This window comes from Pectinophora gossypiella, unplaced genomic scaffold, assembly GCF_024362695.1.
Source record: "Pectinophora gossypiella unplaced genomic scaffold, ilPecGoss1.1 Pgos_46, whole genome shotgun sequence".
Taxonomy (NCBI): Eukaryota; Metazoa; Arthropoda; class Insecta; order Lepidoptera; family Gelechiidae; genus Pectinophora; species Pectinophora gossypiella.
The window spans coordinates 212,511-284,599 of record NW_026063256.1 but is presented as its reverse complement, the minus strand read 5'-3'; the positions used below and the strand labels follow the sequence as shown (position 1 = coordinate 284,599).

The following is a 72,089-nucleotide window of genomic DNA, read 5'->3' as shown; positions in this document are numbered from 1 at the left end:
AATTCGATCTTTGAGGGGATGAAATAGGTGTTGAAATTTTTTATGAGGTTCGTCATTTTTCAAGATAAAAATATTAAATTTTGTGTTTAGGCACTAAATAACAAACAAAAAATCGTTTGTTCAAGCATTTTGAAATTTTTACCAGTATGGGGGTGAAATACGGGTTGAAAGTTTGTATGGGTATTCGTCATTTTTGAAGATAAAACCATGAAACTTGGTACGTAGGTCTCTTAGGATGTGCAGAGTTTTTCAACAAACGGATTTTCCGAAATTCGAACGGAACGGAACGGATTCGGAACGGGAACTACGAAGCCAAACTTTTTGTATACAAAATATTAACCACTGAACCTAGGAACATGATATTTAGTAGTTTTGGGTGTATCAAGTTAAAAAAAAATTTGGCTTTTGTAGATAAAGTTCCTTTTAACGAATACTCTGCATCGCCGCCACTGCCGTCGGTCGTCGTTCGTCGTCGCGCACATTCGCCGAAGTGTGGCGGCAGTCAACGGCGCTGTCTTGTGGTGGGGGAGCGCACGTGGTGTATACGTGGCCTGCTCGCGAGTGTCGAGTCCAAACAATCTCCACATTTTAACAAATAATAACAAAATAGCAAACGTTGTGTACAAAAAAGTTTTAAATTAGGTCATTTTAAAATATTTTTGTACACAACGTGACGCTGACCCCTGTAAGTGTCTTGGACATAAGGGACCGATAAATATTCCTAGGTAATTTCTGCCACTCAATGGAATACATAGGTACTTTATAACTACTGTAAACAGATATTTTTTATTTTTTTTAAATATACCTACTTACTCTCTTTTAATCACATGCTATACCGTTCCTTTTATATAATCCTTAATATTCAAATTAAAAGTACGCAGACGAAGTCGCGGGTACCAGCTAGTAATATTATAAATGAGTTTTAAGTTTTATAGGTTTTACAAATAATTTACATAGCGCCTAAAATAACTTTAATGCAATCACGTAGATTTAAATATTGTAACACATGCTAGATTGAAAACATCTATCTTACGCGGTTTAGATTTTATCATACAAATGTTTTTTCCTGCTTACTCCCGTTCCCGTGGGAATTTTGCATTATCCATTTGCAACTAAGCTTTAAGTTAACTATGGTACCTGCATGCCAAATTTCAAGCGTCTAACTTAAGCGGTTTAGAATTGTTATACAAAAGGGTTTTCCCGCTAATTCGGGAATTCCTTTCTAAGTGCACCTCTACGGTACCTAAGCTACGTCCCTTCCTAATTTCAAGTGCCTACGTTTAGCCGTTTAGGCTGTGCGTTGATATGTCAGTCATTCAGTCAGTCAGTTTCTCCTTTTATATATTTAGATATTTCCGTCATACATGATTTCTATGTAACTTTAACCATTAAGGCTGCTCACGCGACGGAAGCTTAAAAAATGGAGTAACTTCTCCCGTTTTCCCAAAATTTCCCTTCACTACTCTGCTCCTATTGATTGTAGCGTGATGAAAAGTATACTATAACCTGCCCAGGAGTATGAAGAATAATTGTACCAAGTTTCATTAAAATCCGTCCAGTAGTTTTTGTTTCTATAAGGAACATACAGACAGACAGACAGACAGACAGACAAAAATTTTACTGATTGCATTTTTGGCATCAGTATCAATCACTAATCACCCCCTGATAGTTATTTTGAAAATATATTTAATGTACAGAATTGACCTCTCTACAGATTTATTATAAGTATAGATGTGGACATTTTTCCTTTAGTATAAGTTATACACATTATTATACCTTGTTTTCTAAAGTGTTAGGCTGGGTAATGTATACCATTTTCGTACTCCCGAGGTGCAGGCGTACTCGCTGCGTTATGTATTTTTAATTATTAATGATTAGTATGTACTGTCAAGTGCAGATGTCAGTAGGTACTACATACATTTTTCTTTTATTGGAAACAGGTTTATGTTTAATATCTAAGTGTAGACGTTACTGCCTTTCTATTTACTAGATATTAAGTTTATTAAGCCACCTATTGTAGGTATGTTATGATAAGGACGTATGTTATGTTTATTTAGTCAATTTGGACATGGCATATATTCCTTCTATATTGTAATGAGTATGTGTAAAGTTTTCTTTAGTGCATGACTGTGTCAAATTGATCCTTTTCTTTTGTCATGATTAGGTGTTAAAGTTTTTAAATAGTTAAGTAACTAAAGTTTAACTAGGACAATGTTGTATGTTATGTCATGGTGTATGGTTATGTCAATAGGTACATCCATACTTACTGATAATTATTTTTTGTATCTTACATGCTTGAATGCTGTCATTTAACATTTTCTTAAAAAATGTAATCTTATGTTTTGCAAATGTATAACTTCTTTGTCATAATAACGATTTGTAGGCATAAATGTTACTAGATTTTTTTTATATCGTTTTATATGCGACCACAAACATTATCAAGTTAATAAATTAACATTCTAAATTTCATTCATAAAATGTTTAGGTTGTTTGATAGATTTGTGTTTGTTCAAAGCCACTAGCGTTTGTCACTATAATATTGTTATGTAAAGTAATTTATAGTCAACTAGCTTTTGCCCGCGACTTCGTCCGCGTGGCGTGTTATATAAGAGAGAGATCTTTGTGTGTGTGGGAGTGCATATCAAATTTCAAGCATCTAACTTATGCAGTTTAGATTTTTTCATACAATTTTTTTCCCAATAACTCCCATTTTTCAAAATACAGCCAAAAATAAACTTTATATTTACTAAGGTATGCATGCATGCAGATTGAATCAATTGATTGAATTGATTTTTTTTTAATTGATTGTTCATTGAGTTTTAATTTTAATACACACTTCCTCTCTTCCCTTCAACGTTGCTGTGCCCTACAGGGTCCATGTTTTAGTTCCTATGCCTATGTAACACCCCATTGTACTACATGGAATGCAATAAATAATTTAATTGAATTGAATTGAAAACATCTATCTTACGCGGTTTCGATTTTTTCATACAAATGTTTTTTTCCCGCTAACTCCCGTTTCCGTGGGAATTTTGCAATATCCTGTTGCAACTAAGGTTTAAGTTAACTAAGGTACCTGCATGCCAAATTTCAAGCGTCTAACTTAAGCGGTTTAGATTTTTCATACAAAAGGATTTTCCCGCTAATTTCCGTTCCCGTGGGAATTCCGGGAATTCCTTTCTTAGTGCACCTCTACGGTACCTAAGCTATGTCCCTTCCAAATTTCAAATGCCTACATTTAGCCGTTCAGGCTATGCGTTGATATGTCAGTCACTGAGTCAGTCAGTTTCTCCTTTTATTTAGATTTGATTTTTTCATACAAATGTTTTTTCCCGCTAACTACCGTTCCCGTGGGAATTTTGTAATATCCTGTTGCAACTAAGCTTTAAGTTTACTAAAGTACCTGCATGCCAAATTTCAAACGTCTAACTTGAGTGGTTTAGATTTTTCATACAAAAGGATTTTCCCGCTAATTCCCGTTCCCGTGGGAATCGGGAATTCCTTTCTTAGTACACCTCTACGGTGTCTAAGGTACCTGCGTGCCAAATTTTAAACATCTTACTTGAATGGTTTAGATTTTTCATACAAAAGGATTTTCCCGTTAATTCCCGTTCCCGTGGGAATTTCGGGAATTCCTTTCTTAGTGCACCTCCACGGTACCTAAGGTACCTGCATGACAAATTTCAAACGTCTAACTTGAATGGTTTAGTTTTTCATACAAAAGGATTTTCCCGCTAATTCCCGTTCTCGTGAGAATTTCGGGAATTCCTTTCTTAGTGCACCTCCACGGTACCTAAGGTATCTGCATGCTAAATTTCAAATGTCTAACTTGAGTGGTTTAGATTTTTCATACAAAAGGTATTTCCCGCTAATTCCCGTTCCCGTGAGAATTTTGGGAATTCCTTTCTTAGTGCACCTCTACGGTACCTATGGTACCTGCATGCCAAATTTCAAACGTCTAACTTGAGTGGTTTAGATTTTTCATACAAAAGGATTTTCCCGCTAATTCCCGTTCCCGTGGGAATTTCGGGAATTCCTTTCTTAGTACACCTCTACGGTATCTAAGGTACCTGCATGACAAATTTCAAACATCTAACTTGAATGGTTTAGATTTTTCATACAAAAATATTTTTCCGCTAATTCCCGTTCCCGTGGGAATTTCGGGAATTCCTTTCTTAGTGCACCTCTACGTTATCTAAGGTACCTGCATGCCAAATTTCAAAAGTCTAACTTGAGTGGTTTAGATTTTTCATACAAAAGGATTTTCCCGCTAATTCCCGTTCCCGTGGGAATTTCGGGAATTCCTTTCTTAATGCACCTCTACGTTATCTAAGGTACCTGCATGCCAAATTTCAAAAGTCTAACTTGAGTGGTTTAGGTTTTTCATACAAAAGGATTTCCCTTCACTACTCTGCTCCTATTGATTGTAGCGTGATGAAAAGTATACTATGACCTGTCCAGGAGTGTGAAGAATAATTGTACCAAGTTTCATTAAAATCCGTCCAGTAGTTTTTGTTTCTATAAGGAACATACAGACAGACAGACAGACAGACAGACAGACAGACAGACAGACAGACAAAAATTTTACTGATTGCATTTTTGGCATCAGTATCGATCACTTATCACCCCCTGATAGTTATTTTGAAAAAATATTTAATGTACAGAATTGACCTCTCTACAGATTTATTATAAGTATAGATGTGGTGTAAGTAATTAGATTTTATCTGTATGTAATGTAACAGTCAGTTGAATAAAAAAACTTATACAAATCAGATCAATTAATTGGCGTAATGTGATTCTAGAAAGAGTTATAATGTTAATAGATAGCTAGCTATAGCTATGTGTAGGTTCCTGTAGGAATGAGATATAACTGTTTAATAAAGACAGTTGCATCAAAATTTTATCATAAATTCCCTAAATTATGGCGCCTACCTACCCTCTAAGTTAGAAAAGTGATCAAATACTAACTTGAAGTCACTCAGTTTAAAAAAAAACATCGAAATCATTCCAGTAGCTATGGCGTCATGCGCTTCTTGACACGATCACGAAATCTAGATTTCCGCGGGAATGAGGTATTTTCCCGCCATAAAAAGTAGCCTGTGTCCGTGCCTAAGATCCTATCTTTAAATTAACCAAGTCTTATAAAATTCCGTTCAGACGTTAAGGCGTGAATGAGGCAAACTTTTAAAACAAACAATTAAAAATCACTAATCTAATTAGTTTTCTGTCTACTGCCTACGCCTTAAGTACGATAGCATAAATATTAATAGGCCATATCCTTTTCTAGATTACTATCTATCAGCTAACTAAATTTCATCAAAATCCGTTGAGCCGTTTAGGCATGATAGACAAAACTCCCAGCAAAAACCATAAAAAAATCACTAACTCAATTCAGTTTTCTGCCTACTTCCTACCCCCTAAGTACGATGACGTGATCAATTTGATCGTACAACCGTTTTTAGATAACCAACTATTACCTTACTAAATTTCATTAAAATCCGTTCAGCCGTTTAGACGTGAAAGAGCAAAAGTCCCAACAAAAACGACTACAAATCACTAAATCAATTTAGTTATCTGCCAACTGCCTACCCCCTAAGAACGATGGCGTGATTATTTATAGCCTATGACCATTTCTAGGTTATCATCTATCACCATACCAAATTTCATCAAAATCCGTTGAGCCGTTTAGGCGTGAAAGAGTAACAGACAGACAGACAGACAGACAGACAGACAGACAGAGTTACTTTCGCATTTATAATATTAGTATGGATAACAAACCTGTTTTTAATATGCTAGCTTTTGCTTTGCCATAAAGTTTAGTTTGGCTTTGAATTGTTTGTATAATGTTTAAAGTCATTAGAATTTTGTTTTTTTGTACTAATTGTTTTGTATAAAAGTACTTTGCTCGTAACTAAAGCTTTCTTTTGTGGCCGCAGCATGTTGGCAACCCCAACATTAAATTTATATTTTTTAGTGTGACAACACTTTTGTCTCTTCCCTTCCGTTCTTGCTCTCGATTCAACTACTGTAATGTGAACATTTTTTGTACGAATTTAATTAAATTCAGTGAATTTTGCCTACGTCTGGACGTTTCAATCTCAGCCAGAATCAGAATCAGAATCATTTATTCAACGTAATTATCATGGATAAACTTGTTGAAGGTCAATGTAACATTTTGAATTTACGTCATTTCGCAAGGTGTTATGGCTGAGGAGAAGAAATGACAAGAAACTGCAACAGCAACACATCTTTTAAATCAATGAGGGTACATTACAAGTTATTTAATAACTAGAGGAACACATTTGATACCAGACATGTTTATCATTTAGGTAATCATTAATCTTATAATAAGCTTTTTTACATAAAGTAAGCTTCACGTGAGCTTTAAATTTATTCTCTGACAAATTTAAAATATTATGTGGTATTTTATTGTAAAAACGTATACATAACCCCAAAAAAGATGAATTTAATTTACTTAATCTAGAATTTTGAACAACAATTTTATTTTTATTCCTTGTATTGTAAGTATGCCTTTCACAGTTTCTCGGAAGGAGAGATACATTTTTACGCACATACATAATCCATACTAATATTATAAATGCGAAAGTAACTCTGTCTGTCTGTCTGTCTGTCTGTCTGTCTGTCTGTTACTCTTTCACGCCTAAACGGCTCAACGGATTTTGATGAAATTTGGTATGGTGATAGATGATAACCTAGAAATGGTCATAGGCTATAAATAATCACGCCATCGTTCTTAGGGGGTAGGCAGTTGGCAGATAACTAAATTGATTTAGTGATTTGTAGTCGTTTTTGTTGGGACTTTTGCTCTTTCACGTCTAAACGGCTGAACGGATTTTAATGAAATTTAGTAAGGTAATAGTTGGTTATCTAAAAACGGTTGTACGATCAAATTGATCACGTCATCGTACTTAGGGGGTAGGAAGTAGGCAGAAAACTGAATTGAGTTAGTGATTTTTTTATGGTTTTTGCTGGGAGTTTTGTCTATCATGCCTAAACGGCTCAACGGATTTTGATGAAATTTAGTTAGCTGATAGATAGTAATCTAGAAAAGGATATGGCCTATTAATATTTATGCTATCGTACTTAAGGCGTAGGCAGTAGACAGAAAACTAATTAGATTAGTGATTTTTAATTGTTTGTTTTAAAAGTTTGCCTCATTCACGCCTTAACGTCTGAACGGAATTTTATAAGACTTGGTTAATTTAAAGATAGGATCTTAGGCACGGACACAGGCTACATTTTATGGCGGGAAAATACCTCATTCCCGCGGAAATCTAGATTTCGTGATCGTGTCAAGAAGCGCATGACGCCATAGCTACTGGAATGATTTCGATGTTTTTTTTTAAACTGAGTGACTTCAAGTTAGTATTTGATCACTTTTCTAACTTAGAGGGTAGGTAGGCGCCATAATTTAGGGAATTTATGATAAAATTTTGATGCAACTGTCTTTATTAAACAGTTATATCTCATTCCTACAGGAACCTACACATAGCTATAGCTAGCTATCTATTAACATTATAACTCTTTCTAGAATCACATTACGCCAATTAATTGATCTGATTTGTATAAGTTTTTTTATTCAACTGACTGTTACATTACATACAGATAAAATCTAATTACTTACACCACATCTATACTTATAATAAATCTGTAGAGAGGTCAATTCTGTACATTAAATATTTTTTCAAAATAACTATCAGGGGGTGATAAGTGATCGATACTGATGCCAAAAATGCAATCAGTAAAATTTTTGTCTGTCTGTCTGTCTGTCTGTCTGTCTGTCTGTCTGTCTGTCTGTATGTTCCTTATAGAAACAAAAACTACTGGACGGATTTTAATGAAACTTGGTACAATTATTCTTCACACTCCTGGACAGGTCATAGTATACTTTTCATCACGCTACAATCAATAGGAGCAGAGTAGTGAAGGGAAATCCTTTTGTATGAAAAACCTAAACCACTCAAGTTAGACTTTTGAAATTTGGCATGCAGGTACCTTAGATAACGTAGAGGTGCATTAAGAAAGGAATTCCCGAAATTCCCACGGGAACGGGAATTAGCGGGAAAATCCTTTTGTATGAAAAATCTAAACCACTCAAGTTAGACTTTTGAAATTTGGCATGCAGGTACCTTAGATAACGTAGAGGTGCACTAAGAAAGGAATTCCCGAAATTCCCACGGGAACGGGAATTAGCGGAAAAATATTTTTGTATGAAAAATCTAAACCATTCAAGTTAGATGTTTGAAATTTGTCATGCAGGTACCTTAGATACCGTAGAGGTGTACTAAGAAAGGAATTCCCGAAATTCCCACGGGAACGGGAATTAGCGGGAAAATCCTTTTGTATGAAAAATCTAAACCACTCAAGTTAGACGTTTGAAATTTGGCATGCAGGTACCATAGGTACCGTAGAGGTGCACTAAGAAAGGAATTCCCAAAATTCTCACGGGAACGGGAATTAGCGGGAAATACCTTTTGTATGAAAAATCTAAACCACTCAAGTTAGACATTTGAAATTTAGCATGCAGATACCTTAGGTACCGTGGAGGTGCACTAAGAAAGGAATTCCCGAAATTCTCACGAGAACGGGAATTAGCGGGAAAATCCTTTTGTATGAAAAACTAAACCATTCAAGTTAGACGTTTGAAATTTGTCATGCAGGTACCTTAGGTACCGTGGAGGTGCACTAAGAAAGGAATTCCCGAAATTCCCACGGGAACGGGAATTAGCGGGAAAATCCTTTTTTATGAAAAATCTAAACCACTCAAGTTAGACGTTTGAAATTTGGCATGCAGGTACTTTAGTAAACTTAAAGCTTAGTTGCAACAGGATATTACAAAATTCCCACGGGAACGGTAGTTAGCGGGAAAAAACATTTGTATGAAAAAATCAAATCTAAATAAAAGGAGAAACTGACTGACTCAGTGACTGACATATCAACGCATAGCCTGAACGGCTAAATGTAGGCATTTGAAATTTGGAAGGGACATAGCTTAGGTACCGTAGAGGTGCACTAAGAAAGGAATTCCCGGAATTCCCACGGGAACGGAAATTAGCGGGAAAATCCTTTTGTATGAAAAATCTAAACCGCTTAAGTTAGACGCTTGAAATTTGGCATGCAGGTACCTTAGTTAACTTAAACCTTAGTTGCAACAGGATATTGCAAAATTCCCACGGAAACGGGAGTTAGCGGGAAAAAAACATTTGTATGAAAAAATCGAAACCGCGTAAGATAGATGTTTTCAATTCAATTCAATTAAATTATTTATTGCATTCCATGTAGTACAATGGGGTGTTACATAGGCATAGGAACTAAAACATGGACCCTGTAGGGCACAGCAACGTTGAAGGGAAGAGAGGAAGTGTGTATTAAAATTAAAACTCAATGAACAATCAATTAAAAAAAAATCAATTCAATCAATTGATTCAATCTGCATGCATGCATACCTTAGTAAATATAAAGTTTATTTTTGGCTGTATTTTGAAAAATGGGAGTTATTGGGAAAAAAATTGTATGAAAAAATCTAAACTGCATAAGTTAGATGCTTGAAATTTGATATGCACTCCCACACACACAAAGATCTCTCTCTTATATAACACGCCACGCGGACGAAGTCGCGGGCAAAAGCTAGTGTTTTCATAAATATATTGACTTGCGACCGTCAGTATATTTATTTCTTTAAACTGCTCCCTTAAAGAGTCCCGACAACGCAGATTATAAATAGCGCGAACTGCCCTTTTTTGAATGATGAAAATAGTTTCTACATCAGCGGCTCGACCCCACAATAAAATACCGTAAGACATTACGCTGTGGAAGTAGCTGAAGTAGACAAGTCTAGCAGTGGGTACATCTGTGAGTTGTCGGATTCTTCTGACGGCATATGCTGCTGAACTTAGCTTGCCCGCTAGTGATACAATACGTGGGCCCCATTGAAGTTTTGAATCTACAGTAATTCCTAAGAAAACGGTGTGTTCAACAAAATCTAAATTCTCGTCGTTAATTTTAATGTTATTATTTACTTTCTTTACGTTTGGTAGAGCAAATTTAATACACTTCGTTTTCTTAGCATTTAGAACTAGGTTATTTACTGTAAACCAGCTCAGAACCTGCGACACAGCGCTGTTTGCTTCGTCAAGTTCCTCTAACTTTCTATCGATTTTAAATATAAGAGAAGTGTCATCCGCGAACAGTACAATGTCAGCTTGGTTCTGTACTACATAAGGTAAATCATTTATGTACACTAAAAAAAGAAACGGCCCAAAATGGATCCTTGAGGAACTCCCATTTGAACATGAGAGCCCGAAAAAGTTGTACTATTGATTTGTACCTTTTGTATCCTGCCACCTAGATATGAATTTAACAAACTGAGAGCTCCATTATTTAGTCCATAGTGCCTCAATTTCAAAAGCAAGGTCTCGTGTTCCACGCAGTCGAACGCCTTAGACAAGTCACAGAATACTCCTACGGCATTCTGCGACTTCTCCCAAGCATCGAAAATGTGTCGAACAAATGTCACACTCGCGTCTGTTGTAGACCGACCCTTAGTAAAACCAAACTGCTGGCTGTGAAGTAAGTTATTTAAATTAAAATGACATAGCAGTTGGTCGAGAATAATTTTCTCGAAAATTTTACTAAGTACTGGTAGAATAGAAACCGGTCTATAATTAGTGGGGTCTGATTTTGTGCCCGATTTAAAAAGAGGTATAACTTTACTGATTTTCATTAAATTTGGAAAAGTGCCATTTTCAACACTCATATTAAAAATGTATGCTAGATATGGTGCTAAGATATCAATAACAGACCTCATCAATTTGACAGACAATCCCCATAAATCTTTCGAGGTTTTAAGTTTCAGCTGTTTGAATACTTTAACAATACTACTCGGATCAACGCGTTTAAAATCAAATAATTCAGTGCAAGCAGTAACATTACTTTTCAACAATATATCAGCTTGAACAGGAGAGGACCTGAGAGATTATGTAGTTTTTACAGGGATGTTCGTAAAGAATTTATCAAAAAATTCAACTACATCTTTATCTTGTTTAACTAACCCAGTGCCCGATTCTATATTGTATTCTAATTCACGCGGTCTCGAAGCCTTTGTTTCACTATTTATTACTTGCCAAACTGCCTTTATTTTACTATCCGCGGTCTTTATTTTACTACTAATATGCATCTATTTGGCTGTATAACACACTCTTCGAAATATTTTAGAATAATTTTTGACGTAGCTTTTGAAACTATCAGTGTGTGTATACGTTTTTTCCTCATATAAAGAATAAAGAGTATTTCTACTTTTGCGAATGCCTACGGTAGCCCAGTCACTGAACTTGAATGATTGACTGTTGGTAACAACTACCTTTTGAGGAAAATTATTTTCAAATTCTTTATGGATTATAGTAAAGAAATCCCTGTAAAAATCGTCAGGACTGTCTGTTTCAAAGTTTGGACAAGGTAAGTTACTAATAAGACTATTTCGATATTTCTCTATCCGAGTATCAGTGATGGGTCGTGTACGAAATTTAATTTTCTGAACATTTTTAAGTACTGGGAAACTGACCAGCTGCCCACTGTGATCAGACTTAAAACAGTTAAGCATACTGTTATCTTGGAAGTCACAATTGCAAAAAACGTTATCTAAACATGAGGCAGTTGTTTCTGTAATTCTAGTTGGCTCCATAAATATATTAACAAGGTTAAAAGATGTAAACAAACTTAGAAATCTAGTTGTAATTGAATCTACTTCATATAAATCAACGTTAAAATCTCCACACACTATAATGGCTTTATTACTTTTAGATATGACCTTCAGTACATTTTCCATCACTGATTCAAAAACTGTGAAGTTAGCACTGTATGGGTGTCTGTATATGGCCACAACAATATGTTTCTCTGTTTCTATACATGAAATCTCCATAGTGCCTTCTATCGAAAGTCCAGTAATATCTTTGCGTTCTTTATATTTTAAACTATTTCTGATAAAAATAAGGGAGCCACCGCGTATTTTGATCTTTCGACAGAAAGCGCTAGCGAAATGATAATTTTTAAAACCGAATAACAATTCATAATCCTTCAACCAGTGCTCAGTAATACATCATCATCATCATCAATTTAAGAGCCACGCTCTTGTCGGTGCAGCATTTCTGTAAAATACTCTCCATGCTACTTTTTTAGGGAAAAATAGGGCAGTGGTTTCCCTCTTGCCTTCCGCCCCGCAGTACTCTGTCTGACGCGAGTGGGATGGCGCCCAGAGTAGTCTATTACAAAGCCATACTAGGACTCCTGTCCTCTGCCTCTGAATAGTACTGACAGTTACTGCTGCCCTCTGTCAGGTTCCAGGTTACAGTCCCTGTGACATGCCCCTTCCGTCCTGCATTGCCGTACCGATGGCTTACATCTCCGCCTCTGCAGCCGTTGAGGTCTTCACCCGTATCCCTGGGCAAGGGTTCTACGTTATACCCCGTAATACATAAAATGTCAATAAAAAATGTCTCTAAAAATAATTCTACGTCTAATTCTTTGCCAGAGAAGCCTTGAATATTTTGGTGAACTAGTTTTAATATTCCAAGCTTCTCTTTTGTCTTATTGTCTAGTTTAAAGATGAAGTACCATCCGTGGTACATGGCTGACTACCGTCGATAAAAGGTTTTGTACTGTAGAAGACAGTACAGTCAATAAGTTTACTGCCTGGTCTGGCAGATGTCTCTTTAATATCAAAAAGTAGTACCGAACATATAATTTTTTTAAAGTACTTAGATAGATATATTCTATCTGTCGTTATTATACAATTTTGAATAAACTTATTCAAATCTAAATAAATAATATTACTATAATGACAGGTTCTGTTGTAACGGTGTTGGTTGAGAGAAAATATATAATTATTTTCCTCACTAGCTAATGAATTTGAATATGGAAATGAACAAATAATTAAGTTTCCACACTCAACAGTCATTAGTGACCTATGATACCTAGTCAATTGCTGTTTTGTGAGCCCTGTACTATATTGCCTACTAAAAGAATAACGGTAGTGTTTGCATCATATTTACACTGGAATAATTTTGTGATGATTTGCGAATATGACGCGCCAGGCATGCACACATTAACAATGTCATAATCAAAGGAGTTTTTTAGAAGTAGTCCTAAACCTATGCCTATATCGTCCGAGAACACAACAGTCTTTTTCGTTAGACGTGGGACACAGTCTTTCTGGGGCGCGACGATGTTTGGCAATGCGGTCGCGACCTTTTCGGGCCCTCGCAGCGCCCCACCTGGCGGCGCAGCGGGCGCGGGTACCGCGGGCGGCGGCGCTGCCGCTGACGCCCCGCGCCTCGGGGCTCCGCGAGCTCCGACCCTCCGCGGCTCGGCTCCCGGCGGCACATCACCGGCCGGCGCGACACTCGGCAGCGCGGCACACAGCGGCTCGTTGTTGGGCGGTGCGGTGTCGCACATCACTGCGGCCAGCGGCGCACCGGCGGGGAGCACGGCACTGCGTTTCGCAGCTCTGCGTGACGCTGCCCTACGCGGCGTGGCCCCTGCCGGCGCAGCACTAGGCGACGCGACACTGGGCGGCGCGGCTCTGCGTGTCGCAACCCTACGCGATGCGGCCCTGGCCGGCGCAGGAATAGGCGACGCGGCGATGGGCGGCGGGGATCTGCGTGTCGCAGCCCTACGCGATGCAGCCCTGGCCGGCGCAGCAATAGGCGACGCGGCACTGGGCGGCGCGGCGCCGCGTCTCACAGCCCTATGGGGCGTGGTACCTCGCGGCGCGGTCTCGCGGCGCGTGGTACACGCGGCGCTGGTGGACGGTGAGGCTCCAGAATCTACGACCAGCCCCCCGCGCTGCAAATCCTCGCTAGACTCGCTGCGTGTTTTGGCGCGGAGTGTTTCCAGCTCCGCTCAGGTTTCGGTCGTGCACCAGAGACCCAAGCCGTTCCGTGTTAATTACCAGGGACTCTGTTGCCTTGATGTGTTCACCAATTTCCTTCTGTGCATTGTCATATAGTTGCTGTATTCGGGCTAATTGGCGTTGGAGCTCACAATTTTCTTGCCGTAATTTATATTTTTCTTCATAACCTTCATCATCATCACTATATTTATCGCTCATTGAAGTGAGATCTATGGTCATGGACTCATTATTTAGGCAATTTTCTTCACGGACTAACTCATTGTATAATGCCAAAGTTTGTTGTGACTCGTTGATAGAATGTTGGTCCTCATGAGCTTTTATTGTATTATAGGCTACAGCAACCTGTTGCTCTAGTTCTCTGATACGATTTAGAGCAGCCTCATGGTTGGTTCGACATTCATCTTGTGAGTTGATCACGGATTGTAAGTGGTCCCGTTGCTCCTGTAAGTCCTTATATCGACCATCTAACTCAGTGAGCTCGTTCTTTAAAAACAGTATTCTATTATTTATATTTATCACTTCTGCCTCACTCTCTTCATGTTCTTCTAGAAGCTTCTTGCATTCCTCTTGAGACGCCTGTAGTTCAAGAAGGGCTTGCTTCAGTTTTTGTTCTAATTCCTTTTTGCTGCAGGGAGCCATACTAGACAGAATCTGAAATAATAAAGGAAAGGCAGCAGTAACTATTCCAAGAAAAATAGAAAATACCTATAATATTTATTTTACTTAGTAATGAACAATAAGTTCCTACATAACGGAATGCTTTGTGTATGTCTGTATTATGTTATTTATGTCTAATTTGTGGAGTAAAAAGTAATGTTTTACACTGCTACAATATACAATATATTGCTAAAAATATAATGTTATTGCAAGTGTGCAAATAAGCAGAAAAATATTGTGTGTTTCCGTTGCTTTTGTCGTCAACTTTGTTTCTACTTAACGTCAAAAACAAAGCGAGACTACAACGGTGCCGGGTGTGAGGTTGGACTTTAATCTCTGGTGTGATCTGTGTACTATTATGTTATTATGTTATAGCAATAATATTTATCGCTAGCTAATAAATATACTTTATTGCACTTAACAACTAGTTACATCACAAACAACAAGAAATGGACGTTTACAAGGGTGGACTTATCTCTAAGAGAGATCTCTCCCAGCCAACCCAGAGGTAGTATGAGAGTAACTGCGGAAGAATAATAAAATTAAGCAAAATTAAAAATTTTGAAAAAACCCACGACGGTAAAAATCTCATCGAAAAAGAATAAAATAACTCAAAACCCCCGACTTAACCCAATTATTATGTAACGAAATATTATATTAGACTTAAAAATACTTTCTAAAAAGAGTTGATATCTCGAGACATCGGTAATAGATATACTTAAGTACCTAAACAATGAATATGGATGTTTACAGTTTTTTCCTAACGTGTCTGTTTCTCGAAAATATACTTAAATGTAGCGATAATAATTTTACCATAATACATAACCGAGGAATATCCGTCGGGGGCTGCCATTAACCCAGCTAAAGTTTTTCTAGTGACGTGAATACAATTATTGAAGAATTGTAGATGTTTAACGACGACATAAAATACACTTATGAGTATGATTAATTTTTTGTTGAAATTTCATATAGAAAAGGCAGCCCCCGACGGATATTCCTCGGTTATGTACTATGGTAAAATTATTATCGCTACATTTAAGTATATTTTCGAGAAACAGACACGTTAGGAAAAAACTGTAAACATCCATATTCATTGTTTAGGTACTTAAGTATATCTATTACCTATGTCTCGAGATATCAACTCTTTTTAGAAAGTATTTTTAAGTCTAATATAATATTTCGTTACATAATAATTGGGTTAAGTCGGGGGTTTTGAGTTATTTTATTCTTTTTCGATGAGATTTTTACCGTCGTGGGTTTTTTCAAAATTTTTAATTTTGCTTAATTTTATTTCAGACTTTTTAGAGAGCATATACGAATCATAATCTATATAATGTGTAGGTAAGATCTCGCAAAACAATAAGTGTGATTCATCCTACCACATAATATTAAGTCCCTTATTATATATTATACAGTTGCTTTCTGTTTAAAGTTACCTCTATAACACTCATCTGAGAACATGCACCAATCACCCACGAACTCATTCCTGAAATCCGCATTGAAATCAGACAATACGTTTTAATTTTAATAATATTGCAATATAAACGTTTCACACTAATATAGCAGCGCCTCCTAGTGAGTTAATATCATAAGACTTATCTTAGACCATGCACCATTCAACTACGAACCCATTGCTGAAAACCGCATTGAAATCGGACAATTCGTTTTAATATTATTGCAATACTATTTTTCACTAATATTGTAGCACCCTCTAGTGAGTTAAAGACGTAATTTTTATTATTTGGGAACATGCAATAAGCTACCACGTACACATTGCCGAAAACAGAATTGTAATCGGACATTTCGTTTTGATTATATTGCAACATTGTTTTGCACTAATATTGTGGCGCCCCTAGTGAGTTACAGCCATGACACCTGTCTAAGAACATGAATTCATCAAACACAAACCCGCTATTGAAAACCGCCTCAAAATCGGATTATTAGTTTAAAAGATATGTGGTAACATTACTTTGCACAAACGCACACACAAACATCTCTCACCCTAAACGCATATACCTGCTCCGTTCCGTCGTGGGTAATAAATGTAATTAAAATTATACTAACCGTAATTAACAACACTTTGCTTTACTTAATACATAACATACATAAACTGCCTATATACGTCCCACTGCTGGGCACAGGCCTCCCCTCAATCAACCGGAGGGGGTATGGAGCATACTCCATCACGCTGCTCCACTGCGGGTTGGTGGAGGTGTTTTTACGGCTAATAGCCGGGACCAACGGCTTAACGTACCCTCCGAAGCACAGAATCATCTTACTTTTTCGGACAATCAGGTGATTCAAGCCTGAAAAGTCCTTACCAAACAAAGAGGACAGTCTCACAAAGTGATTTCGACAATGTCCCCATCGGGAATCGAACCCGGAACACCAGATCGTGAGCCTAACGCTCTAACCACTAGACCACGGAGGCTGTTTACTTAATACTACCTGATTATTGAGTGATGGGTTCAACTTTATGAATTAAATGAGGATTAATTGGATGAATTTGATTCACTTGACCACACAATCCACGTGCCACTTATAGTCGATCTTGATTTTTCTTTAATCTTCTCTTTAATCTTCGCCAATCACTTCGTATTAATTTATCTACAATTTATTGATTGTGATCTGGGATCTTCTCTGAAATCTGGCTCGAAGGACCATGAATATGCCATCAGGCAAAAAGGCATATCAATGCCTTTTTACTGATTTTTAAGGGATTTAGGTAGCAATGAAACAGCACCGTGTTCGACGTAATTACGTGTAATCAATGGAACCGAAAAAAAAAACGCCTGTCAAAAACAATTAACTAATAAAAACTATTGCAAATAAATTGCTATTATAAATTGAAGAGGCGTTTCGGATAATATTTATTCTAAACACTAATATTGTGGCGCCCCCTAGTGAGTTACAGACATGACACTTGTCTAATAACATGAACTCATCAAACACAAACCCGTTATTGAAAACCGCATCAAAATCGGATTATTAGTTTAGAAGATAATTAATAACATTTCTTTGCACAAACGCACACACAAACATCTCTCACCCTAAACGCATATACCTGCTCCGTTCCGTCGTGGGTAAAAAAGGGGCGAAGGCGGTAAAACGGGTTCAGTTATTCATTCGAATTATTACGTGCTCAGAGCAGTGACTGTGTGATTACTTGTGCTAAGTACTTTGTGTAACGGAAATTATTGTTGTGCCCATTTGAACTATAGTTTTTCCCAACATCAGAAGTGGGATCATAAAATATGGAAAAACGCAAGCATCGAAAATCGAATAAAATAAAAGGCGCCATTCACGTCCGAGGTCGACGTCATCCTCTAGTAGTGCAAGGACGCCATAACCACCGTCAAGGAAAAAGAGTAAGGCATCCCAGAATGCTGAAACCGTGAGTACGAGTACCTTGCATAATATGATTTCGGAATTTGATCCTCTGACGGACAATGTTCATGCATGATTAAATGTGATTGAACTGCGGATAATATAATTCGTTACCAAGCGTTGAATAAGCTAAAGGGCTCTGCGAAAACATGGTACGAATCTTTATTAAGGAATCTTTATAATGGCTACATGTGGACTAGCTGGGTATGGAAAGACTGGAAGGATAGGGGGAAGTCCCGTAACGCCGGACGGCACCTAACCTCGGACACTCGTACTATCCCGACAAGTCGCAACGCGTTTGCTTTAAAAAGCGGGTGACAGGGGCGCGGGGAACGTACCAATACAAGATCGCGGGTCGCGGTTCGCCAGTGTCGCGTAATGCCTGGGTGGGAACAGTCGATCGCTGCTTTTGGCGGGAATATATTGCGTCACGTAAGATCAAAGTAAGTATAACTACAATGGTTTTTAGTTTATGTGGTTTTGATAATTGTTATTTTATGTCATAGTTAATACATATCCAAAATTAGTAATTTTTTTTGTCGAATTCCATAGTAGTTTTTGTATAAGACTTTTATAATTTTGTATAAGACAATTAATTTAAGGATTCTCTGTCTCCTAGTACCGGACACAAAAGCTTCCCCTAACATCGGACAATAAAAAAACATATTTTTCATGAAATATTATACTTTTTGATCATTATTATCTATTGTTTTAGGAAAACAAAGAGATATCGAAATGGAGAAGACGAAAAAGAAAGGAAAATGGGACCAAAGTAACTTACAAACCGCGATAGACAAAATTTTGTCCAAAAAAATGAGTTTGAGAGAAGCTTCATTGCGTTATAATATTCCAAAAAGCACCTTACATGATAAAACATCGTCATTAAACCGAGGACAAGAAGTTTCGTTGCAACCAAAGTTAGGTAGATTCACTAATACCTTCACACCAGAGTACGAACAACTCTTAGTGGAGCATGTAAAAGATTTATCTAATAGGTGTCTTCCGTTAACAAAACAGGAATTTTTGAAGTTGGCTTACGATTTGGCTGAAGCTTTGAAGATCCCTCATCGCTTTAATAAAGAGAAAGGAGCTGCTGGTAAACACTTTCACTACGATTTCATGCAGAGACACCAGGACGTATCGCTGAGATCACCAGAGTCAACAAGCATAATGAGGGCAGTGGGGTTTAACAAACCCCAAGTTGATCTCTTTTTTAATAATCTTGACAGAATGATGACAAAATTCAAATTTCCACCTTCAAAAATTTATAACTGTGACGAAACTGGAGTCAGCTGCGTACAAAAACACCAAAAGGTACTTGCACCAAAGGCTGTTCGACAAGTAGGAAAGCTCACTTCTGCTGAGAGGGGCAAAAATATTACAATCTTATTTTGCATGAGTGCCAACGGCCATTTCATTCCGCCTTTCTTTGTCTTTCCTAGGCAAAGAATGAATGATCGGCTCATGATAAATGCTCCAGCCGAAAGCGTAGGCGTGGCGCAGCCTAAAGGCTGGATGAATAGTGATTTTTTTCTTCAATGGCTACAATTATTTAAGAAACACTCATGTCCGACAAAAGAGAGCCCTGTGCTGATACTTCTGGATGGTCTGTGGCGACTGCCCATCACTAGACACCACATCACTAAGGCGCAAGAAGGGCGACGCGAGGCGCGCGGGCGCAGCATTGCAAACCGGCTCCCAGTCGGCGCGCACCACTGCACCAGTCTACCGAACGCACTCCGAGCACCCGCACGTCGCTTTCGCTCGCACCCGGTCTAGGCTTTAATCGCGGCTTTCTAAACGCTAGATGCTTTCTGTTCCCCCTAAACTTTTGTCTTGTTTTCTCACTTCCTTTCATACTTCTACTTCTATTACTATTCTTTCTTAAGCTGTGTAACTTTCCTTTCTATAACAATAAACTGTACTGTGTACGTGAAGTGACTTTCTTTTAACGGACGATCTATACACTAGCTTCATAGCTGTATAAATATAGCTATCTTGCTATATATATACAGCTATGAAGCTAGACTTTCTTTTAACGGACGATCTATACACTAGCTTCATAGCTGTATAAATATAGCTATCTTGCTATATATATACAGCTATGAAGCTAGTGTATAGATCGTCCGTTAAAAGAAAGTCACTTCACGTACACAGTACAGTTTATTGTTATAGAAAGGAAAGTTACACAGCTTAAGAAAGAATAGTAATAGAAGTAGAAGTATGAAAGGAAGTGAGAAAACAAGACAAAAGTTTAGGGGGAACAGAAAGCATCTAGCGTTTAGAAAGCCGCGATTAAAGCCTAGACCGGGTGCGAGCGAAAGCGACGTGCGGGTGCTCGGAGTGCGTTCGGTACGTCGTTCGTCCATACCGACGCGTACGAACACCGCTTAGCGCGCATCACTTCTGCCTACCCGGTTAGGCCGCGTCGCGTCAAGATGTCCGATACGGAGAATTTCGTCGAAGCTGTTCCGGAACCCGTCGCCGGTCCGAGCGCCGCGCAAGTTACCGGTTTATCGGTGGACCGCGTGGCGATACGCCTACCTTCATTTTACCCGGAAAACCCTGCGATGTGGTTTGCGCTGGTGGAAGCGCAGTTCGAGATGCAGGGCATCAAGGCTGACTCAACGAAGTTCTTCTCGGTGCTCCGGGAGCTCGACCTCCGCACAGCAAGGGAAATTCGCGATATAATTACCAACCCACCCCAAGCAGAGAAATACGAAAAATTAAAAAGCGAGCTAATAAAACGTCTTTCTTTTTCACGGGAGCAGAAGATGCGACAGTTACTAACTACGGAAGAATTAGGGGACCGAAAACCATCGCAGTTTTTACGTCATCTCAGGGCGTTGGCTGTGGACGGTGTAGGTGAAGAGTTTCTGCGCAGTCTGTGGTGCAACCGTTTACCGCTGCACATCCAGGCTATTTTGGCGTCACAAGCGACAACACCGTTGGATGAATTAGCAACTCTTGCTGACCAGATTTATGAGGTTGTACCTTCTCCTTCTTACCAAAAACAGGTGGCAAGTGCAGAGTCGTTCGAGGGCATGATGCAACGTCTGGAGCAGACCATCACCACGCGGATCCAACAAGAACTGGCGCAACAGATAGCTCAACTTAACGTCAGCTCAGAGGGTAGAACATCACGCCGTACATTCCACGGCAGAAATTCCAGATCAAACAACAGGTCCAGGTCACGGGGCCGGAGCCAGAACCGAAAACCAGGTATGTGCTGGTATCACAGTAATTACCAAGAAAATGCAAGGAAGTGCATCCCCCCTTGCAATTTTAAGTCGGGAAACAGCCACGACAGTCAATAGAGGTGTAGTGTGTACCTCCACACCTATGTTATATACATATCTGTGTTATATATCATATCCAAGGACAGACAATAAACGACCGTCTTAGAAGACACACGTCTCTTATTTAACTCCACAACTCCGGCGTCCCACAGTGCATGGCGACCCTGCCAGTGCTGCCTTACGGCGGCGCTGCGCACGAGTTAGAAAAAAAGTGATTTGTGCAATTAAAAAGGACTTCATACAATAGAAAATACTAAAAATAAAAAAAAAACAAGTATGGGACCCACAAAGAACAATTAAAATATAAAGTGCACTTAAAATTAAGTTTTAATACATAAGATATTATAATACTAAAAAATACGTAAAATAAAATAACATAGCTACTAATCAAGAAAAGAAATCCATACTAATATTATAAATGCGAAAGTAACTCTGTCTGTCTGTCTGTCTGTCTGTCTGTTACTCTTTCACGCCTAAACGGCTCAACGGATTTTGATGAAATTTGGTATGGTGATAGATGATAACCTAGAAATGGTCATAGGCTATAAATAATCACGCCATCGTTCTTAGGGGGTAGGCAGTTGGCAGATAACTAAATTGATTTAGTGATTTGTAGTCGTTTTTGTTGGGACTTTTGCTCTTTCACGTCTAAACGGCTGAACGGATTTTAATGAAATTTAGTAAGGTAATAGTTGGTTATCTAAAAACGGTTGTACGATCAAATTGATCACGTCATCGTACTTAGGGGGTAGGAAGTAGGCAGAAAACTGAATTGAGTTAGTGATTTTTTTATGGTTTTTGCTGGGAGTTTTGTCTATCATGCCTAAACGGCTCAACGGATTTTGATGAAATTTAGTTAGCTGATAGATAGTAATCTAGAAAAGGATATGGCCTATTAATATTTATGCTATCGTACTTAAGGCGTAGGCAGTAGACAGAAAACTAATTAGGTTAGTGATTTTTAATTGTTTGTTTTAAAATTTTGCCTCATTCACGCCTTAACGTCTGAACGGAATTTTATAAGACTTGGTTAATTTAAAGATAGGATCTTAGGCACGGACACAGGCTACTTTTTATGGCGGGAAAATACCTCATTCCCGCGGAAATCTAGATTTCGTGATCGTGTCAAGAAGCGCATGACGCCATAGCTACTGGAATGATTTCGATGTTTTTTTTTAAACTGAGTGACTTCAAGTTGGTATTTGATCACTTTTCTAACTTAGAGGGTAGGTAGGCGCCATAATTTAGGGAATTTATGATAAAATTTTGATGCAACTGTCTTTATTAAACAGTTATATCTCATTCCTACAGGAACCTACACATAGCTATAGCTAGCTATCTATTAACATTAAAACTCTTTCTAGAATCACATTACGCCAATTAATTGATCTGATTTGTATACGTTTTTTTATTCAACTGACTGTTACATTACATACAGATAAAATCTAATTACTTACACCACATAATTAATATAGTACTACATGACTAGCTACGCTTTAAACTTGAGGAGGTAATTCGATAGACATTTATACGAACTTTAAGCCCAGTAATCAATCATAGTAATAAGGTAATACTCATTTTAGACAAAGAAACGGATAGGTAATCAGTTCGTCAGCGAAATTATAACACCTACACTTAGTTTGTTTACTATTCAACTGTTGTAAAATATTATAAATGCGAAAGTAACTCTGTCTGTCTGTCTGTCTGTGTGTCCGCTTTCCCGCTTAAACCTCTTAACCGATTTTGATTAAATTTGGCACAGACAATCTTTAGACCCTGAGAAAGAAAATAGGATACCTTTTATTGCGAAAAGAAGGGACGAAGAGATTGAAATAGGGGTTGAAAGTTTGTATGGGATATTTTAATTTTAAAATATAAATCCATGAAACTTTATATTTAAGCACTTGATAAAAAATAATTAAACATTTGTTCTAGCGTTGCTGAAATTTCGACCAGTGAGGGGGTGAAATGAGGGTTGAAAGTTTGTATGGGAGTTCGTCATTTTTGGGGATAAAACCACGAAACTTTATATTTAGGAACTTGATAAGAAATAAAAAAACAATTTGTTAAAGCGTTTTTGAAAATTCGATCTTTGAGGGGATGAAATAGGTGTTGAAATTTTTTATGAGGTTCGTCATTTTTCAAGATAAAAATATTAAATTTTGTGTTTAGGCACTAAATAACAAACAAAAAATCGTTTGTTCAAGCATTTTGAAATTTTTACCAGTATGGGGGTGAAATACGGGTTGAAAGTTTGTATGGGTATTCGTCATTTTTGAAGATAAAACCATGAAACTTGGTACGTAGGTCTCTTAGGATGTGCAGAGTTTTTCAACAAACGGATTTTCCGAAATTCGAACGGAACGGAACGGATTCGGAACGGGAACTACGAAGCCAAACTTTTTGTATACAAAATATTAACCACTGAACCTAGGAACATGATATTTAGTAGTTTTGGGTGTATCAAGTTAAAAAAAAATTTGGCTTTTGTAGATAAAGTTCCTTTTAACGAATACTCTGCATCGCCGCCACTGCCGTCGGTCGTCGTTCGTCGTCGCGCACATTCGCCGAAGTGTGGCGGCAGTCAACGGCGCTGTCTTGTGGTGGGGGAGCGCACGTGGTGTATACGTGGCCTGCTCGCGAGTGTCGAGTCCAAACAATCTCCACATTTTAACAAATAATAACAAAATAGCAAACGTTGTGTACAAAAAAGTTTTAAATTAGGTCATTTTAAAATATTTTTGTACACAACGTGACGCTGACCCCTGTAAGTGTCTTGGACATAAGGGACCGATAAATATTCCTAGGTAATTTCTGCCACTCAATGGAATACATAGGTACTTTATAACTACTGTAAACAGATATTTTTTATTTTTTTTAAATATACCTACTTACTCTCTTTTAATCACATGCTATACCGTTCCTTTTATATAATCCTTAATATTCAAATTAAAAGTACGCAGACGAAGTCGCGGGTACCAGCTAGTACCAAATAAATACAAGAAGATTTGGACATCTGGCAAAATTAAATAAATATAATAAGTAAAAATGTGGTGCGGTAATCAACTTATGGTGATGGAAGATGGAATTAAGGAAGATCAGAGAGCCATCCAGCGGAGTATTGTTCGAGTCGGATATAAGAGGAGATAAGATGCAGGCAGCCGGGTGATGGTGTAGATGGTGTCTGATGAGGAGGCAGCCGGGAGTTGTGCGAAATCATCGGCTTGCGAGTTTATCATTACGGAAAAGTGGTTAACAACATTTTATAAATTCGGTTCAGATGCGACTACCACATTATTTTAAATTTTATCAAGAATGAAGAAGAGGTATTTACGATTTATTTTAAAAAATGAAAGTGACTCTTGGTTTAAAAATCACTACTATTATCGAACATTTTTTTTAACTCACTTAGTAAAATATGATGTAATGTTTGTTTAAGCTTGAAGTTAATCGAATTATTTTTAAGCATTTATAAAATTAATCTAAATAGGTGCGCACCTGACCCTATTAAGGGCATTTGGAGACTATTTTGCATATATTCATTATATCATTTCTTATTTTAAATATAAGTCTAATACGTACTACAAGCCTCCGTGCTTAACATTTATAATAACAATGCATAGTTTTAAATCATAACGTTTATGCTATTACTATATAAATATATTTTTCGTTAATAATTGTACTTATATGTATTTTCAGTGAAAAACAATTATTCTTAACTCATTTTATTTTCAGATATTAGAAACTGAATTCGAATATATACTTTACGATTTGAGGATTTGTTTGCTTTTTATAGGCGGTTTAAAAGAAAATTTTATATAGAATTAACAATCGTTCAACGTTAATAAATATATTATACACGTAGTACGGAATTACTTTGAAAACATAAACTACAGAATTGAATATTTTAACATAATTATGACTGTATTATTTTTCTCTCTCTCTCTCTCAATTTCGATAATTTACGAAGTAATACCAATTAAGTACCAATTAGCAGTGGAATAAGTAATATAGGAAAGATCTTTATCAGTCTAGGGACATTGATTTTATCACTTGTGTAATCTTGTGTTTTGAGTTACAGACTAACAGTATTTCCTGAAAAGGTAAGTGTAAACAGTAAATATTCAGCAGCTCATCATTTTGTTTAGAATTGGCATTTTTGTTTATAAGTAAAAAAATAAAAAAAAAAATAAAAAAAAAATAAAAAGGGTTTTATTTCTGTAAATCTATAACAAACAAGTTACAGGGGCTTCCCTAAAAGTACCTATAAGTACGTGACGATTATTAAAAGTTATCCAAATATATTAACATTATTCTATTTTATGTGACTAAATAACTTTTTAGCACACATAGATTTCATTCGCTTCTAATTCGTAATGAAGTAAATAATTTCAATAAGTATGCAATTTCATTTTTTATACCACTGAATGTTGTTATTTCATACAATGTTCAATGATTATTATTTTAGTAACGAATATTAATAGAAACAATACAAAAACATTCTTAATTTTCTATACAACTACTACTATTGGGAGCTATCCAGCATTTTCTGATTCACAGTTAACGTTGTAGATATAATCAAATCTATTAAGTAGACTTAAACATGACGAATAGATAAATTCAATTTCACTTTATTACATTAAATAATATTATATACGTTATTTCGTGATTGATTATTAACTTATTCATTAATTATTACTTAAACCATACGTAGATAACTTGATCTATCAATTTAACACGTACTTATAGCAATAAAACGCATGAAGAACTTTAGGAAACAATAAAACTATTAAGCAGGTAAAAGTCGTAAAATTAGAAATAAAACATGATAAGTAGGTACAATGATACAAAAATATATCATCGTTTATCATTCTGCTTAAAGCGTTACTGGATACTTGTTATTGCAATAGAACAATTCGCTTACGTTGCAGTTGTATGCAAGATAGTTGCATAGAAGCTCGAATAGCTGGTTGATTAAAATAGCCCTGCAAATGGCTACACGTTACAGGTTCGATTCCTGTTCACAGTCAATAATTTAATTATTATTTTTGATCAGTGTCGTTCATTCTTTCAGCTCTTCATTTTAGAGAACAGTTACTTTTTCTAGTTAAATGTTTACACTTAAAGAATTATTTCAATTAACTAGTTGATTTAGTTATCCATTAATATTCTGTAAAAAATATAGGTACTCACTTCGAACTGAGCAGCATTATCAAATTCATAAGTCAGGACAAGAAGGTCTACAAGTAAGAATATATCAGTTTAGTGTGTATTGTATATGTACAATTACTCACCTGAATAAAGGATAGAGCTTAGTAACGTCGCAATTTGATTTTAGCTGACGATCTCAAATATTTCTACTTTGCTCCAGCTCAAGTAACTGGGAACGTAATCATGATGTGTATTTGTGATCAGTAGATAATATATATATACGTATATATTTAAATATTTTTTAGATTTGAATGTTTATTGTGTATATTTAGTAGGTACCGTTCGTCCTTTTGATTAGTAGAGACGCGTATCCAATGTAGGAAGGTTGATGTTTTTAAACAAAAGAATCATTTTCATGCGAAGAAAAAAATGTATGTAGTAAGTGGAATTATAAAAAAAAAATGCTTTAGTTAGCTTCGCGAAATGACTTAAAAATGTTATTAACACTTTAGTAGATAAGCTTACGTAAGCAACTGGACTGATCACCCAAATGCAACACGAATGTTTTGTTGGCCAAAGCGTTATTTAAAATTAATGGAATGAATGTATTGAAAAAAGTTATGATATGAAATTGAAAGCTCAAAATAGGAATGAGAGTAAAACGTAAAAAGAAAGTAAGTGATATTCAGTATACGGTACACGTATGAGGTACATAGGGTTCAGGTCCTTCTGTTTGTCACAGTGTGAACGAGCTTCCTCTGAGAATGCTGTTGGAGACCTTTATGTAGTTGTCTTAATTCTGACCCTATAGATAATACATTGTGGGTCAGATCCTTCCATTCGATCATGGTGTAATCGAGTATTCTCCGTGAGATAAGTTGGTGTCCAAATGAGACTTAAAAATGACCACAATTGTTAATAAGGATGTGCGCACAATCCATATTGAGCACTATGTTGCCAATAAATGAATGAATAATTATATTAAATGAAAGAAGAGTACCTCATATAAATATATAATATAAATAAATGAATAAATATAATACGAGTAAGTAGCCGGCTACTCAAAATAAAATACCAAAGGGATGGTATTAAGTGTACCGATATTGCATTAAAGGTTTGGTAGGAGGAAATATTACATTAAATGTTTTGATAGGAATCATTAAAAGGGATTTGGAAGTTGTTTTTGTTAGTTGTGTGTGTTGGTTGTTGTGTGAGTTGGTTGTAGGATACTGCATTAGAAGGAGAGGCTGTGCAAGTTGCGATAATGCATAAAGTAGCGATAAAGAAGTATTAAGTAAATAATGAATATTAAAAATGAAAGAAAAAAAAGTTGAATAAGCAGCAAAGGATAGAATAAGAGAATTGTTTAAAATAAAAAAGTGTACAATCTGATTTTAGATTTGACAAAATAAATTAATACATCATGAACGGTACGTACATACGTCTTTTGTAATCCTAATATTATTCATTAAAATGAAAACAATATTATAAATATGAATAAAAATATAGTAATTAAATAAATAAAAAAAAAAACACCATTAGAAATAAAATAAATAAAAATAAATATCTATGCATTGTTGTTATTATTATATTGTAAGAATATTATTGTAATCAAATGTTAAGATAATTATGATAGTGTTAAGATTTTAAGGCGGTAACATTTTCATTATTTCTCCGATAAACCAGTTAATTTTACTTTAAAGGTCTTAATGATAGATAAAGTATGTATAGGTATAATGTATCGTATAGAAAAAATATAATAATACAATTTTCATAAAAATACAGTTGTCATTTCAGTTATTAAAATTGCTTTAATAACTTTGTATGTGTAATTTTTAAAAATGTATCATATCAACGATAAATTAAATAAATTTAGGTGACAATAATACAAATGAGGTTATAAATAAAAAAAAGAAAAAAGGTAAATTATAAAAAAATATAAGTATATTGTACTGAACTTAAATTTGTAAGTCATAGTAACATTTGCCATTACATAAGTATGAATGTGTAAAAAAAAAATAACTTGTATTTTTTTTTCTCTAAAAGGAGGGAGGTGTAGTGTGTACCTCCACACCTATGTTATATACATATCTGTGTTATATATCATATCCAAGGACAGACAATAAACGACCGTCTTAGAAGACACACGTCTCTTATTTAACTCCACAACTCCGGCGTCCCACAGTGCAGAGGCGACAGATGACTGTCGAGCCGCCACTTGTCGCCTATTTATTACCGACAAAAGCACTAAAATTCAGTACCTCATCGATACTGGCTCAGACCTCTGCGTACTACCAAAGAAGTACTTACAACATTATACCCCGGCCACAGACTACACATTATCGGCAGCAAATGGCTCACTCATCCGGACCTATGGCACTGTAAAGAAACACGTAAATTTGGGGTTAAGGCGTGATTTTACATGGAATTTTGTAATTGCCGATGTAGACAAACCAATAATTGGCGCTGATTTTTTGTCATATTATGGTCTTTTAATCGATTGCAGGCACAGAAGATTGCTGGACAGCCTAACCACCTTATCAACAGTCGGTGAGATCAAGCACTGCCAACACACAAGCGTCAGATCCATCTCAGGCAATAGTGAGTACCACAAACTTTTAGCAGAATACCCTGCTCTGACTAAACCATCTGGCGTGCAACGAGACATCAAGCATTCGACTGTCCACTATATACGGACGACTGATGGCCCTCCTGCCTTCTGCCGACCTCGCCGACTACCGCCAGATAAGCTGAAGATAGCTAAGGAGCAGTTTGAAGAGATGATCAGAGACGGCACTGCCCGCCGTTCTGATTCTCCCTGGGCTTCTGCCTTGCATTTGGCTCCTAAAAAAGGAGAAGGGTGGAGGCCATGCGGCGATTATCGTGCGCTTAACGCACGCACCATACCTGATAGGTATCCTGTCAGGCACATCGAAGACTACTCCCACCGTTTAGCTGGCTGCAAGATTTTCTCCAAGCTCGACCTGGTAAAAGCTTACAACCAGATACCTGTGTTCCCGGACGACATCTCGAAGACCGCTATTACTACTCCTTTCGGTATGTTCGAATTTCCTTTCATGTCGTTCGGACTACGAAATGCGGCTCAGACCTTCCAGCGATTCCTCGACGAAGTACTGCGAGAGCTGGATTTTACTTACGCCTTCATCGACGACATTTTGATATTTTCACGAGACCAGCAGGAACACCTGGAACATTTACGTCAGGTATTTGACAGACTTCAACAGTATGGTTTACTGCTAAACGAGGCGAAGTGTTCGTTCGGACAGACCCAGGTACCATTTCTTGGTTTTATGATCTCGGAAGAAGGCACACGTCCAATGGATGATAAGGTCAAGACTATCCAGGAGTATCCAGCACCCAAAACCGTTAGTGGGCTTCGTCGTTTCCTGGGTATGCTGAATTTTTATAGGAGGTTTATTCCCCATGCTGCAGACGATCAAGCACTCCTACATGACATGCTGTCTGGACCTAACATCAAAGGCTCGAAACCCCTCACGTGGACTCCGGACTTGTACCAAGTTTTCGAAAATTGTAAGATGAGTCTAGCAAGATCCACTCTCCTTGCGCATCCAGAGGCAAACGCACCGCTCGCCCTCGTGACTGATGCTTCAAGCACAGCCTTGGGCGCGGTATTACAGCAGTTGGTACATGGGCACTGGCAACCTCTAGCTTTTTTTTCCAAGAAGATGAGTAAGACCCAGCAGCAGTATAGCGCTTACGATCGCGAACTTCTTGCAGTGTACGAAAGCGTCAAGCACTTTCGATTTATGGTGGAGGGAAGACACTTCGTAATCTATACGGACCACAAACCACTTATCTTCGCATTTCAACAGAAAGACCGTAAATGCTCTCCGAGACAATTTAATCATTTAGATTTCATTTCGCAGTTTACTAGCGATATCCAACACATCTCGGGTAAGGACAACGTGGCTGCAGATACCCTCTCCCGTATAGAAGGTATCACTGCCCCGCCAGACTTCGAAGCGCTTGCGAGACATCAACAGGATGACCAAGAGCTCCGAGACCTCATTTCATCGGTAACTTCGTTAAAGCTGGAAGAGGTGTTAATCCCAGGTACCAATATAAAATTAATATGTGACGTCTCTCAATCGAGGCCTCGTCCTTACATCGCGAAGGAGTTGCGTCGAGACATTTTCAACGTCGTCCATAACATGAGCCACCCTGGGGTCCAAGCTACTACGAGATTGGTAACAGAAAAGTTCATCTGGCCCTCAGTTCGCAAGGATTGCCGATCTTGGGTGCAAGCATGCGAAGCCTGCCAGCGTTCGAAAGTGCAACGACATACCTCATCACCTCTGGCCACATTCAAGCTACCAGGAGTTCGTTTTACCCATGTCCATATCGACTTGGTTGGCCCGTTACCATCATCCGCCGACTTTAAATATTGTCTAACTGCTGTTGACAGGTTCACACGCTGGCCGGAGGTGACACCAATCTACGACATCACGGCGGAGTCAGTAGCACGAGCCCTTTACGAGACGTGGATTGCGCGGTTTGGTTGCCCGGAGACCATTACCACGGACCAAGGCCGCCAATTTAATTCGAATCTGTTTAAGGCCCTGGCGAAGTTGTGCGGTATCCAGCTGCGGCAAACTACGGCCTATCACCCTGCAGCCAACGGGATGGTGGAACGTTTACACCGCACCCTGAAGGCGGCTATAATGGCCCATAATGACCCCAGGTGGACCGACGTACTTCCTGTAATACTTCTGGGGGTAAGAACGGCATGGAAGGCGGACCTGCAATGCTCGGCAGCTGAGATGGTTTATGGTGAGCCACTAAGGATCCCGGGTGAGTTCATCCATCCAACTTATTCATCACCTCCAGCTGAAGCGGAATTTGTGTCACAACTCAGGGGGCACATGTCACGATTACGAGCAACACCTGGCACGAGACATTCAACCAAACCCACATTCGTGCACGAAGATCTAAAGACCTGCAGCCATGTATTTCTTCGCAAAGACGCTCTTCGAGGGGCCTTAGAAGCACCTTATACTGGTCCACATAGGGTGATCACGCGCAGCGGCAAGACTTTCACTCTTGATCTATTAAGAGGCCCGGTAACGGTTTCAATAGATCGAGTCAAACCGGCCTATTTACTTACGGACACTGTTGTTACACCACCGACAACGGTAACAGCGCCGCCAAGTATAACCACGCGCTCGGGACGGCGAGTAAAATTTCCCGATTATTTTTCCGCAGGGCTATGAAACTCCCGGGGGGGTGGTGTGGCGACTGCCCATCACTAGACACCACATCACTAAGGCGCAAGAAGGGCGACGCGAGGCGCGCGGGCGCAGCATTGCAAACCGGCTCCCAGTCGGCGCGCACCACTGCACCAGTCTACCGAACGCACTCCGAGCACCCGCACGTCGCTTTCGCTCGCACCCGGTCTAGGCTTTAATCGCGGCTTTCTAAACGCTAGATGCTTTCTGTTCCCCCTAAACTTTTGTCTTGTTTTCTCACTTCCTTTCATACTTCTACTTCTATTACTATTCTTTCTTAAGCTGTGTAACTTTCCTTTCTATAACAATAAACTGTACTGTGTACGTGAAGTGACTTTCTTTTAACGGACGATCTATACACTAGCTTCATAGCTGTATATATATAGCAAGATAGCTATAGGTCATTGTAGTCACAAGACATTAGCAGTCATTAAATTTTGCCGAGAAAACGATATTCATTTAATAAGTTCGCCACCACACACTACACACAAACTACAGCCGCTAGACAGAACGTTTATGAAGCCATTTAAAGATGCCTATAACCAAAGTTGCGATGCGTGGATAAGAGCGAATGCTGGATCTCGAATAACTGACTACGATATTGCTGGTCTCGTCAATGAAGCATTTACAAAAGTAGCTCGTCTGGAAATTGCAGTCTCCGGCTTCAAATGCACAGGAATTCAGCCATTCAATAAAGATATATTTTCTGATCTGGATTATTTACCTGCCGATATGACCAACATTCCGTTAGAAGACTCAAAAACATCCTCAAACGCACCAGGTACTATTAAAGAAGTTCTTGTTTCCTCTAGTGACTTAACTGAAGCTGGCAGTTCGTCGACGAACTACGATTTAGAGCAGTTCAATAATATGGACACACAAGGACCCTCAGAGGCTTCAAAACAACAAAATAAATCAACAGAAAAATATATCAACAGTCCCAAGCCATTGCCTAACCTTGATCCAGATGTAGTCCAGGTTATCCATAATTTGTCACCATTGCCGGATGCTGCAAAAAAACGATCGCTTGCTCGAAAGAGAAAATGCGAAAAAAGTGAAATTTTAACTTCATCACCGTACAAAATTCTTGTAGAGGAGAAAGAAAATGAAAAAAACGGTAACGAGAAAAAGAAAGCAGTTGGAAATAAATTTAGGACAGTAAAGAAAGAGAATGTGAAACAGACCAAAGGAGTAAAAGCCAAAAGGAATATCGGAAATAAAGCAAAGAAAAAGACATCGTTGCCTGAATCATCTGACACGAGAACTATTTGCGTAGTTTGTTTGGAGGATCATGATGAAGACTGGATACAGTGCTCCAGCTGCCGTGGATGGGCACATGAAGCATGTGCAGATATCCCTGAATGTTCAGAATGCTACATTTGCGATCGATGTACTATGGGTTGAAGATGTCCGGTACTAAGGGTTTGAAGTAAAGTCCGTCCGGTACTAGGTGCCATTTGCTGAGACTCATTTTTTTATTGTCGAAGTGTGATTTAAAATTGTTCTTATGTTTAAGCAGAGTTATAAGTTTTGTTAATTTAATTTGGTTTTATAGTTTGTTATTAAAATAATTTCATTATTAAAGCTTAATTAATCGAAACAGGTTTTTTTCTATTGTTTAAATAGCTTAAGTGTCCGCCACTAGGGGACTTCCCCCTAAGATTTCTTCTACGTTCCAGGTCAAACCAGGCAATAAGTTTGAGTTTGAGACTAAGCCGACTGAGAATCAATCTCTCTATGAATTATTTTTCGAACAAAAGTCAAAAATTTACAGGTTACATCTTAATTTCTCGGAATCTGATATTGTCTCTATTATATTAGGGAACTTAGGCGATGTAAACTTAAATGCTTTCGTTGAAGCTAGTACTTTCCAAACGTGTGACAGTTTAGCGGGACTTTTACATAGTCGTTTTCACAAAACAAAAACATCGAAACAGATTTCGAATAACTCTCGAGACCCAAACGTAAGGCAATCCGTCCAGGCACAGGTAATAGTGACTCCGCCTACTACAGGAAATGCTGATCGCGACCGTGATGCTATAGCTGGTACGTCTAATAATAAAGCGATCTCTGGTCAAAACTTGAAACCCTGGTTAAATATCTAAGATTTGGTACTTGTAATAATTGTAAGTCGATCAAATGACGGCCGGAGTAAAACTTGTTGCCTACAAATAAGGGGCCTTATAAGGGTATACAAGTCCTGGGCCATGACATATACTTGTGAACATACTGAGAAACGCTACACAGGAACAGTTGTCGTGGAAAACATGAAGCCGTGGTTTCGATTACACAACTGGAGTCAATTGTAAGCTCATGTTGGCAATTATAGGTGATTGTTTACTAATAATATTATTCATCTATATATATATATTATGTACGTTCACGCACGCACACCTTCTCTCGCTCTCTCTATCTCACACATACAAACACACGCACACGTACACACACACACATGTTGCAATACAAACTCATGTTTACTAAACTCGAGATTGGTACAGGTTTACCCAAGTCTAAAGGTAAATTGCCTAAACCAATCAATCAGAATGTTGCCTAAGTCTAAAGGAACAAGACTGATTTGGTAGTGCATGAGTAGAGAATTGTAAATGTCACACTCACACAAACACCAACACTTCACTCATGATTACCAAAAAAAAATTGGTACGGGTTTACCTAAGTCTAAAGGTAAATTGCCTAAACCAATCAATCGGAATGTTGCCTAAGTCTAAAGGAACAAGTCTGATTTGGTGGTACATGAGTGGAGAATTGTAATATTTACTCACACAAACACCAACACTTCACTCATGGTTACCAAACCAACATAAATGGTGCGGGTTTACCTAAGTCTAAAGGTAAATTGCCTAAACCAATTATTTAGAATGTTACCTATGCCAAAAGGAACAGAAAAGAGTAAAGGAAATGTAAAGACGCTTAAGACGTAAAGGGAAGTAGATCAGATATAATCTTATATATGATCGGAAAATTATGTCACGATTGGCCGAACGGAATGGCATTTAATTAATTTTTGAATGATCTTATGTTACAGTTATTTGAGTAGCGCCTGAGGGCATGCGCTTTGCAGAATGGCCGTGTTGGCAACATTGTCGATAATCGATAGTTGGCGCAAAATAACAAGGTGTCAAGCCAGAAAATATCCCCACCTTCTCACCCGTCAAAGTTGTTTACGACGTATGATAAAAAGGGGCGAAGGCGGTAAAACGGGTTCAGTTATTCATTCGAATTATTACGTGCTCAGAGCAGTGACTGTGTGATTACTTGTGCTAAGTACTTTGTGTAACGGAAATTATTGTTGTGCCCATTTGAACTATAGTTTTTCCCAACATATATAAGTGGCTAATGTAATAATATAGAACAAAAGCAATACTCCCCAGGTTTTAGTCCGTATTTTCGAATTCGTAACGTCGGAGTCCGTTGGTCTCCGTACGACAATCAGCTGATTTGAATTTACACAATTATTTCCACTTCAAATACACAAATTTATATTTTACACACTTTGTATACTAAAATTAATACAAATACAAGTAAATTAATCGGCTAAAAACTATGATATTAATAAAAATAAGAAATTAAAACTAAGATACGCGTCTTGACATTTACGCGTCAGTGTTGCCGGCACGGGACTTCCGCGTCAGTGTTGCTGGCACGAGCCTTCGCCTCAGATAACCAGCCCTCACAGCCATTAGGAATCTAACACCCCAAACCTAACAGATATATACATCCATTTATTGACATTTGCTTATCATCAATAACCAACCGGGCTGAGCCAAGCATAAGTTTCCCACGTTCATATCTTGCACCAAATGGAACGTCTTCAAACACTTCCGAAGAAAGAGACCATGATGATATATTTTTATGAGGACTTCCATGAGATTCAATAGATTTGAAAGATTCATCTATATTATTATCAGTTGTAATACTTTCATCCCCTGAATCTTCTTCGGTGGTGTTATCAGATTGTTCCTCTACATTTGAAGAAGCATTTTTGTGCATTAATGTTTTATCCAACTGTACATTAGCAAAAGAGTCATCTCCACTAGATTTTATGTTATTCATGGAATTATTTAAAATTTGATTAAGTGGATTAACTATAGGCTTAAAAACGGTTTCCAGTGCTTTTTCATTATCCGACTGGATATCTCTCATCTTACGAACCTTCTTTTTCACTGTCTCCGCGATAGCGCGTTGGCGCTCGAGCGATCCGACTGAACGAAGATGGTCTAGAATGCCCAATAACATACTACTCATTTTTTTTTTTTTTTTTTTTGACGTGACTTATTGTAGATTTGCCGCAGATGGCATTAACTACTTGGCCGGACAAATGGGGAGCGCTGAAGGCTCTCACCCGGTACAACGTTTAAGACAACAGGCCTGAGGGTGCCCAGTTGGGCGCGAACCTCGGCTCAGGGCGTCGTCTGAGAGGAAAAATATTTGAAAGAATTAATCGACCCTAGTGGGTCGATAGCGATAAGCGCTGAATGAGGGAAATCGTCGACCACGCCGGCGGGGTCGGTATCGGGGTCCTGAAGTGTTTGGTGTCGCGAGCTGATTGGCTGCCTCTATGGCTAGAGTAATCGGGTCGTCGGGATCGTATATTACGTCCTTCGGACGCCGATACTTTTCAGTACCGTCCCTAAGCGGGATGTATTCGGAAGCCGCAACTACCAGGGGATTTGGGTGGTGCGGAGCAGAATCGAAAAAACGTTTGGAAGCTAATTTGAGCCATTGGGCAATGGTTGGCAGACCTAGGTCAATGTGCAGATTTTCATTGCGAAGGAACCACGGAGCTCCCGTGGCTTTCCGCATGAAACGATTTTGTATTACCTGTAGACGGTGGATTTGAGAGGGACTCGCATGAGCGAAAACTACCCCTGCATAGGTCATGATCGGACGGATGCAAGTCGTGTAGATTTTCACCTTATTCCTAAGGGACAATTTACTTCGCTTGTTAAGAAGACAGTGAAGACGGCCCATTACAAACGCGGCGCGATCGCGCACACGTTTGATATGGGCCTTGAAAGTAAGACGTCTATCTAAGACTACGCCGAGATATTTGACTTGCTCCTCCCAAGGGATCGGCTTGCCAAACATCTTAATGATTTTAAGTTGACGGCGTGACCGTGGCGTGTTATAATAGCCCTTTGAAAAGTACACCGCTGCACTTTTCTCCGGGTTTACCTCGATTCTCCATTTGCGAAACCACTTGCCCAAGGCATTGGCCGCGCGTTGGAGGATTCCGGTCATCATAACTCGACCACGGCACGAAGAATAGATGGCTGTATCATCCGCAAATAAAGCTAATTCGGTATTAGGGGATTTGGGAATGTCACTAGTATACAATGAAAATAGTAAAGGGGAGAGGACGGAGCCTTGTGGGACTCCGGCATGTATCGGGTGCGGTGACGAGAGCGTCCCTTCTACGCGGTAGCGAAAGGTTCGATTTGAGAGGAAGTCTCGTATGATGTGCACGAGACGGTCTGGCACTCCCAGTGAATAAAGCTTGTAGATCAAGCCGTTGTGCCAGACTTTGTCGAACGCTTTCGCCACATCGAAGAAGAGCGCTCCCGTAGCGACAGGTTTTTTTAAGTTTAATCTACTGGAGATATGTTCAACAATACGGTGCACTTGTTGAACGCAGGAGTGTTTGGTTCTAAAACCAAACTGCTCTGGTGGAACAAGACTATTGGATTCGGCGTAGTCCCGTAATCTAGCAAATATGAGCCGCTCATAAATCTTCCCCATGGTATTGAGGAGACTTATAGGGCGGTAACTGGAAGGTTCGTTTTTAGGTTTCCCAGGCTTTGGTATACCAATTACAATTGCTTCTTTCCACTGCTGTGGAAAGACGCAGTTGCTCATGGCGACGTTGAATATTGCCGTTAGTAAGCAGATGAGGGGAGCACCGAAGTTTTTAAGGACACGATTCGTGATACCGTCTGAGCCAGGGGCTTTTCGGGTATGAAATCTTTTGATGATACCTAGTACCTCTTCCTCAGTAACCTGTGGAAGAGGAGGATCGGTGGGAGGTACAGAAGCCCTACGCTGAACTTCAGAGTTCACCGTCGAGAGGTGCCTACGATCGATAGGGAGAGTACTGGGCGAACATTGGGCTTCGAGACTGTCGGCAAGGCATTCGGCTTTTTCGTCATCGTCAAAAGCGGGGGGTTGGTTAGGCCTATTGAGAGGAGGAGTAGGAACAACCGTATCCTTTTGAAGAGACCTAGACAGCTGCCAGATGGCCTGGTGGTGGGGCTCAATGCCGCTCAAAAGATTATCCCACCGATTCTGTCGCATGTCATTAATACGTTTTCTTACAGTATGCTGCAAGAGACGCAAATGACGGCGACATTCCTCGGTGCGATTGGAATCATATGCGCGGGTGGCTGCGTTTTTCTCCGTTAGCAGATCACGGATATCGGTAGGCAGTTTCCAGCGATGGTCTTCCATCTCCGGAACCTGTTTTGAACTTTCATTCAAAACCGACCTCACGTGATCCGTGAGGGAGTTAATAGCTGTCGAGGCCTCCTCTAAGGAGGCTATTTCTACTGGGATACTATCTAAGTATACTGAACTAGAAGACTGGAGGCCTTCGGCCACCTTCTCCCAGTCCAGTACTGTCTTAGGGGTTGCTGGATTATCAGGGGCGTCTAAACGGGAGCCTAGTTTTAATATAACAGGTCGGTGGTCGGATTGTAACTCGTGTAGTACTTCTATAGAACATAAACGTAAGTTTATGTTCTTTAGAAGCGCCAAGTCGAGTATTTCTGGTCTGTGGTTCAAGTCAGGGGGATATCTAGTGGGTTGCAATGGTGTTATTATATCATAATAGAGGGGCTCGGCTAGAGTTTCTAATACCCTGCCTCTTGTGTTTGTTGTTAAGCAACTCCAAGAAAGATGTTTAGCGTTAAAATCGCCAGCAATTATGACTGAATTACTGAGATTAAAGAGGGCTTCGAGGTCACTTCTAAGTAACCTCTTAGAGTTATTAGGAGATAGATAAGCCGACACTAGTGTGATTGGCTGATGTCCTGTCATGCCCACTCGACAGATCGAAGCCTCAATGTCAGTGAGGGCAGGCGGGTCTATAGGTATACAGTGAAGTGACTTTCTATAATAAATGAGAGTGCCCCCTTTGGGCGCAAAGATCCTGTCGTTTCGCACTAAATTATAATTCGCCATCTTGGGGTCGCGATTAGAGGGTTTGAGGAAAGATTCCTGCACTAATAAAATATCTACCTGATGATGTTTTACAAACTCGTGAATCTCTGCACGTTGACCTAAGATGCCATCAGCATTGAAAAAACCTATTGTAAGGGAACGCGGTTTGACTCTACTTTTATTCGTACAATCCATTATTAGGCTTTGAATTGGGACAGGGAGTCTAATAAACTGTCAAGTTGACTAAGGGCCGACTTAAAGAGAATACTAAATTCCCTAAACTGGTTGACAGGAAACGCAGAGGCCTGAGGGGCCATCGCAGGAACCGGATGAGGCGCAAGAGTGGCTGCAGGAATACCTAAGTTGCTACTAGGTTGGGCGCGGAGCGGATTTGTGGGTCGGACGATTGCCGGGGGACGAATCCATGCGGATGGACGCTGTGGCGCGAGTTTGGTTTGCGTGAGTGGCAGAGCCGGGAAATCGCGAGTAGAGTGCGAGGAAGGGGCCATATGGGCCTTAGTGGGACCGGGTTGGGAAGCTGCAGCGCGGGCTGCCCTTCGTTGAGCTACCTTATGGTGGGTGCGTGGAGCCTTGGTGCATCCGCGATAGTTCGCAGGATGACCTTGCTGACCACACAGCACACAGCTAGGGGGTTCCACCTCGTTTTTGCCTCTAAGGCAATCCGAGGTAGCGTGATCACCTAGGCACTTTACGCACCTAGGCTTGGCATGACAATGCCTACTAGAATGCCCGTAAAGTTGGCATCTATGACATTGCGTTGGGGGGCCTCCCTTATGGGGAGTTTCAACTTTAAGGCCAGATAGACCGCAACAAGTCTTCAGGTTGAAGATCTTCTTGCCCTCATCCGTCCTTTCTAATATAACGGTGACCATGTCGTACGGGACTTGGCCACGACCGCGGTGCATACGGTGCACCTCGAGAGCCGGAAAACCGTTTTTAATAAGGTCCTCCTTAACAAGAGTGGTTTCCCACTCCTTAGGGATTCCCTTTAGAATAATACGGAGGATACGTTCCTCCGGGAGGGCGTAGGTATGGAATTGTATCCCTCTACCTTTCAGAATTGTAGTGAGCTTTCTATGCTCAGAAGATGACGGGACCTGGATTTTGATCCCATCTTGGGTCGTGCGGGCGCTGGTGATTACGATGTTCTCCTCTTTCGCCCGAAGGGAGACTTCATTCCACCTATTTTTGTCCCTCATGTACAAGGGCGGAGGGGTGGGACCTTTTTGTACTTCAGTGACAGCCTTAGAAGGGCTGGAAGGGACCTTACGGACCTCGGGGATGGAAGAGGGGATCGACGTTCCCGAGGACGTTTTCTGAACCTTAGCAGGCTCAGATTCACGGTGACGGCGGGCTCGTTTTCCCTTACGGCCCTCCACGAGCGTGAATATGTCCTCCGAAGAGGACGACTCCACACACTCCAACGACGAATCGGACTCGGCAACGTCCATACGAACATCGCACGATACCTCATCGTCACCGGCGAGGAGGGAAGCAGGGGAAGGAGATGACGCGCGCGATTGGGACAAAGCAAGAGACGCGGCGGGGCGGGCAGGGCCGGGAAACGACGCGAAGGACGCGGTGGGGCAGGGGGTCGCGGGGAGACTGGGTGACGAAGCGCGGTCGGCACGAGGGCTATCAACGCGGGGCGCGGAAGGCAAAGTTAACGCCGCAACTTGCGGTACTAAACGGCATATCTCAGCGTAAAGCGCGCTGCTTTTATCCGCTAGGATATGCGTCAAAATGAGTTTACCGATTTCGGCCCACAGCTCGGAGCTGTCGGCCATTTTTAAGGGACGGCCAATCTGCTATAGAATAATTACTACCGCTTCGCAAAAGCGTTCCTCAGAGAATAAGCGGCGCAAGAAACTCTGAGGCGATCGCTCGCTAACTTTCGCAACTCGAGTGGGATTGCTCGAGGGTGTGTGAGAGTGAGTTTTGCCTCTTTGGTTGGGGTTAACAAAGAGGATGTGTGCTTATGGTGTGCCCTAAGCTGGTATCCCTTTGCCGATCTTATTGTGCAAGAGGGTTCCTATGCTCTAAGTGCGGAGGGTTTTTACACCCCGAAACACGAAGAGAAAAGAATAAGGGGTAGAGATTGGTCACTCTACCCCGGGTGACAGCTAGAGTCGACTAGGGTAGACCCCAAGGCCGGTGGTTCTAGCCCCGTCCGGGTAATATGCCTGCCTCAAAGTGAGGCAAGCGGACGCCCCAGGGCCACGTCCCACTCAGCTTAGTTAACACCGCAAGGTATCCACTGAGGACCACGAAACTGTGGTTTTAAATTAAGATCGATGCAACTGTAAAATAACAGTCGTTATTTTAACCTTGAAACTTAGATAAGCCAGCAAGTTCTGAGAAGAACTATTGTTGGCTCAATGTATGGCGGCAGGGTCACGCCAGCAGGTAGCCGGCAGACAATGGCGGCACGGGGCGCGGGGCGCGCGGCGGGGGGCTGCGGGGCGCAGCGCGGGGAGCTGCGGGGCGCAGCTCGGGACCTCTGAACAAACGACCGTTCGGGACGGCCGCTCGACGCAGAGTACATACTACTCAGGATTAATTGAACTATTATATAAAAAGAAATCCAGATTTGTCTTCGGTTACAGCAGACGATAAAAAAATATAATTATAAGTCACTGCTTTTGATTTCCAATGCTCACAGGCGCGATTACGATCCTAAAAAACCGATAAACGGCAATAAAGGTAGAAAGTATCTACAAATTATACAACCTCTTTTCAAGTTACCTAATAATACAACCCCAAACCTTAGTCCAATGCCAAAAGGAAAGGGCTTGTCAGTAATGAAGAAGTGGAATAAAAACGTAGATTACGTGTATTGGAATGATCCCAACGAATTGGTTGAAAGATTAAAGTTGTTGATTGCTTCTCAAGAGGCCGGCAATACAGGTTTAGATAATGAAATAATTTCTATTATAGAAGAACTCAAAGAAAGTGGTATTATAAATTAATAAAATACTTCACAAAATATTTATAGTTCCATTCGTAACTTAATAATTAAAAGAACCACACCTGTTTCAAAACCATGAATATTGATAAATTTGGACATCACGTTTATAAAAGAATGCGGCTGCCTGAATTATATGATTTAACTAAAACTATTACAAGAACAGATAACGGTGAGTTTAATTTACATTCGCAAAGATTAAGAGGTGTGGTGATACCTATTGAAGCAGACGATGTAGTCAATAAAGAATATGTGGATCAAACAAATCGTAATTTTTATACAAAAGAAGAAATAAAAAGTTACATACATACATACATAAACTCACGCCTATTTCCCACCGGGGTAAGCAGAGACTATAGAATTCCATTTGCTTCGATCCTGACACACTTAAAAAAGAAAAGTTACTTATAAAAAGTTATATTCAACAAAACAAGAAAGAAAATATATATGAAATGCAACTAACAATAAATCGTTTAAAAGCAACTATTATTGCATATCAGACATACATACATACATAAACTCACGCCCGTAATCCCTAATGGGGTGGGCAGAGCCACAAGTAACCAAAGACAACTTGCAGCCACTGTTGATACGAAGTCCAAAGATGGATATGATGAACCTTATGCATATCAGAAGTATATAATAGATCAGAAGTTGCAAAACCTTGAAACACCTAAGTTAAATAAATCTACTCAACATGATAAAACAACAAATATTGAATGAAATTCATAGGACAGCTCGAAAAAACTTCATACGTCGCTCCGTTATTCTAAAAGGAATAGACGACTTATGGCAAGCAGATTTGATAGACTTTAAAAACATAAAACCCTATAATAAAGGGTTTAGCTTTATTTTGGTCGTGATTGACTGTTTTTCTAAATATGCTTGGGTAGTGCCACTGAAAACTAAAAATAAATTAGATGTTACAAACGCTTTTCAAGAAGTATTGGAAAAAAGTAGGAGAACCCCTTGTAATTTGCAAACTGATATGGGTACAGAGTTTTACAATGACACGTTTTCAAATTTAATGCAAAGTTTGGATATCAAACATTACTCTTCGTTTTCAATCAAAAAGGCATCAATTGTGGAGAGATTAATTAAAACTTTAAAAAATAATCTTTACAAATTATAATATTTATTTCAAAAAAAGAGATTTACAAAAGTAATCTGTTACAAAAAACTGGTTTTATGAGGTAGTTTCAGAAAATCTACATATAGACAGATAAAACAGCGGACCCTGCACTAAGCATAAGCCTGTATTGCAGGGACCCGAGAAAAACGATTAAACATTGTTTGGTTTTGTTCGGACTTATCCAGAAGCAACAGATGAAACATTTTATAGGTACAAAAGAAACTGGTATGTGCAAAAATATAATATGTATATAATATATAGTATTTATAAGTTAGCAGGAGTGTCTATGTGTGTGTGTGTGTGTGTGCGTGTGCGTGTGCGTGCGCGTGTGCGTGCGCGTGTGCGTGCGCGTGTGCGTGCGCGTGTGCGTGCGCGTGTGCGTGCGCGTGTGCGTGCGCGTGTGCGTGCGCGTGTACGTGTGCGTGTGCGTGTGCGTGTGCGTGTGCGTGTGCGTGTGTGTGTGTGTGTGTGTGTGTGTGTGTGTGTGTGTGTGTGTGTGTGAGTGTGTATTTCTGTGTGATCCCGTAATTATGAATTTGGCATAAATTCCTCCGTTTTGTCATAGTTCTGACTCAGCAACCATGTCTCAACTTCTTTTTTGGCCTCTCGGAGGGACATCGATTTAATCGGGAGTTTGTGGCAAATTTTATTATAAAGAAAGAAAGAAAGAAAGAAAGAAAGAAAATATTTATTTCCATATTGGACGCCACATTTACAAACTTACATTACAGGAAATAAAAAAAAATAGAACAAAAAAAACAAAGACAAGAAGACAAATAATACAGACATTAAATACACAATGGAGGCGCCCAAAATAAAAAAAGGATCTCCCTCAGCATAATGCCGTGACACGTGCTTAGCACGGGCCGCGGCGCTGGTATTATGGGAGACCTATCGAACGTGAGCCACGGACACACCAAACTCAATTACGTACCTACTTATATACAGTAAAGAAAACATACTATGATACTTACATAGATTATAATGCACTAGCTGGTACCCGCGACTTCGTCTGCGTACTTTTAATTTGAATATTCAATTCAATTCAATTCTTTATTCATAATAAATATTACACGTCAACAAATATTTCGATGAGTACACATTATATAGATTACTTTACAATATTTCAATATTACATCACAATAAAATCATAACAATATACAAATTACATCGCTATATTGTCGTCATCCTAATTTTATGCTATTGAGAAACTCTGTTAAGTCATAATAGGCTTTATGAACCAAATAATGTTTTAATTTATTTCCGAAGCATGCGTCGCTGGGCGCACCCCTGATATCACTGGGTATAGCGTTGTACACTTGTGGCCCAATCACATCCAAGAGCCTGCCAGTTTTGTGGCGTCTCGTCCTTCGAGTAAACAACAAGTCACCACCGCTTCGACGCAAAGGACGGTCACTATTACGCATCTGAGCTATAGTAGGGAATATACTGATATTATGTCTCATATACTTTGCAACAGTCAATATATAAATACTAGGAAAGGTAAGTATATTATATTTTATAAACAAGTCTTGGGCGGGATGATCCCAAGGTACTTTCGCAATTATGCGTAGTGCACATTTTTGTCTTCTGAATGGCAATTCGCGGTCAGCTGAGTTACCCCACATGTCAATTCCATACGTCAGTATTGAATTAAAGTATCCGTAGTATGCTTTCATCATATTCTCATCAGATAGGCTCGGTCTCAGCCTCGAGAGAGCAAAACACGCCGAAGATAGCCGTTCACACAACCAATGAATGTGTGGTGACCATGTTAATCCGGAGTCAATTATAAAGCCTAAGTACTTTACCTGGTCCACTTGTGGTACAGTCTCAGCATTGCAGACTACGTTCAAGTCATGGCCTTTTACTTTGCGTAGCTGGAAGTGCATAATGTTGGTCTTATTGACATTTAACATCATTCCATTGGCTGAAAACCACTCAGCTAATTCGCCCATGGTTTTATTTAATTTTGCCTTAAGGGCTGTATAATCATTAGCAGTGACGATTACGCACCCATCATCTGCAAACATGATAAACTCTGCGTCCGGAGAAGCAGCAGTCAAGTCGTTCACTAGCAAAAGAAAGAGATTATTTCCCATTATTGACCCTTGTGGAACAGCACACTCGCCCACACTCTCAAAGTCCGATCGAGCATCACGAACAAACGTACTTTGCATACGACCTTGGAGAAAAGCCTCAATAGTTTTGAGAAAATATCCTTCAAAACCGTATCGCCTTAGCTTTTTGAGGACCAGTGAATGATTTACGAGTTCAAAGGCGCGTGATAGGTCGCAAAATATGGCAGCTACTTGACATCCCGCCTCAAGGTGGTTTGTCACCCTAGAGAAGACATCACGTGCCGCGTCCACAGTGGAACGACCAGGTTGGTACGCATATTGCTGTTTGTTAAGATAGTTATTGTTATTTATAAATGTCATTAAACGGGTACTTAACAGTGATTCAAACACTTTGGAAATTATGGGTATCAGCGAGATTGGGCGAAAGTTCTTCATTACGTGCATTTCCCCTTGTCCCTTGTAAATTGGTTGTACCTTTATATGCTTTAAAGCGGTTGGATACGTGCCGTGATACACACATTCATTAAATAAGTAACACAACAGTGATATAAGGACGGGAGGAAAATAGTCCAGAAGGTGTGTTGTCATATAGTATACATCTGCGAATTTTTTTCTCTTTATATTTTTTATTATTTTTACAACCTCGTGCACTGTAAATTCGCTAAATTGAAAGTGACTCGGACCACAATCCAACAAATAGGATTCGAGATATTGTAAGGCCTTACTGCAAACCGGTTTTATGTTCGTATTATGATTAGCATTTAAGTAAAAACGATTAAGAAGTTGTGCGGCGAGGCGCGTGCGCTCCCGAGGGCAGTCTCCCGGCGCACGCGCAACCAGCACGTCTAGTGCACTGTGACCATCGCGGGCGCGCCCCGTCTCCGAAGCAATCAATCGCCATACCGAGCGACACATGTCCGAGCTGGTGTTTGCAATTTTGGTGTTTAAAAAGTTACGCCTAGTATGACTTAACTGAGATGTAGTCTCTAGCTTCAGTAATTGTTCAAAGAGATTTTCATTATTACAGTCAGTGGAAAGTAACTGTTTCAAAAGAAAAATTTGCATTCTCATTTCGCGTAAGTTTTCATTAATCCACGTATCCTCATGGTGTTTCATATGGTACTTTTTAAGTGGAAAGTGAGTGTCGAAACAGAACTTAATAACGTTGAATACAGATTCAAAAAAAATATTAAGGATTATATAAAAGGAACGGTATAGCATGTGATTAAAAGAGAGTAAGTAGGTATATTTAAAAAAAATAAAAAATATTTGTTTACAGTAGTTATAAAGTACCTATGTATTCCATTGAGTGGCAGAAATTACTTAGGAATATTTATCGGTCCCTTATGTCCAAGACACTTACAGGGGTCAGCGTCAGGTTGTGTACAAAAATATTTTAAAATGACCTAATTTAAAACTTTTTTGTACACAACGTTTGCTATTTTGTTATTATTTGTTAAAATGTGGAGATTGTTTGGACTCGACACTCGCGAGCAGGCCACGTATACACCACGTGCGCTCCCCCACCACAAGACAGCGCCGTTGACTGCCGCCACACTTCGGCGAATGTGCGCGACGACGAACGACGACCGACGGCAGTGGCGGCGATGCAGAGTATTCGTTAAAAGGAACTTTATCTACAAAAGCCAAATTTTTTTTAACTTGATACACCCAAAACTACTAAATATCATGTTCCTAGGTTCAGTGGTTAATATTTTGTATACAAAAAGTTTGGCTTCGTAGTTCCCGTTCCGAATCCGTTCTGTTCCGTTCGAATTTCGGAAAATCCGTTTGTTGAAAAACTCTGCACATCCTAAGAGACCTACGTACCAAGTTTCATGGTTTTATCTTCAAAAATGACGAATACCCATACAAACTTTCAACCCGTATTTCACCCCCATACTGGTAAAAATTTCAAAATGCTTGAACAAACGATTTTTTGTTTGTTATTTAGTGCCTAAACACAAAATTTAATATTTTTATCTTGAAAAATGACGAACCTCATAAAAAATTTCAACACCTATTTCATCCCCTCAAAGATCGAATTTTCAAAAACGCTTTAACAAATTGTTTTTTTATTTCTTATCAAGTTCCTAAATATAAAGTTTCGTGGTTTTATCCCCAAAAATGACGAACTCCCATACAAACTTTCAACCCTCATTTCACCCCCTCACTGGTCGAAATTTCAGCAACGCTAGAACAAATGTTTAATTATTTTTTATCAAGTGCTTAAATATAAAGTTTCATAGATTTATATTTTAAAATTAAAATATCCCATACAAACTTTCAACCCCTATTTCAATCTCTTCGTCCCTTCTTTTCGCAATAAAAGGTATCCTATTTTCTTTCTCAGGGTCTAAAGATTGTCTGTGCCAAATTTAATCAAAATCGGTTGAGAGGTTTAAGCGGGAAAGCGTAACAGACAGACAGAGTTACTTTCGCATTTATAATATTAGTAAGGATTATTTTCCCTCGTTAAATAGTAAACAAACTAAGTGTAGGTGTTATAATTTCGTTGACGAACTGATTACCTATCCGTTTCTTTGTCTAAAATGAGTATTACCTTATTACTATGATTGATTACTGGGCTTAAAGTTCGTATAAATGTCTATCGAATTACCTCCTCAAGTTTAAAGCGTAGCTAGTCATGTAGTACTATATTAATTATGAGGTGTAAGTAATTAGATTTTATCTGTATGTAATGTAACAGTCAGTTGAATAAAAAAACTTATACAAATCAGATCAATTAATTGGCGTAATGTGATTCTAGAAAGAGTTTTAATGTTAATAGATAGCTAGCTATAGCTATGTGTAGGTTCCTGTAGGAATGAGATATAACTGTTTAATAAAGACAGTTGCATCAAAATTTTATCATAAATTCCCTAAATTATGGCGCCTACCTACCCTCTAAGTTAGAAAAGTGATCAAATACTAACTTGAAGTCACTCAGTTTAAAAAAAAACATCGAAATCATTCCAGTAGCTATGGCGTCATGCGCTTCTTGACACGATCACGAAATCTAGATTTCCGCGGGAATGAGGTATTTTCCCGCCATAAAAAGTAGCCTGTGTCCGTGCCTAAGATCCTATCTTTAAACTAACCAAGTCTTATAAAATTCCGTTCAGACGTTAAGGCGTGAATGAGGCAAAATTTTAAAACAAACAATTAAAAATCACTAACCTAATTAGTTTTCTGTCTACTGCCTACGCCTTAAGTACGATAGCATAAATATTAATAGGCCATATCCTTTTCTAGATTACTATCTATCAGCTAACTAAATTTCATCAAAATCCGTTGAGCCGTTTAGGCATAGACAAAACTCCCAGCAAAAACCATAAAAAAAATCACTAACTCAATTCAGTTTTCTGCCTACTTCCTACCCCCTAAGTACGATGACGTGATCAATTTGATCGTACAACCGTTTTTAGATAACCAACAATTACCTTACTAAATTTCATTAAAATCCGTTCAGCCGTTTAGACGTGAAAGAGCAAAAGTCCCAACAAAAACGACTACAAATCACTAAATCAATTTAGTTATCTGCCAACTGCCTACCCCCTAAGAACGATGGCGTGATTATTTATAGCCTATGACCATTTCTAGGTTATCATCTATCACCATACCAAATGACAATGGGCACTTTTGTATGAAACTTGATCCAAGAACCTCCACTGATGAGACTTATATGTAATGAAAGCTTATGCTTTCCCTATGATTCTGGCAAAGTTCTATCAGATTCTGTCCCGGGGTTCTTTTTTTACGGCCATGTTTGTCCTGGCTAAAAATGTGATAAAATACAGTGGGAGCTAAAATCGACTCAAGATTTCTTGCTGGATAACTAAGTCTACATAAATAATTATGTATCATATTGTGTATCATTTTAAAGAGGATCTTTTCCAGAATCCGAAACATAAAAAAAAACAAAAAAAATCTTTTTGTAAGCGAATTATAGTCAATTTATATCTGCAGCGCCATTGTTTCTCGGTAGCTAAGTTCAAGTTTCATGCCTTTTACCCCTTCCAAAAGTATCTTACCGATTTTTTTTATATTGCTTCCGGAATTTGATCTGAGTGATAATAATAAGAAAAATAAATAAACACCTCTCCGATAGAGACCGCCTAAGCTATTGCCTATTGCAAGAAATCGTCATCATTAGCAAGTCTTTACGGTATTGCATATAAGCTTATCAGCAACTTGGAACTTGGTCCAAGAACCTCCACTGGTGAGACTTGCATGTAATGATAGCTTATACTTGTCCTATGATTCTGGCAAAGTTCTATCAAACTCTGTCCTAGGGTTTTTTACGGCCATGTTTGTCCTGAGTGTACAGTAGTGGACTGCAAAATCACCTCAGGATTTGTTGTCGAAAAACTATTTAACTAAGTCTATATACATAATTATATATCATAATGTATATCAATTTTAAAGGGGAAGGTTATCAGAATCAGAAACACAAATAAAAAAAATGCATTAAGTATGTAAACGACTTTTAGCCAACTCACGTCCGTAGCACCATTTTTCTCAGCAGCTACGTACGAGTTTCGCGCCTTCCAACCTTTCCAAAGGAGCCCAATCATTTTTTCCTTCTTCTGATATTGCATTCTTAACCTGACAAGTGACAACAAAGAAAAAAAAAATAAGAAGAAATAAAATAGATACCATTCCGATAGAGGCCGCGTAAGCTATGGACCTATTGCAAGATAACGTACTCAAAGGCTAGTCATTATAATCCAACAGACGTAACATGATTAGAATGCGGCGGGACGGAAATGTAGTACATCGCCTTATGCGAAAGAGACGAAATATGTGTCTCTTTAACACTAACAGTATACAGCTTAGTACGAGAGAAACAAGAAATAAGTCATTCTAATCAAGATGCAATATAATGACTCTATTGTATACAAAAGAAACACATTTATTAAACAAGTTCAGGCAATAACTGGTGCAAAAGGCGGCTTTATTGCCAAGGTAGCAATTACTACCAGGCAACCTTACGTTTACGTACGATACGTTTGTTGTACCATTCGGCATTGTTTATAAGACAAGATATAAGCCTGGATTAATAAAACAAGATTGTGGTGAAAGAAAACATGCTACATTTGCGTCCTCCCGCATTCTAATCATGTTACGTCTGTTGGATTATAATGACTAGCCTTTAAGTACGTTATCTTGCAATAGGTCCATAGCTTACGCGGCCTCTATCGGAATGGTATCTATTTTATTTCTTGTTGTTGTCACTTAGTCTTGTCAGGTTAAGAATGCAATATCAGAAGAAGGAAAAAATGATTGGGCTTCTTTGGAAAGGTTGGAAGGCGCGAAACTCGTACGTAGCTGCTGAGAAAAATGGTGCTACGGACGTGAGTTGGCTAAAAGTCGTTTACATACTTAATGCATTTTTTTTATTTGTGTTTCTGATTCTGATAACCTTCCCCTTTAAAATTGATATACATTATGATATATAATTATGTATATAGACTTAGTTAAATAGTTTTTCGACAACAAATCCTGAGGTGATTTTGCAGTCCACTACTGTACACTCAGGACAAACATGGCCGTAAAAAAACCCTAGGACAGAGTTTGATAGAACTTTGCCAGAATCATAGAACAAGTATAAGCTATCATTACATGCAAGTCTCACCAGTGGAGATTCTTGGACCAAGTTCCAAGTTGCTGATAAGCTTATAATATGCAATACCGTAATGACTTGCTAATGATGACGATTTCTTGCAATAGGCAATAGCTTAGGCGGTCTCTATTGGAGAGGTGTCTATTTATTTTTCTTGTTATTATCACTCAGATCAAATTCCGGAAGCAATATAAAAAAAATCGGTAAGATACTTTTGGAAGAGGTAAAAGGCATGAAACTTGAACTTAGCTACCGAGAAACAATGGCGCTGCAGATGCAAATTGACTATAATTCGCTTACATAAAGACTTTTTGTTTTTTTTTTTATGTTTCGGATTCTGGAAAAGATCCTCTTTAAAATGATATACAATATGATACATAATTATTTATGTAGACTTAGTTATCCAGCAAGAAATCTTGAGTCGATTTTAGCTCCCACTGTATTTTGTCACATTTTTAGCCAGGACAAACATGGCCGTAAAAAAAGAACCCCGGGACAGAATCTGATAGAACTTTGCCAGAATCATAGGGAAAGCATAAGCTTTCATTACATATAAGTCTCATCAGTGGAGGTTCTTGGACCAGATTCGCCCATTCTCCTTTCATTTTACTTTAGTGGAGTCATCAATGTCGGATCACAGGCAAATACATCTCATAGTCAAAAAATATAAACCTCCCCCGAAGCAACGCGTTAGTTATAAGGCCCTTGACTACGACAAGTTATATAAAGCTACTGAAACTGCTCTAACTGATCTGAGCATGGATTTTTCACAACTAGAAAATATTATTATAGCTAATCTGGAAAAGAGCAGAACACTTAAGACCAAAATCCTAAACCTGCCACAAGAAGATTGGATAGACAAAGATGTTATAAACGGAATCAACAAAAGAAATGAACTATTTGCCCAGTGGAAATCAAATCCGGAAAATACTACTTTACTAGATGCCTTTAAAAAGGAGAGAGAAAACGCAGCGAAGTTAATTAAGACTAGGAAGGACTCTTATTACTACAACAGATTTATGAAATATATTAAGAAACCAAAGAAGATATGGGATCAGGTAAACTACCTGGCTAAAAACAAAATCAGGTCAAATAGTACTCCACAGCTAGTATCTCAATCAGAAATCCTTGCTGATCCTAATATGATTTGCAATGCATTTAATGATTACTTTGCATCCATTGGAGCAGTCCTAGCTGAAAATATACCACAACACTTTCACGATACTCATATCAATACCATCTTTCTTTTATAACACGCCACGCGGACGGAGTCGCGGGCAAAAGCTAGTTGTAAATAAGAAAGTAAATTGTATAATGATTAAATAAGTTACATTATGAACTTTATTCAATGAGAACCTACTTTTATATTAAGCATTACGTTTGTCATGTGGTAAAGAACCCATCAGTTGTTGAGACACATTCTTTTCTAATTTCCAACATACAATACACTTGTGTATGACTTTTTTGCCTTCCCTTAGTAAACCACGGTCATCAATGAATGGATACAAGGCCTTAATATTACTCTTTACGGTATTATTACATTTTAAAGAATATAATTCGTTTTTCATAAACCTTTGTTGCTTCTCTTCCCGGGCATGTCGTAAAAACCGACAGAGGGATTGTGTCCTCTAACATGATGGACTAATGTTATGGGCGATAGGCTGATCCCTTATCACCATAAGGTTCATCATATCCATCTTTGGACTTCGTATCAACAGTGGCTGCAAGTTGTCTTTGTTTACTTGTGGCTCTGCCCACCCCATTAGGGATTACGGGCGTGAGTTTATGTATGTATATATGTTGTTGTTCATATCTTAATATAAAACTTAATGAGGTATTTAATTCAGAGCTAGATATGAAATTATGTTTTATTTTATCAGTTTTTGTGCGTGTGTTACTACAGAAACGTAAAATGTAAGCAAGAACCCTTTGCATTCTATTTATATCTGAATATTTATCAAGAAAATCAAGGTTTATGTCTGCCTTATCAGAGAGAGTACAAACCATTGCACTAGAGAACTCAGAGCTCCTTCTCACCTCTGGTAGACCGTCGGCCGTGTACTGCTCTTGTTGGGGAGCAACTTACTTACTGTCATGGAGGAATAAAGGTGCTGTCCACCACAACTGGTTGCTCTCGAGCTCATGGGGTAGGACGCCTCGGCTCAAGCAGTCGGCAGGATTCTCGTGCGTGTTTACATATGCCCATGTATACTTACTGGTGAGCTGGGAGATCTCCTTTACCCTGTTTGCTACATAAGTATTTAATTTAGCAGCATTAGTCTGTATCCAAGCCAGAACGATCTGTGAGTCGGAGTATAATACAACATTGTTAATGGTCTTTTTTAATGAGAGTATCATGCACTCTGGTGATAAGCTTCGCAAGCAGCAGTGCGGCATTGAGCTCCAGTCGCGGCACGGTGAGACTCTGTTTGATGGGGTTGACGCGAGACTTCGAACAGAGTAAAGAAACATTCACATTACCTGTTGAGTCAACCACACGCAGGTACACACAGCAGCCGTAAGCAGCGGAACTCGAAGCATCGGCGAAACCTATCTGTTAAGTAATCAATTATCAGTTAGCACTTTAAATCTCCCGCTCTTCCTATATCCATTCCCATACATCCATTCATTCGTCCCAACGACCCATATTTCGCTCTCTTCAAAAGCGGTCGTCAAGTGTGCATACGGACATCATAACATATTGTGTTAAAAAATCATAAAAACTACCTATGTGACCATCTCCAGCTTCTAAACTTCACCGTGACCAAGTAATAAGGGGCGCCCCTCAGGAACAGCATTCCAGCCAAGACAAGTTCAGAGCCTCATCACACGTGAGTCCGTTTCCCTTTTCCATCTTTTAAAGTGCTCACAACCTGACAAGGCAACCCTTTTGGATTTACAGTCGTGAACTATCGAAATCATTAACATTTTCTGGTCGCATCGAGCCGGATATTCTAAATTTGCACCGTTTTGCCTTGTTTGGGAAAGTTGCGGCGTAGTTCGGCGTCCATTTTGTTCACAAAAACCAAGTAGCAAATTGTATATATTTATCATTTATAGTGTGTAAATCATACAAAACATATCATTTCATAGCATACTTTTGTGTTTTCTATCATATGTCCTAGTTTTTTCACACACACTTTATCATTTTATACATCAATCAGTAAGTACTTTCTTACATTCCAGAAAGTACCTACTACCTACTCAGTTTGTTCGTGCGCATTTGTGGGTGGTTATTTTCAAATTCATTTAGTGTCCTAACGTAAACATATATACATTAGGTAATATCATTTCAATATCAATCAAAGTGCTTAGTGAGTAACATAAGAATACTTAACTACATCAAACGTTGTTTTAAGTGAATACGACACGAGTATAGTTCATCGTAAAATTCATCATCTTTTTGTTTGTAACATATAGCAAACAAGTAAACAATCATCAACTATCATCATAAATAATATTATAAAACATTTTTATCATTTCATTTTCGAGCGTTTATGTGAGAACAAAAACATAAATAATTCTATCATTTAATCATTGTTTTATTATAAACCGGTCGTGGTTTTTATCAAGTTTGGTTTCATTAAAATAGCAAAATCTCACTTTTATAAAATAAATTAACATTGTTTTCTATCAGTAGAAAACTGGTCCTTCGAATTCAAAATAGAGCGCGTCAAGAATCGACCCCTTTGGCGGTATCATTCGTTCAAATCATTCGTTCATTTGCCGAGTTTTTGACGTTTCAGTACAACGAATCGAGAGTTTCAAAACAAAATACTGTGTTTTTTAGAACTTTTGTCGAGTTTTAAAGTATTTTAAACTTTTATTCATTTAAATCAGTGTGTGTTCTGTTCGGGTTTGTGTGTCCATAGTGAGATAAACTCGAAATATTCGTGTAAACAAGGTGTAAACAGTGAAAATGAGTGCAGTAATGATCACACATTATACATCAAAGCGAAATATCGCTTACAAACGATTATCGGATGCTGTTGCCCTCGCTCGAAGGTGTAAGAGTGATGTAAGTTTTTTACCACGTCTAGAAGTATGGGGTTCTCGCTTAGATACATATATGGAGACTTTTAATGAAAGTCATATCAATCTTGTAGTTGCCTTAACAGAGTCTAATGCTGCACCAGAGAATATCAAAGAGCAGGAGAAGTATCAAGTGCTGGAAATAATGAAAAAGCATTTACATAAAAAAGAACAGAGTGATATTAAACCTTCTATTGACACTTCAAAGCACCAGAACTTGAAACTTCCTCCCATGAAATTGCCAACGTTTTTGGGACAGCTAAAAGATTTTCCAGGATTTATTGACTTATATAACACACTGGTGCATCATCGGAAAGACTTATCAAATGTAGAAAAGTTTCAATATTTAATAACTTCTTTATCAGGAGAACCAATTAACATTATTCGAGCTTTTCCTATATCTGAAGCAAATTATCAACATGCCTATGATGCTTTGGTGGATAGGTATAGTAATAAAAGATATTTAGCATTTATGTGCTGGGAACAAATTACAAATCTTAAATCTGTGACTGTGGGATCTGCTGAAAGCTTGCGGAATCTGTTGGACACATACAATGAAAACCTGTCAATGCTTGATTCATTAGGTTTACCTACCAGCAACTGGGACTTTGTGTTGTTCCATTCCCTACTGACCAAACTTGATAAAGCATCTCGGGAAGCATTTGAATTGGATTGTAAGGTCGGTGATTTCCCTAGTTTCCAACAATTAAAATCATTTTTAAAAGAAAGATGTGAGGCTTTGGAACGCTCTTCGTTATCATCAAACATTCAAACATTCAAACATCAAACATGCAATCTGTGAGGAATGTTCAAAAGTCTTCTCATCAATCAAATCAATCAAAACCTACCATGCTTCTAGCTCAGACATCACATGCACATGCGTTTTATGTAAGGACATACATGCCCTTTATATGTGCCAACAATTTTTAAACAAGACACCTCAAGAGCGGAATGAGGTTGTTAAACAAAACAGATTATGTTTCAACTGTTTACGCAGTAACCACAACACATCAAAGTGTATTTCACAATTTAAATGCAAGACTTGTAATCAACGGCATAACAGCTTGCTACATTTTCCTGTCAAACAAAATCAAAAGACTGCTTCGAATCAGCAATCAGCACCTTCACCACCATCTTCGGAAAATGTTATCACTCCAGTAACATCCTTATCAAACATTTCTAACAGTTCAGATTCATCATTTGTGTTGCTTGCCACAGCAGAGGTCGAAGTGAAAGATGGATTTGGTGCATATCAGAGAGTTCGAGTTCTTCTGGACCCGGGTAGTCAAAGCCATATCATTACCAACAGCTGTGCTCGACGTTTAGGTTTGACTAATTACAAGACTAACACTCCCATGTCGGGTATAGGTGAGGCTCCAGCGCAGTCCAGTGGTAGGGTGTTCCTCGAGATCCGTCCAATTGGTAAATCTGAGCCTTCCTTTGTGACCGAAGCATTGACCTTGGACAAGATTTGTGGTAACATGCCCACCCATCATGTAAATCAAAACAATTTTAAACATCTAGTAAATCTGAAATTGGCTGATGAGCGTTATCATCAGTCTCGAGCAGTGGATATTTTGATGGGGGGAGAACTGTTTCCACAAATTTTGTTGCCGGGGAAAGTGGAGGGTGAAAATCAAGGTGCTACCGCTATCAATACAATTTTCGGGTATGTCCTTATGGGACGTACACCAACATCATCAAGTCTCTCTCTCCATTCCTACTCCTCTATCAGTAAATCATGAATCAATTGACGCGAATCTCGATGTCGCAGTTCAAAAGTTGTGGGAAATGGATAACATCTCATTTGAATCGAAGTGTCAATCAGCAGATGACATTCGGTGTGAACAAATCTATCAATCAACTACTCGTCGTGATAGCGAAGGACGTTACGTTGTTCAGTTACCTTTTCGCGATCCATTACCAGTTTTTGAAGATTCGTATTCTAATGCGTATCGTCGTTTTTAACAAATTGAAAAGAAATTAATTCAAAGTTTAGCATTTCAAAAACAATACAATGAACATATTTTGGAATACCTGTCGAGTAGTCAAATGGAAGTAGTGCCGCCGGAAGAGTGCCGATCTCCTAAAGCATATTATATTCCACATTTTGCGGTAGTGAAACCCGGGCAGCTTCGCGTGGTTTACGACGCTTCTGCAAAGGATAAAGTAGGCATTTCCTTGAATGACACTCTTTTGACGGGACCAAAACTTCAAGCAGAGATAACAGATATATTGTGGCGTTTTCGTCTTCATAACATTGTGTTCACGACGGACATTCGACAGATGTATCGTCGCATCATAGTAACAGATAAGCATCGTGATTACCAACGCATTCTTTTCAGGAGTAACCCTGATAAACCCGTTCAGGAATATCGTCTTAACCGTGTCACCTTCGGTGTTTCATCAGCGCCATTCTTGGCCATTCGCACGATTCAACAATTAGCTCAAGATGAAGAGGAGTCATTTCCAGTTGCTGCGCAAATTTTGCGTCAAGATCTCTACGTCGATGACGTCGTTACAGGATGTAGTACCTTAGAGCAGGCTTTAGAACGTCAACAGCAACTTATAGGCATAATGGGTTCTGGAGGATTTGATGTATTCGTAAATGGTCCAGCAATCATCCCGCTGTGCTGCAAAGCATTCCTGAAAATCATAGGGCGGTTCCAGGTGTTACTTTTAATAGTGACAGCAATTTTGTGAAGGTGCTAGGTTTAGCCTGGAATTCACAAAATGACACTTTCGAATATCAAGTAAATCAAATCAAAAGAGATTGTACTAAGCGTACCATGTTGTCAGAGTTGGCGCGTATCTACGATCCCATCGGGCTTCTTACTCCATTAACATTTATAGCTAAACATTTAATCCAGCGATTGTGGTTGTTGGGAACATCATGGGATGAAGCCGTTCCCGGTGAGATTCATCAAATATGGATGAAGTATACAGAGCAGTTACCTCATTTATCGCAGCTTCGAATTCCTAGGCGTATAACTAAAAATGACACAGTTACTTACCAACTCCATGGGTTCTCGGATGCAAGCGAAGCGGGGTACGCCGGTGTAGTGTATCTTCGGTCCACTGACGAGCGAAATCAACATCACGTGGCCCTCGTAGGGGCAAGATCAAGAGTAGCTCCAACCAAACGTAGAACGCTGCCTCGCCTTGAGCTTTGTGGTGCGACTTTGCTCGCAGAACTTATGATGCATATCAAAAACCTGTATGCAGATATGATCACCATCGAAGGTGTATGGGCTTGGTGTGATTCCACGATAGTGTTGTCTTGGATCAACTCAAATTCAACAGATTATAAAGCCTTCGTTGGCAATCGTATATCAATCATTCAAAGAAAGATTCCGGATGCTAAGTGGATGCATGTCTCCGGTAAGCAAAATCACGCAGATTGCGCAAGTCGCGGGCTAACTCCAGATGAGTTAATTAATCATAATTCATGGTGGACAGGTCCTGAGTGGCTGTCTCACGATCAGCATCATTGGCCTATTGAGCCTGATACAACCAAATCACCTCCAATCGATCCTGAAATATCATGTGAAATGCGTGCGTGTGTTTTGACCAGTACTCTGCCAGTAATCAAACATCCGTTCGATCGTCTTATCGAAAAATATTCTTCTTTAAGAAAAATTCAGCGCATCCTCGCTTACTGTAAGCGTTTTGTTCAATGTCTGCGTAAAGACAAGCATATAGGTCATTTTACTGAACCAGAATTACACGACGCTCTGTTACTATTAGTAAAACATGTGCAACAATCATCATTTAAAGCCGAAATTGATCGCCTTCGTTCAAATCGAACATTATCAAAATCAATCAGAAAACTCAATCCCTTTTTGGACGAGGAAGATGTCTTTCGTGTGGGGGGAAGGCTTTCCAGATCAGACTTGAATTTCGAAACCAAACATCCAGCCTTGCTTCCTCGAAAACATCGTTTAACTGATTTAATCATTCAGTGTGTGCATAATGAGAATCTGCATCCAGGTTTACAAACTATGCAGTATCTTCTTCTCCAGAACTTTTGGATATTATCATCTCGACGAGCCATTAATCAGGTTTTATCAAACTGTCATCGTTGCTTCAGAATGAAGCCTATTCCATATCAACCAAAAATGGCGGACTTACCTCGTTCGCGTATCACTCAAATGAAGGCTTTCCAGGCGGTGGGCTGCGACTATGCTGGTCCATTTAACATTACTTTTCAGAGACATCGTGGTGCACGGACAACAAAATCATATCTGTGTCTATTCGTGTGTTTTGCTACCAAAGCACTGCACTTAGAGTTGGCATCTGATTTGTCAACCGAAGCATTTTTAGCGGCCCTACGACGATTCATAGGTCGACGTGGTCGGTGTAACATCATTCACAGCGACTGTGGCACCAATTTCAAAGGCGCACAGTCACAGTTAGCAAACATCATGCGAACGGCTTGTGAGACTGAGCGTATCGAGTTCAAGTTCAATCCACCTGGAGCTCCTCACTTTGGAGGACTTTGGGAGGCGGGTGTGAAGTCTGTGAAGACTCACCTCTACCGAGTTATTGGTGCACAAATCCTGACATATGAGGAATTGAATACGCTGTTGGTGCAGGTAGAATCCATTTTAAACTCGCGACCTCTATGCCCGCTTAGCTCAGACCCTAACGATTTTTCAGTACTCACACCGGGTCATTTTTTGACATTAGCACCACTGACCACAGTGCCTACGCCTGACTACACAAACACAAGCATAAATAGACTTACACGTTGGCAGTTATTGCAGCGCATGCACCAAGACTTTTGGTCTCGGTGGCATTCAGAATATTTAACTAACTTATCGCAACGTTTGAAGTGGACCAAATCATTTGGAGATGTTAAAGTCGATCAACCAGTAATAATCAAAGATGAATGTACTCACCCACTTCGTTGGCGTTTCGGTAGAATTATCAAACTTTACCTAGGACGAGATGGTGTGCCTCGTTCAGCTACTGTCAAAACTGCACAAGGGAACTTAGATAGACCTCTTGTGAAGCTTTGCCCTATTCCTCTTACTGATTAGTTATTTTAAACAAAATTATAACATTTATCATCATGTGTATGTATAATGTATATCATATATCTAATTTTAACAGTTTATCATAATATTTATTTCATGTGTCCTAACTTCAATCATTATGCAACTTTTATAACATGTTATCAATATTGTATGCTATTGGTTTGAGTGAACATTTTCAAAATTTTGTTTTCTGGCTCTTAATTTCGCCAGCGGGGGGGAGAATGTTAAGTAATCAATTATCAGTTAGCACTTTAAATCTCCCGCTCTTCCTATATCCATTCCCATACATCCATTCATTCGTCCCAACGACCCATTTTTCGCTCTCTTCAAAAGCGGTCGTCAAGTGTGCGTACGGACATCATAACATATTGTGTTAAAAAATCATTAAAACTACCTAAGTGACCATCTCCAGCTTCTAAACTTCACCGTGACCAAGTAATAAGGGGCGCCCCTCAGGAACAGCATTCCAGCCAAGACAAGTTCAGAGCCTCATCACACGTGAGTCCGTTTCCCTTTTCCATCTTTTAAAGTGCTCACAACCTGACAAGGCAACCCTTTTGGATTTACAGTCGTGAACTATCGAAATTATTAACACTATCAGTTGCAGACATGTTGCATTTTGTAAGCAGACATAACGATTGAAACTCATGGGAGCCATAATTGAAAGACTTTTATAAAACTCACGCCATTGCTTTCTTAAATCATCGTTAAGTATGGAGTCCCATTCAAGACGTGCTTCCCAAAGCTTTTGCATAATGACCTTAGCACTTACAACGAGCGGGCCCGCCAAGCCTAGCGGATCAAAGAACTTACTTATAAAACTGAGTACTTCCCGCTTAGTGTCAGGTATGTTAGTGCCTGTATTAGGCGCAGAAAGGGTTAGTGTATCAGACTTAATGTCATAATTAACACCTAACGTTTTATATATCGTGGCCATATCATAGAATTGATCATTTCATGAAATGATCGACCATTTCATGAAATGGTCGTATTTCATGAAATAGAACAACATTCGTTGGCCACATCATGATGTGGTTTGGCCAGATCAATGAACACAAAACGTTTAACGATATGACCAACTAAATGCATGATTACTTCATGATATGGCCAAACGTTAGCGATCATATCGTAAAATAGTAACATTATTCACCGGTAGTGGCGCTGGTGTCGCTTTGTTTATGTTTTGCATAATGGCGGCGGACAATAATTATTCTTGTGTGAACGCGAATAATACGAATAATAATGAGCAAATACAAGATAAAAGTGCATTGAAGCAATGTTTTGACACTAAGGTGAAAAGAAAAACTCGTATTAACAGTAGACAGCAACTTTATTTTTATTTTTAGGTTATATGGCAAATAATGAAGGTCGAGTGACCACGCTACGTAAATCAATGGTCTATTATTGGATTTCAAAATATGATATAATTAAACCTGCGAATGAAGAGATATTAATTTAAAAAAAGAAAAATATAGACGATCCTACTGTCCGTAAAGTTTCTTTTTTTGACGTGACTTATTGTAGATATGCCGCAGATGGCATTAACTACTTGAAACAGGATTCTATTAAAACGCATAAATGTTTTTTGTCATAATTTAAATTATCATAATCCTTTTTTTTATAATTTTTACAAGGCATAACAGTAGGTTAGGGTGCGGCGGGGGTGGCCCTTGGGCCACCCCTACGCCGCCAGTATGTTTATCTTACACACGAAAAGTATACTGAATGATGACCAATGGCATGAAATAGTGTCAAAAAATATGACGACGACTTCAAAGCGAGATGCAGTTACGGCGTATATGTCAACTACATCAACACTCCGTTAATCGAAAATGACTTTTTAATTTTTAATTGACTTTTAAACATTTTTGTACTTTGTACTAGAGTAATACATTATTTCCTACCTTATTTCGCGTTTTTATTATACCACTTATCATGGACACCCTACATTAATGATATGGCCAAACGTGGATGGAAATATCATTAAACGCTGACGTTTAAACGATATGGTCAGTTGAAGTTGGCCATTTCATGAAATACGACCATTTCATGAAATGGTCGATCATTTCATGAAATGGTCAATTCTATGATCTGGCCACGACATATACATAAATTAGTTTTTTCTAAGTCAATAGAGTCGAAATACTGTTTGTCTGTCGGTATATCGTGCAAAGCCTCAACTCTATTAGAAGAACACTTATGTAGCTGGAAGCCTCCCAGGTCCAGAAGCTTGCAAAGTTGCTCTTTCGACTCTATCAATGCATCTAAGGAATCATTGGTAGCTAAAATGTCATCTACATAAGTTTGATTCTTTAGAATGGATGATGCTAATGGAAAATCCTCTGCATATCGATTAGCTAATTCTATCAAGCAACGAGTGGCTAAATACGACGAGCTTTTTAGCCCATACGTAACGGTATTTAGCTGAATACATTCAACATTGTTGTCTGGCGAATCACGCCAGAGAATGTTTTGCAATGGGCGATACTTTTCATTAAGACTAACTGCCCTAAACATGTGTTTGATATCAGTGACAAATACATATTGTTCGAATCGAAATAGAATTAAAATGTCGAACAATTCTTTCTGTACTACAGGACCATTTTTTCATTGAAGCGTCAAATACAGCCCTGCATTTAGTACTTTTCTTATCCATTCTTACTACAGGATGGTGGGGCAAAAAATAAACTGGATCTGAATTTAAATCATATTGTGCAATGTCAATTTTAGATCCATGTCCCAACTCTAAATAAATATTCATGAATGAAATCTTTATATAATTTCAATAAAACTGGATCTTTATGCAGCCTATTTTCCAAATTATGAAGTCTCTTTAATGCAAGGTACAAGGAATCTCCCAGAGTATCATTGACAGAGTCGAGAGGCAACTTTGATGGTAAGGCAACTTCAAATTGGTTGTTAGTTAATTGTACATTCTCTTGAAACATTTGCTCACATGCTTCGTGCTCTGATACTTTTTCTGTGAATACCTGAGGCACATCTTCAGTTTTCCAGAATAGTGACATAGTGTCGTTAAGATCAGAATCACACGTAGTACAAAACAATGATATCACCTTCTTGTTTGACTTTGAGGGGCGAGCAGGAAGGCTGGGGAGGTTACCCGCTATGACATGGCCAAACTGAGTGCTGAGTAGTGTTGGTGTAGGTGCAGACTGTGACGCATTAGGTGCTGAAGGTGCAGGCGACTGGATGGAGACAGGCTCGTGTTGCAGTAACACCTGGAAAAATATGTCAGCTCCTATTAATATATGTATGTTACTCGGCTCATGAAAGTCTTTGTCAGCAAGGACAACATCAAGGGGCAATATAAAATTGCTCATATCAACCTTCTGCTGGGGCAACTTGGTTGTGATCCTGCCTAGAATGTAACAAGACACTTGTATATTAAAGTTTCGTACAAGAGAATGTATTTGAAGTGGCACATACTGATTTACATTACTGACAGTATTGCCAATACCTATAACACCTGACTTCTGTGTTTTTGTTTGTAACTGCAGTAATTGAACAAGCTCAGCAGTTACAAATGATACTTGGGCACCGCTGTCAAGAAGTGCTTTGACGTGCACTTCTGTACCATCTTGTGCATAGAGCTTTACCCTAGCTGTAGGTAGGAGTACCTGTGTAGAAGAATTTGACAGCAGAGTAACTGGAGTAGGTGCTTTGTCCTCATGCAGTAGTGTGTTGTGCTTCTACTTGCAGATGGAGCACTTGAAGAAGTAACGGCATGGTCTCTTTGGATGACAGGTTCTTACCTGTCAGATCTTGCATATATTATGTTTTTTTGTGAATGTGTGTCTGTCTGTAACATTCAGAAGTTTAAATTGGGCACAAGTAAATAATTTATGTGCAGACTTACAGAGTAAGCATGATGGTTGCGGCTTGGTCATCACGGGGTCTGCAGCTGGACGCTGGTCCTTCACAGCTGGAGGCTGATCCTTCACAGCTGGAGGTTGGCTCTTCACTGCTGCAGCTACTATCCTCGCCGGCGCTGTCTGCTTCTCATGGAATGAAGAAGGCCGCTCTGAGTTCTCAAGTGCTAATGCACGTTTCCCTAGAAAGGTTATGAGACATTGAACGGTTGGTGTATCGACACTCCGCACCAATTGAAACTCCCTATTACATAGGAAATCTAGTTTCCGCAGTAACACACACAAAATGATTGGGTCCCACTCTTGTACATTACAATTTAATTTTTTTAAAGCAGCTAACTGTTTTTTTACATTTTTTTTTTTTTTTGACGTGACTTATTGTAGATTTGCCGCAGATGGCATTAACTACTTGGCCGGACAAATGGGGAGCGCTGAAGGCTCTCACCCGGTACAACCTTTAACCCACTTGCTCCTACTGTGTCGTATACGATACAGTAACTAAATAAAAATAATAAAAAAATATGAGGGTATTTACAAAAAAACTTGACTTAGCGATTTGCTTACCAGACCATTGTTAGTCATTACAAAGTAATAAACGTGGCCTGCAGTTTATTTCTTTTGTGTAATATATTATTCAAATTAGTGATTTTAGAAATGAATAAAACAAGGAAAGTTTACATTGTGATATTACTATTCTATTTATCTGAATGACAAAGTTACCGATTATTGGGTTTAGAAACACTTCAAAATTACAAAAAGAAAGGTTATGTTCGTTTATTTTCTTAGAATATTTTGCATTTGTTTCCACCGTTCCGTAAAAGAGACGGTAGGACAATGTGCTACTGTGGAGTGGTGCTTATATATTTGTTTTGTTTTTATTTTAGGAAGTATAAAAAACCGCTGACTTTGAACGATATTATAGTAGAATTGGAGCAAAACGATGAGGAGGAAGTTCCTGATTCCATCATCATCATGCCACCTGAAAATTGCAATGCTGAAGTTACTGACGAAGATTCTGGCGATGAAGACGTAGTTTTACTTCAAAATCTTCCCGGGTGGCAACTCCGAGCACCTGCTGAAATTCAGCGTGAGGACTCCTCCGATTATAGTGATAATGACGATTTGCCTTTGTCAGAACTTGCCAAAAGACAACGCGCCGAACCAATTCCATCTCTTCAAATTTTGGGTAGGAGCAACTCGTCTCGGTTACGTTATCTGGTTCCAGGCATATCAAGGACAGAAAGGAAATGTTGAAAATAAATACATATAAAAGTTTAGGGTGGGTGCTAGTGTGGTATTGCAGTATGCGGACGAGCTGACGAAAATTGACTCAGAAGTTCCTTTTCATCTTTTTTTTGACAATTTCTTCACGTCCATACCACTTCTTGATGAACTTCGACAGCGTGGTCTAAAAGCTACAGGAACAGTTCGAGAGAATAGGTTGTCTAAATGTCCTTTGCCCCCAAACAAGGTGTTGCAAAAAACTGAGCGTGGTACATATAAATATAAATCCACAAGAGCTGAAAACATTGTAGTGTGCAAATGGAATGATAACAGTGTTGTCACTGTAGCCTCAAATGCGGTAAAAGTATTGCCTGTCAATAAAGTGAAACGCTTTTCTCAGCAACAAAAAAAGTACATATCAGTAGACCAACCAGCTCTAATAAAGGCTTATAATGAAAATATGGGCGGTGTTGACCGTTCAGATCAGAACATCGGGCTGTACAGAACTAGTATTCGTGGAAAAAAATGGTACTTTTCGCTTATCAGTCACTGTCTGGGCATGGCTACACATAACGCTTGGCAGTTATACAAGCAAAATGGAGGAATGTTGGATCATTTGAAATTTCGGAGGAATATTACTGTAAGTCTCCTTGAGATAAACAAAAAACCTGACAGCCATAGGGGTGGGCGACCATCACAAAGTATCGCTGGGGTATTACAATATAACCACAATGGTCATTTAGTGAAATACAGGGAGGAGCGGCTGCGGTGTGGCTTCTGCCACAAGAGTGCCAATTTTTTTTGTATGAAATGTAACGTAACATTACATCCAAAAAATTGTTTTGAAGGTTATCACACCCCTAATAAGTAATATTTTTAAATGAAAATTAAATATAACCTTTTGTAGTACTGGATGTGCATTTTATTATTGAATTATTTATTCATCACAATATCTAAGAAAATCGACGTAGTCGAAGATTATGGTAATACATTTTCCTACTGTGTCTTTTACGACACGGCATTTTCCGGCTTTTCTGGAAAAGAAATATTTTTTTTCAATTTTTTTACTTGTTTCTTATCGTTACAGCAACACGTATTCTAAATTTCACACAGATCGTACGAAAAAAGTTAATTCAGGAGTAAGTGGGTTAAGACAACAGGCCTGAGGGAGCCCAGTTGGGCGCGAACCTCGGCTCAGGGCGTCGTCTGAGAGGAAAAATATTTGAAAGAATTAATCGACCCTAGTGGGTCGATAGCGATAAGCGCTGAATGAGGAAAATCGTCGACCACGCCGGCGGGGTCGGTATCGGGGACCTGAAGTGTTTGGTGTCGCGAGCTGATTGGCTGCCTCTATGGCTAGAGTAATCGGGTCGTCGGGATCGTATATTACGTCCTTCGGACGCCGATACTTTTCAGTACCGTCCCTAAGCGGAATGTACTCGGAAGCCGCAACTACCAGGGGATTTGGGTGGTGCGGAGCAGAATCGAAAAAAACGTTTGGAAGCTAATTTGAGCCATTGGGCAATGGTTGGCAGACCTAGGTCAATGTGCAGATTTTCATTGCGAAGGAACCACGGAGCTCCCGTGGCTTTCCGCATGAAACGATTTTGTATTACCTGTGTTGTTTTACAATTGAAATAAACTGTCTACTATGATGAGCAGTTGACCTTGAAACTTGTGGGATATCCAATAACATAGATATATGCTCATTTCTGATTTTATATTCATTGTTGTACCTGTCATTCAATATTTGTAAACTTTCAGCATAACTTTCACTGACCATAGGCAACATTTTAATCAAATCTAATGGTTCACCCCGCAGAAAAGTTCTCAGATAATAAAGTTTCTGTATTTCTTGTAAATGAATGTTGTCATGCACCATAGAATTGAAAAGGCACATGAAGGTTCTATAATTTGAGTACTTTCCCGTGAAAGTAGGCACTGTAATTTCAGGTAACTTAGTTGGCACATAATGACGAGAACTATTTTGACTTTGACTTTCGTTAGACAAAGAAAGTGAGGTTAATTGTTTAATAATCGTTAACGTGTGCAAGTATTTACTTTCGACAACGTCTGAATCCTCTTTATCACTGGGATCAAAACCCATAATCTGAAAATTACATTCTCCATAACGGCTGAACAAATTACGAAGTCGTTCTTCTTTAACAAGAAGGGCCTCCCGTGTCAATTGAGTTTCAGAAGTTGTGTCTTTTAATTGATTGTATAATTTAGTAATTGAACTTTTGAGTGAGCCTCTTTGCCTGTTTAAGGTGGATATATTATGGTCAATTTGTTTACCTGATGACAAATCCGTTTCCATTTTGCAAGATGTAACGCAGCTTTTTCTAGCACAACACAATCCATACTAACATTATAAATGCGAAAGTAACTCTGTCTGTCTGTCTGTCTGTCTGTCTGTCTGTCTGTCTGTTACTCTTTCACGCCTAAACGGCTCAACGGATTTTGATGAAATTTGGTATGGTGATAGATGATAACCTAGAAATGGTCATAGGCTATAAATAATCACGCCATCGTTCTTAGGGGGTAGGCAGTTGGCAGATAACTAAATTGATTTAGTGATTTGTAGTCGTTTTTGTTGGGACTTTTGCTCTCACGTCTAAACGGCTGAACGGATTTTAATGAAATTTAGTAAGGTAATAGTTGGTTATCTAAAAACGGTTGTACGATCAAATTAATCACGTCATCGTACTTAGGGGGTAGGAAGTAGGCAGAAAACTGAATTGAGTTAGTGATTTTTTTATGGTTTTTGCTGGGAGTTTTGTCTATCATGCCTAAACGGCTCAACGGATTTTGATGAAATTTAGTTAGCTGATAGATAGTAATCTAGAAAAGGATATGGCCTATTAATATTTATGCTATCGTACTTAAGGCGTAGGCAGTAGACAGAAAACTAATTAGGTTAGTGATTTTTAATTGTTTGTTTTAAAAGTTTGCCTCATTCACGCCTTAACGTCTGAACGGAATTTTATAAGACGTGGTTAATTTAAAGATAGGATCTTAGGCACGGACACAGGCTACTTTTTATGGCGGGAAAATACCTCATTCCCGCGGAAATCTAGATTTCGTGATCGTGTCAAGAAGCGCATGACGCCATAGCTACTGGAATGATTTCGATGTTTTTTTTTTAAACTGAGTGACTTCAAGTTAGTATTTGATCACTTTTCTAACTTAGAGGGTAGGTAGGCGCCATAATTTAGGGAATTTATGATAAAATTTTGATGCAACTGTCTTTATTAAACAGTTATATCTCATTCCTACAGGAACCTACACATAGCTATAGCTAGCTATCTATTAACATTAAAACTCTTTCTAGAATCACATTACGCCAATTAATTGATCTGATTTGTATAAGTTTTTTTATTCAACTGACTGTTACATTACATACAGATAAAATCTAATTACTTACACCACATAATTAATATAGTACTACATGACTAGCTACGCTTTAAACTTGAGGAGGTAATTCGATAGACATTTATACGAACTTTAAGCCCAGTAATCAATCATAGTAATAAGGTAATACTCATTTTAGACAAAGAAACGGATAGGTAATCAGTTCGTCAACGAAATTATAACACCTACACTTAGTTTGTTTACTATTTAACGAGGGAAAATAATCCTTACTAATATTATAAATGCGAAAGTAACTCTGTCTGTCTGTCTGTCTGTTACGCTTTCCCGCTTAAACCTCTCAACCGATTTTGATTAAATTTGGCACAGACAATCTTTAGACCCTGAGAAAGAAAATAGGATACCTTTTATTGCGAAAAGAAGGGACGAAGAGATTGAAATAGGGGTTGAAAGTTTGTATGGGATATTTTAATTTTAAAATATAAATCTATGAAACTTTATATTTAAGCACTTGATAAAAAATAATTAAACATTTGTTCTAGCGTTGCTGAAATTTCGACCAGTGAGGGGGTGAAATGAGGGTTGAAAGTTTGTATGGGAGTTCGTCATTTTTGGGGATAAAACCACGAAACTTTATATTTAGGAACTTGATAAGAAATAAAAAAACAATTTGTTAAAGCGTTTTTGAAAATTCGATCTTTGAGGGGATGAAATAGGTGTTGAAATTTTTTATGAGGTTCGTCATTTTTCAAGATAAAAATATTAAATTTTGTGTTTAGGCACTAAATAACAAACAAAAAATCGTTTGTTCAAGCATTTTGAAATTTTTACCAGTATGGGGGTGAAATACGGGTTGAAAGTTTGTATGGGTATTCGTCATTTTTGAAGATAAAACCATGAAACTTGGTACGTAGGTCTCTTAGGATGTGCAGAGTTTTTCAACAAACGGATTTTCCGAAATTCGAACGGAACGGAACGGATTCGGAACGGGAACTACGAAGCCAAACTTTTTGTATACAAAATATTAACCACTGAACCTAGGAACATGATATTTAGTAGTTTTGGGTGTATCAAGTTAAAAAAAATTTGGCTTTTGTAGATAAAGTTCCTTTTAACGAATACTCTGCATCGCCGCCACTGCCGTCGGTCGTCGTTCGTCGTCGCGCACATTCGCCGAAGTGTGGCGGCAGTCAACGGCGCTGTCTTGTGGTGGGAGAGCGCACGTGGTGTATACGTGGCCTGCTCGCGAGTGTCGAGTCCAAACAATCTCCACATTTTAACAAATAATAACAAAATAGCAAACGTTATGTACAAAAAAGTTTTAAATTAGGTCATTTTAAAATATTTTTGTACACAACCTGACGCTGACCCCTGTAAGTGTCTTGGACATAAGGGACCGATAAATATTCCTAGGTAATTTCTGCCACTCAATGGAATACATAGGTACTTTATAACTACTGTAAACAGATATTTTTTATTTTTTTTAAATATACCTACTTACTCTCTTTTACTCACATGCTATACCGTTCCTTTTATATAATCCTTAATATTCAAATTAAAAGTACGCAGACGAAGTCGCGGGTACCAGCTAGTATTATATAAAGGCACCTCAGGGGGAGGACTAATATCAGGCTCGTGAATCTCGCGATCCGATTCACTCATCTTCGAAGGGCGCGGGAATTTAATCACAGACACAAAATAACTCAACGGATCGTTAGTTCCAATCACTATAATCGTATAGGTACAGTCACAATCACTTAAGTCACTAATTACACTGCGATTACTCCGGATTATAATTGAGGACGTAGGCGATCCGTCTAGACGACACGTGCCTGTCACTTTCGTGCAACGACTGCCCGAATTTGACTATGGCGCGCTGTCAGTTTGACGTTCCGCCAGAGTGCCTTCACTCTCGTCCAATCAACTAGATGGCGCCACAATCGATGCGCCGTCACGGCCATACTGACAGTCGCTCGTCCACGAGCGATCTTAGTTTTGATGATGGTCTGTAACAAAAGATACAACTGCTACAGCTCCTCGCTCGTTCATCCTGACCCAACTAGTCTGGTACCTATCTTGATCTTCCTTCGATTTTCACTATCATAATAACCCTGACACCAGGGTTGGTGAGGTTGGCAATCCACCCCACAACCCACACAAAAGAAAGAAGACTCCACCACCAACATACAATACAAAATACTAAACTGATAAGGTTACGATGATTGGCGCGCATGGACCGGGTGTATGCTTCCCCACGACCAGTACAGGACAACATCACCCCTTCGACCAGCCCCGCCAGATCACCAACCAGGTAAGGATCGGCGCGTCCCTTCGACTAGTCCTGAGACATAGACCGGACGGCACCCTCCGTTCCTTCATTCAATCAGTTATCTTTCCACCAGTGCACGTATTTCGTTCGTCATCAAGGTACAGTAACTTACAGAAACACAAAGATTGCATAGGTTACTAACCTCTAATTTGCAAATTATCCTGCCCATCATCACACCCAGTGTCGGACCCATCATCAGAATACGCAGACATTGTGTCTGATTCTGCGGTCATGGTATTAGAATCACAGCTAACAGTTTCAGAAGCAGCAGTCAAAGTATCGCTTTGGCTGGACTGCGCATCTATGTCGCCGTCATGGCTATCACGGTGTGACTGCTCCTTTTCAAACTCGTCCATTAGACTTCCAGCAATCTCAGTTAAACCTTCTTGGCCCCGGGGCACAGCTCGCAAATTCTCATGTGAATATTTGTATGTACGGCATGTACCAGTCAAACTTTTTAATTCATAGCGGTCATTTCCTACTACAGCAGATATCACAAAAGGGCCTTTAAACCTTCTGTCTAATTTAGTTTGATTTCTGTCGCTACTTTTAAGGAAAACGTATTCACCTTTGGCGAATGGTATTACTTTAGCTTTACCACGATTAAAACGTTGTGTCTCAGAAGTACCCGCTTTGTCCATATTGTCAGACGCATTTGCACGTATAGAGTCTAAATCTAACCTAATGTCTTCCTCGGTCCCCGTCCGTATTTTAGATATTCCTAAAGAATCTGCACGTATGCCAAATAACAATTCCATCGGTGTGTATCTAGTTACTCTTGACCTCGTACTATTTAATGCGAGCTGAATATTATCAAGTTCGTCGCGCCATGTTTTATTATTATCATTCTCAACGATAGTGAGTAAACTTTTTAAAGTCCTCATTACTCTCTCCACCTGTCCATTCGCACGACTAGAGCCTGTTGCTATAAAATGTAGTTCGATATTATGCTCAGCACAGAAGATTTTAAATTCAGCGCTAATGTAACAACGTCCCTGATCGGAAATAATTCTTTTGGGGGCTCCAAAGAGACAGACTGCCTTTTTTAGAGCTTTAACGGCGCTCGTAGCGTCCACAGAAACCGTGTGCTCCAAGAGTACGTACTTGCTGAAAGCGTCAATTATAACCGAGCAGTACTCTTTTTGATCGCTTTTACCGCTAAGTTTGCCAGAAAAATCTATGTGAATTGTATGCCAAGGGATTGGAATTTTCGGTATAGGGTGGAGTCGAATGGGACTGGGCCCAGAGGGTCCTTTAGACGCCTTGCAAACAATACATGAATCGAGGAATTGTCGTGGGGAAGAGACTCCTTCCGCTGAATTAAAATATCACCATAGCCCTCGGAGCTAGCGTCCGTGTGCAGCTCCACTGGTAACTCGGGGTCGAATATGGTCAGAACCGGCTCGGATGTTAAAATACCAACGACTTTCCTACGCACTTCTTCATGTTTATCAGACCACTTGATAGGTCCTTTTAGCTTTGTTAACGGATATATTGGCCCAAGCAGATTAGAAAAG

General features: G+C 39.0%; 1 protein-coding gene across 1 annotated transcript; it reads left to right on the top strand.

The window, feature by feature from the left end:
- Window positions 1–20,298: 20,298 nt before the first annotated feature.
- Window positions 20,299–51,939, top strand: LOC126381344 (uncharacterized). The gene is made up of 2 exons (XM_050030839.1): window positions 20,299–21,193; window positions 51,479–51,939. Exons 1-2 carry the CDS (start codon window positions 20,410–20,412, stop codon window positions 51,937–51,939), a joined length of 1,245 nt encoding a protein of 414 aa, XP_049886796.1. The 5' UTR covers window positions 20,299–20,409.
- Window positions 51,940–72,089: the final 20,150 nt, after the last annotated feature.

What these genes read in the sequence shown, in the direction of transcription:
- LOC126381344 (XM_050030839.1), top strand. Translation starts at nt 20,410, where the DNA reads ATGTCCGATACGGAGAATTTCGTCGAAGCTGTTCCGGAACCCGTCGCC. An exon ending in GAGCCAGAACCGAAAACCAG is followed by an intron (nt 21,194 to 51,478) that starts GTATGTGCTGGT and finishes ATATTATTATAG; the next exon opens with CTAATCTGGAAAAGAGCAGA.